The sequence below is a fragment of the Trifolium pratense genome, linkage group LG7 (genome assembly GCF_020283565.1).
Source record: "Trifolium pratense cultivar HEN17-A07 linkage group LG7, ARS_RC_1.1, whole genome shotgun sequence".
Lineage (NCBI taxonomy): Eukaryota > Viridiplantae > Streptophyta > Magnoliopsida > Fabales > Fabaceae > Trifolium > Trifolium pratense.
The window spans coordinates 26,117,217-26,184,595 of record NC_060065.1 but is presented as its reverse complement, the minus strand read 5'-3'; the positions used below and the strand labels follow the sequence as shown (position 1 = coordinate 26,184,595).

The window sequence follows — 67,379 nt, the reverse complement described above, 5'->3', positions numbered from 1 at the left end:
TATTTAAGCATTTAAATTTGGGTAGAGAACTGTGACGCTCTTCTTTTCAGTCTCTGAAAAGGGGGTGTTACAGTTCATAACCGCCGGAGTACATCTGGAAAGCGGTGGCGGCTTCCCAACTGCCGGTTTAATGGGAAGGCGGCGGCGGTTACTAATCACACGCCTCAATATGTGTGCCGCTATATTCTCTTTTCCTTGTAGTGGTTATTCATATGTTAAGAAACGAGCAAAACTATTACAAGCAAGGAAGCATCCAAGTTATAATTATGTTTCTAATACCTACGTCTACCATCAGTAACAATTTCTAAATGAAATTTATCATGAAGATTTGAATTGTTTACCTCATTGTTTATCAATTCACTCCTTGGTCTAGGCATTTCTGCAAAACAAACAATAAAAACAATAAGCATGAGAATATATTTAAATGTTCTATAGATAGACACTAATTGATGATGGTGTTTAAGAAAACTAGCAATGTCAGATAAAACCCTTCATAAGCAAACTAGCAAATGAATATGCATAAGTAACCTAGCAATAACATATTTCATAAGAAATAACATGTCAGATCAAAAACTTCACAAGACTAATTGAAATTTTAAAACTAATTGCATGACCATAACACGCAACTTCCAGTTGTTCATCCAAAGTATTTAGAGAGCAAAAGGCCTCTTGATTATCATCCACTTTCATAGTATCAAGTTTATCTTCCTGGTTATGTGAGCAACTTTTAGATGGTAAATCACATTGTAGAGCAGAAAGTTCAGTCGGAACAGAATTATCAGCAAGGTTAAGCTCCTCCAGGCTGTTGTTATCTGATAAAAGAGAACAATATAACTATAGGAATTACAATATAACTATTTTGAAAAACCAACAACCACATATGATTTTTAAGTATACCTGCAACTGCAAGAGCCTCAATTATGTGAAGAACTCCAGCAAGACCAAGTTGCCACTTCCTACCAAGTTGACACTTCCTTGGTATCGAAACTTTGAGACAACACTCTGGGTTTATGAGAAGCGGAAATAGAGTATTGCTGCCCTGTATAAATTAGAGAAATTAAAACACACAATGATAATAAAACTTGTTGAAATCACAATTAACAGTAAAGCAGGCACAAACATACCTAGATCTATATAAACTGCAAACTAAGGCAAAGGATAATAAAATTGAACAATACCACTAAACTCAAAAACCTAGATTAATGGATACAAATTGAACACAAATTGAACAATACCACTAAACTCAAAAACCCTAAATTGAAGAATATGGAAATTGAACACATAAACTCAAAATCAAACAAGAGAAGAATCCAGAAATTAACAAGAGAAGATTCCATAAATTGAAGACAAAAATTAACATAATTAAAAATTGAAGACACAGGGAGAGAGAGAGAGGGAGAGAGAGAGGAAAAGAGAGCTGTGAAACCTTCGTTGAGGAAGAGATATGGCAGTGACGAGAGGAACTGCTGTGGCAGAAGCTACGACGAAGAAGAACAAGGGCGAAGAAGAAGAGCTAGTGCGAAGAAGAATTATGGCAGCGAAGAGGAACTATGTTTCGTTTCAAGGGAAATCGTGAAAAACAAAGATGAGGATTTAATCTGTGCCACAGCTGGTTTAAATGGCTAGGGGTGGCGGTTTGTAGACCACCCACCCCAGTTTGCCCGCCACTATATGCTATTTTTCTTGTAGTGAATGATCTTAAGGTGAATGAATGAATGACCTGCAAGTGCCTTCCACATCTTTCATTAGCTTGGAAACAAGATTATCGCGAAGATTACGACCAAAGTAGCGTGGATGCAATTGCATGTTTCACTCCAGCACAATGTGGAAAAACATTTTCTTATTTCTCCCTTTTCACCCAACCTAGATTCAAAGAATACAGTCAAATTCATAGAATAGAACGGAAAATCATATCGTAGCAAAGCAAGAACTGCGAACTAGTGAATGGAGAATAAACAACAACAAAATCAATTCATGTTTGAACTATGTGAACTAATCATGCTACGTGCTTCTCCAATGAGTGAACTCAACACTAGTCCAATTCCAAATTTCCAATCTAACACACTTTGACAAAAGAGAAAAAAAAAATCAATACTTGTTCATTCATCTAACCTTCTCACTAATGGCATCTTGGACCATGACAACATTAGTGTTGATTGCAAAAACAACATCAGAAGTCCGAACTTCGGTGTCGAAGAATTCAATGTCTTGTTTCAAAGTATACTCATAAAAAAAACTCATACAGAGCTCAATGCAATACAGAAAATGCATTACATCCAGTTAAATTATAAAGTATATTATGTATTGAAGCTAAGACGACTGTTCTACAATCACAATGGAAAGGACAGATCATAATCATATAACTCAAAATCTCAAATAGAAAGAAAACCTATATGAAACTTGCAGTCAGGTTCATTAGAGTCATTACTCAGTACCATATTAATACTAATTAGCACAACCAAAGGGCCAATGCAAATGTACAAAGAACTGCTTGTGACTCAACGTAGAGCATAATACAATCGATGAATATCTAGACAATGACATGATTGGAAACTAGAATAGCCCCAAAAATTAGCAGGTGACCAAATTCAGTTAATGCTTAAACATGATAAGGCAGATGCAAAGCCTAAAATTTAAACTGTCAGTGTCAAATGCATCATCAAATTCACCAAGAACTCGTAAAAATCATAAGAAGATACTAATTGTAAAAGGGTATACCATTAAGAATTTTAGCAAAAGTAAAACATATAGTCACTGCTGATCAACCTCAAGAGATTTGCTCTCAATTGCCCTAACCAAAGCATATATGCACTAGACAAATCAATCCATTCTCCAATAATATCTTAACCTAAAATAGTCCAAAGAAATTGTATTAAAAATTGAATACGTCTAAATGAGCGACGGTTCTAGAAGGGATTACACATTGTATTAGAAATTGTATTTATCATATTGCTATGAATTATCCAATGAATATAAGAAATTATTAACATCAAAGACCTCCTAGTGAAAATATTAGTCAAAACTTGTGGCCTTAATTTGTTAAGTCCAAAATTTGATAACATTTTAAATGTTTGTGTGTGAACTATGATTATACTATTAACCAATTAACCACAAATTAAGCATTCTAATAGGCAAGATATCACTATAATAGAACTAAAATAGGGTTTCAAAAACCTATTTGAACAACATTGAAATTTCAAAAACCTAATTACCAGATTTCAAAATCATATTAAACTAAGTGAACCTAATTACCAAATTTAATCAAATGAACCTGAATTATGAAGATTGAAGCTGAAGGTTGAACGAATTTGAGGAGAAGGGTGAACGAAGGTGAAATCAGAGAATGAATCTGAAGCTTGAAGGTTGATGAGGAAGAATGAATCTGCAGCTTGAAGGTGAAATCAGAGCTGTGGTGAAAATGTGAATCGTGAATCGTGAATCTAAAGCTTGAAGGAAACGTGAATCGAAACGTGATGCGGTGAAAAAGAACATGAATCGGAAACACCGAATTGTGAACGAACCTGAATCGGAAACACCGAATTGTGAACGAACCTGAATCGGAAACACCGAGAGAGAGAGAAAGAGAGAGGAAGAGAGGTGGCGACGATCGGAACGGCAGCTATGGAGAAAGAGTGTTCTTTTGAGAGTTTAACATGATGAGGGAAAAAGTGAAGAAAAAAAATTAAGGGGAAAGTAATAAAAGGTTCTATTTTTTCCTAAATTTCTGATGAGCAAGCAGCGGCGGTTCTATCCGCCGGCATTACCTATAAGTCATACGCCACTATTACATGTACAGCAGCGGCGGGTAACTAACAGTCGGTATATGTAGAAGCGGCTGCGGTTCCAGGTCAATTGCCGCTAATTGACCATCGCTAAATTCCTTTTTTCTTGTAGTGATATATCTCCGCACAACATATAAATCTATTTCAAAACACACAAATGATTTGATGAAAAGAGATGTGGCAAAATCTAAGTGACACAATTGACATATAAATAGTGACAGAATTAGAAAAACTCAAATAAAACAAATAAAATTAAAGGGTACATACTTTTTAAAAATATTTCAAAGGGACATATGTGAAGAGCATCAACCTCACAGTTGAGTTCTTTTAAGTAAGAGATGATGACCCAAAGCCTAAAATCAAATATTATAAAAATAAGTATTTCAATTAAAAAAATGAACAAATAAAAAAGTAAAGGAAAGGAAAGTAAAGTAAAACAACTATTACATAATTCAATTAAAAATAAAGTATATATTATTTAATTTGTATCATAATAGAATATGAATACACATATACAGTAGCACTTAACTAAACCTATAAATGATGTGCAACACAAAAGTTGAATGTATGATCTGTAACAAACAAAAAATGTCAAATTCTCTTGATTTTATTTGTTATGAAAAAAGTTAATTTTTGCAAAAAATAAAATAACTACGACAAATCATGGTTTTAGAAAATAACATAAGTATTTATACCCGATGCACAAAAGATGAAGAGGCAAGATAATGGAAAGAGAAATTGCACATATAAGATATGAGAAAATCTATTCTCACATTCAACCGAAAAAATAAATGGTAATCTTGTTAAGCACATGATTGAACATCAGAGGATGAAAATATTTGTTTATAACATTCGTAATGGTTAGTTAGGAAAATATGAATAAGATACAAATTATTGGTAGAAGAGTCCAAGGGATGAAAATTGAATGGTGACTTAAGAGATGAAAAATATATTACCGGGAGTTACAAAGTTAATTATTGTGTATTTTTGTATTCTCCTTATTATAATATAGTAAGTAAATGTTATTATATTCGCCAAAAAAAGTAAAGGCTAAGTAAAGGTTTGAGTGAGTGTATATTAAAAAGCCATAAGTATATAAATGTAGAATATGAAAAGTATAGAGATGACAATAATAAAATAATAATAATAATAATATAATATAAGTAGAAATGATGTGGCATTATAGAGTGATTTAATTGGATTTAAATGGATAATGTGGCTAAATGAAGCAATTTGTTTGGTCTAAGTGGATTAGGGTTAGGAGAACTATTTATGAATTATATATATAGATAATATAGATAATAATATTGAGGGTAAAATTGAATGTAGATATTTATAGTGTTCTCCTTTTTTTTTAAAAAAATATTAACCATCCATTTGATCTAACGATATTTTTTAAGTGCCTCACCGGTGAGGAATTTGATAGCTCCCTCGTGTTAGACTTCACCCATCACATCAATAGTGCTATACTTCCAATCTTTTATGGCTAAGGTTTTGCAAACTGGGAAACACATGATCCTCGTCTGACCAACACTTGGGCACCATATTAGTATGCGACATAATCCAACCTAGGTAGGTAATGTTTTAATAAAAACATTCGGAGAATTCAACCTCCAATCTCTATCCAACCGTTCAAAAATTCTCCCACCTCCTTGTAAGACAAACCTCTCAAAGTATATTTAGTTGAGGGTTTTTTCTAAAATGCACAACTGAGGAAAGCCCTCCACGGTGCTCAAATTAGCAATTATATCATAACGAATACGAATTTTACAAAATCCACCGTTGGATTGAAAGTTTATATTATATAGATCATCCATAAAAATTTTGAAAAAAATTGAAATTAATTTGATATGTCATCGAGACCCATCAATATTAATGGTAGTCAATAAAAAACCATAAACCGTTGATCTTGACGAGTCTCAATAACATATCAAATGATTTTCAATTTTTTTCAAAATTTTAATAGATGATCTATACGATATCAATTTTCAATCCGACGATGGATTTTATAAAATTCGTATTCGTTATAATGTTACCATTCACTTGTGCACCGTGGAAGACTTTCTCCACTTGTGCATATTAGACTTGCCCTTAGTTGAGCCAATACATGTATTGCCACCAAGGCCCATATTAGAACCCAAACCCCCGAACACGAGACTTATTTTTGCCACTCTGCTGATTCTGGGGCGTGCCCTACGAAATTATCAATATATCACTGTCTGCTACTTAAGTAGTGAATTATACGTAGGAAGGTGCTTTTTTTCTCAAAAATCTCATTTTTATAACGTCAGTTACTTAAGTAGCGGACGTTATAAAAATAAGATTTTTGAAAAAAAAAAACTACCAAGATTTTTATAACGTCAATTATTTAAGTAACTGATGTTATAAAAATGAGAAATTTTGAGGAAAAAACGTCCTGCCAGAATTTTTATAATGTCAGTTACTTAAGTAGCGGATTATGTCCGCTACTTAAGTAAATGATATTAATGTTATATTTGGATTAGTGGTAAAGAATGAAATGAAATGGAGTGGTAAATAATTAGGTTTCATTGTTTGGGTTTGTAAAATATGAAATGAAATACAATGGAACTCGTTCCATCAGATACCATCCGATCTTCCAATTTTCATTCCATCCAATTTGGGGTATGTAATGAAATGAACTTCATAATTAAAAAAAATTACTTTTAGGGGGTGTATTGGATTGAGATTTTGTAAGACTATTTTAACAAAAAAAAAAAATCTTGAAGATTTTAAAAGATTTTATGGGATTGTATTTACTTTTAAGACTTTTTTGAAAGACTTTTTACAATTCAGATTTTCCAATTTGGATTTTGATGGATTTATTGCACAAATTTTTAAGATTTCAAAAGACTTTAAGGATTTTTAAGATTTATAAAATTTCTAAAAATAATTTTTTTTGTTACAGGTACAAAAAAGAGAGTCCAGATCCTCTCCATTTCGGCAATTAATGGCAATCTCCTTTTCTTTTCATAACCAGTTGACACATGGAAAAATGAAAATGAATGGCTCAGATTTAATAATCAATTATTTTAAAAATTAAAAATAAAAAAAACCCTATTCTCTTCTTCTTCTCACGATGGATGCTACCATATTCTCTTCTTCTCACTTCTCACGATGGTCACCGGAAAACATGGCTCCCTTCTACTTCGCGACGCTCACCAGAGAAGGCTGCTACCCAATATTGCATCTATTTCAACTTTCGTCGTTGTTGTAAAACCGCACGACGGTGTTTTAATTCCTAACCTCGACGGCAGAAGCTCGGTGATATTGATTAATAGCTGACGGTGGCCGAACGGATTTTACAACGATGGAATGAATATGAGACAGAGCTTGTAATTTCTCCCTTGTTCTTGCCTCTCTTGTTCTTCCCCTCTCTCAGTTTTTCTCTATTTTGCACATGTGGGTTGATACAAATTTGTATGTGACATTGATCATTGTAACAGAGGATTCAGATGATTTTGGATGAATTCATGTCTTTGATGTAACAAGTGAAAGCAAGAGAAGTAGACAAAGCAAGTATTACTAAAGTCATACAAGAAACATAGAGAAAGAATTGACACAAGTTGTATTAAATTGTAATATTTACTACTGAAACATAGAGGCTGGATATGTTGCACATAATTCATACAAGAAATGCAGAGAAAGAATTGACACAAGAAGTGTCTTGCTATTTGGTTTGCAAACTTTGTCTAAGCTATAGTAGTTTGGCTTGTTTTTGCCTATAGTAGTTTGAATTGTAATATTTACTACTGAAGTGTCTTGCTATTTTTTCTTTAAGGCTAGTTTGGAATATTATAGCACAATGCTTATACTACTGCTGCTACATGTGTTGTAATATAATGAAGCATAATGCTATTCAAATAATTTGTTAACCAATTTGAGGTTTTCTGATGCATATACACTTTAACTGTGTTGTAAAAGATACATATAAACTTGGCATACAATAATGTTGCAAATAAAATTTCAACATATAAATTCAATAATTTTGGCATGATAAAATGGACTTCAAATCAGTACTTTAAACCAGCAAATGTTTTACATCAGTAAATGGCTCACATCAGTACTTGCTCAATCTAGTAACTTTGACAAAAGCTTGTAATACATTACATTACATGTCCTTCAAAAAAAGAATGACAAAAGTCCTACAAAACATTATAATTCAAAATAAACATTGCAAGTCCCCTAAGATCCTCATCTTCTTTGTTGAATTCTATCTTCAGATTCACTTAAATTCAGATGTAAAAAAGCTGATATGCAGTTCCATGTTGACTTGCAGCCTCATGCTGATATGCAGTTCCATGTTGACTAGCAGCCTCATGCTGATATGCAGTCCCATGTTGACTCGCAGCCCCGAGCTGATACGCAGTTCCATGCTGATATGCAGTCCCATGTTGACTTGCAGCCTCATGCTGATATGCAGTCACATGTTGACTTGCATTCCCAATGAGGTGATCTTGAGATGGAGAGATTGAACTGCAGTCCAATGCCAATGGTTGCTGCAAATTAAATATATGTATATCGTCAATACATATAAGAATTAATGTTTACTACATAGTTATTGTAAATATGAGAAACTAGTAACAAGTAAATTACCATTTTATTTGCAGGCTTTCTCATTTTCTGTGATTGGTTTCCCTTTCTCTTTCTTGCCAGTCTTTCAACCCAAGATTTGGGTCTCTTTTTTGACTTACATAAGCAATCTTTCTTCTTGATGCCTCTTGGTCCACCAACATCAGTAGTGTCCACGTTGTTGTCTATTTCTCCAGTTGAAATTGATATAGAAACATGACGCATTCCAATTGATTCTGCATCCATGGACTTCTTAGCCAACATATTCTCAACTATTTTTCCGGACTCTTCATAAACTTTGGACATAAATGTGTAAGTTTCATGAGTTTCAGATGCTCTATTTATCAACTTAACCATTCGAGGACATAACTCATTGTACCGCTTCATGAAATGAGCTTTTATGTCCAAATCTATGTGTTGTCCTTTCAAATCCATGTTACTTCCCAACCTTGCATCTCTTGTCCATCGTTTTAGTATATAATGCTCAGGAATTAGCTTAATATTCATGATATCCAAAACTTTTAAAGCATGACTGCATAAGATACCATGTGTCTCAAATTTACGACAATCACAAGAAACCTTTTGATCAAGAAGACTCCCCGTTACTTTCCGCTCTTTACCATTATCATAATTTGTTACAATGTATACTCCTTCTTCCAAAACCTTTATGCAAGTGCCTTGATATTCATCATATTCCTCTTGGAATTCTTCAAATATTTTTGATGTATAAATATTTCCAGCTTGTACAAGCATAGGGGCCTTCTTCATTTTCAATCTAGGCAATTTATGTCTTGAATCAAACTCAGCCTCTGACGCATTGTTTCTTTTTTCATTGACAGCCCTTTCAAAATGAGTGAAAAATTGCACTAAATTTAAATCTGACTTCAAATGATTTTTTAAATCAGCATTAAAGCTTTCACTTAATTGAGTAGATCTCATACCGGCAGTGAAAGTTTTCCGAACATAAGCCCATGCCCATTTTTCCTTCACTCGAAAAATTGTATGCAGCCAAGAATCAGTTGGAACCTTATGCTCAGCAAGCAAATCTTCCCATGCACTCAAAAACTCGCTTTCCTCTTCATGTAAATCGATGCATGCTTCAAAAGCCTTGTTGAATTGAGAACTCTTTTGATATAGATGATTTACATGCTTCATAGCATTTTGCCTTATATGCCAAGTGCATAATCCATGAAATGTTTCTGGCATAACTAAAGAAATAGCCTTAGCCATTGCAGGATCTTGATCGGTTAGAATGGTTTTAGGCTTTTTTTCACCCATTGCTTTGAGAAAAGTTTCAAATAACCATTGAAAAGAAGGGGTTGTTTCATCATATAGCAATGCTGCCCCAAAAATAACAGTTTTCCTATGATTATTAAGGCCAACAAATACTCCAAGTGGCCGATAATCCTTATTTGTCTTATATGTGGTGTCGAAAGTGATCACATCACCAAAGTACCCATAATCATTTATCATTTGTGCATCTGCCCAAAATATATTTGTTATTTGCTCTTCAACATCCATTTGAAATTCATAAAAGAATGAAGGATTTTCACTCTGCTGTTTGAAATGCATCAACAATGCACCCACTTCACCAAACTTTAGTGTATGCATTCTCTTGGTTCGAAGGTAATTCTTAAGGTCTTGTCTTGTATATCCAATAATTTCTTTTCCACCAGCTTGCTTGGACACATAATTATGGAAATCTTTTGGTTTTAGTCCAGATTCATCGGCCAATATAATTTGAGATGCTTGAGACTCGAATATGCGTCGATGAGAGCGAATCATATGGACATACTCATTTGGTTGAAGCATGTGATTGTGTTGAGCAACAAAGTCAACAACCTTGTATTTTCCGATCTTCCGATCAAGCGAAATAACCATGCGTGCTTGACATCCGGTTCTTGTTTCTGCTCTAGGATCTTTTGTCAAGTAATCTCGCTTGTCAACACCTCGATTACCCTCTTTGAAGCATGTGAATCTTCTGGAAGTTAGAACTCCATCTATTTTGCTTTTATTCCCATATTCGCGGCGAATACCGAACCCCATTTTCTTGCTGTACTCGTTATAAAAATCATAAGCTGCTACCTCGGATTCAAATTCCATTTCTAAGTGCGGTATATAATTAACATCACTCTCTCTGCCATGGTCCACAATATTTGCTTGGATATTGTTCACCAATTGTTGTACACCTTCAGCTATTGGATTTGAGGACCCATTCATGTTTTCTGACAAATAAGAACCAATGACTTCATAAACTATCTAAGTGATGCAAAACATTATAGAAAAAACCAATTGTAACTACTTAATGGTCAATGAAAACAAAGATTAAAATATGTAACATATTATAACTACTTCATATGTCCTCAATGAAAAGAAAGATTAAAATAAAGAAATCTTCAAATGTTAAATAAATGACAGCAACATTTGGAAACAAAACATAGTACCACCAGATTCGTGACGGAACACATATTATGTTATAAAAAAGGAGAACACATACATGAGGCAAAGTGGCAGAGCAGAAAACGGTAGAAGAGACAGAACGAATAAGCGGCGATGACGACGGAGCAACAAGCGGCGATGACGATGGAGCAACAAGCGGCGATGACGACGGTAGAAGTGACGACGGAGCAACAACCAGCAGAGTGATGACGAGAAAGTAGTGAAACTTGGAAGGAGCAACTAGCGGCGATGACGACGGCAGTGTGAAACTTGAGGACAGCGAATAAGCGAAATTCTGTCAAGAATGAAGAACAAGAGCGCGCGTCTTTTCATTTCCTATTCCATTATTAAATCTGAGCCATTCATTTTCATTTTTCCATATGTCAACTAGTTATGAAAAGAAAAGGAGATTGCCATTAATTGCCGAAATGGAGAGGATCTGGACTCCAAAAAAGAATGAATTTGAAAAACGATAAAAACAAAAAACAAAATTTGATTTATTGACTAGAATTGAAAGGAAGCATGCTGCTGAAAAAAAGTAGTAGAACAAGAAGAAGAGCATTCTCCATCAAAAGAGAATTGCAAAACTTAACACATAAAAGAAAATTATTAGTTGAAAAGTGACAAAAAGAAAAGAAACAAAAACCTTATTCTTCTTCTAAGAGATAATGTTGCTGTGAAAAAAAAAAAAAAAACAAGTTGAAGAAACAGGAAAAAAAAAAGAATCAATCATAATATACGGAAAAAAAAAAACCCTTCTTTTTTATGGGATTCCAAAAACCTTCTTTATAAAATGAGTAAAAAAATTCATTGCCAGCAAATATGCATACCAAAAGGTTTGAGTGGAAGCAATAGTTATGCACGAACAATAGCTTACCGGTATGCATATAGATTCCCACTCAATATGAAAATAGATTGATTGGGAAAAATTTGTAAGGGAAATTTGTTGGTAGTAGTCGTAGTTGTCCTATTCGGTAGAAGAAGAAAAAAGTCTTGGGAGATTCTGAAAAGTCTTGAGGGTTTGAGTGAGATTGAGATTGTTAGATTAGTATTTTGTGTGTATTTTCAATTAAAAAGTCCATCAAAATCCATCTCAATTAAGAATCCGTCAAAGTCTATAGACTTTTGAATACCAGTAGATATTTTAAAAGTGACAAGAAATCTCAATTGAATACCAACAGATTTCATTGCCTTAAAAAAAATCTTAATTGACCACAAGATCTATTTGAATACCACAAAATTTTTTTATCATAAAAAAATATTTTAAAATCCTTTAAAATCTCAATCCAATGCATACCCTTAATCCCAATTTTTTTATTAGTCCGGCTATCTCGTCATCTCCGATATAAGCACATTCTCACGTTTCTTCATCAGCAATTGCATTTGTTCGCTCACATCAATATACTCTTTCCATTTCTTGCTTTGACGAGTTTTTTTTCTATGTTTATTATCTTCTTTTTTTTCACGAAATTGTCCCGAATGATGTGTCCCGTCAATTTCGCTCTCTCTCTCTGCCAACCTAACTAATTTCCCTAAGTTGATTTTTTTTTTCTCTCTCCGCGTGCTTCTTCTCTCTTCTTCTTCTTCTTCTTCTTCTTCTTCTTCTTCTTCTTCTTTCATCTTTACCTTCATATGATGATTTTGTAGAAATGGTTGAAGAAGTGATCAACCTGTCGAAACAGTGTGAACAAGATAATCGAAGCAAAAATGATGAATAAATAGTGTGTGATGCGAACGATTGAATAGAAGAGAAACAACGTTGCGTCTGGGGTTGGAGTTGTCCTGCTCTATAACATCTACGAAATAAGTCATGGTTGTCGCATGTTGTTGTCGATGACGGTGAGTCTGCACGTGACGCAACCAGAGAAATCTTCAACTTCAATGGCACAAAGATTGTGATGGAGGCATTTTGCAGTTGCTCTTAATCGAACATTGACGTTCAGTTGTTTCATATTTTGCCTGTTCAAGAAAAAAAATTGTTTCATATTTTGCAGTTAACTCGATCAAGCAGACAAGTTGTTTGATGAAATGCTTCAAAGAGGGATGAAGCCTGCTCTCATTATAATGATAACAAAGAAAAAATCTTACTCCTTTAGTTGGGTTCATACCAAGCTTTTCTACCCCTTTGAATCCTAGAGCTTGCCTCAAATGTGTGGAGAATTGAGTATGGCGACCGAAGCAGGTCGTAATCAGTTTTTGATTGGTTGCTTCCTGGTGTGGGGATTTTCTAACCACAATTTCCTAATTGTTTGTGAAGTAACAGTGCAATTTCTACTGCCTGTAGTAGCAGTGGAGTTGTACATTTGATGTTGTTATCTCTTGCATATGTATATAGTTTCAATACTTTTAGCTAGTTTTGGTAGTTAGCAGTCTTCCAATCAGTGGTGCGATAGTGTGCTTAGTTCTGGATTTGTGGTCTTTAGTACCATCCATGTTGTCCCTGCATTGTGTTGCTGTCAAATAAGGATATTCAACAGTTGGTTAATTCCTGGTCGGTTAATGAGGCATTTGAAGCTAAATCCTTGTTGCTGTAATTAATGGATTTAGATTGAGATACTTCAAGGAGTTTAATCCTTACTATCAGTGTATTCAAATAGATTTAATTCATTGCATAAAAACAGTTTGATGAACAATGATTGTGCATGAGTGATAGTTTAATTTAGAGGAGTAAACTTACTTGATAAATTTTTCTGCTGAACCTGATGTTAGCCCTCTTTGAGTTAGGTTTTTTCTTGGTTACTCTATATCACAACACATGAAAAAACAGAGGAATAACTTGTAAACAAAACGGTGGCTGGTCTCTGATTTTTCTTTAGGTTAAAAATTAGTGGGTTAAGGTTTAGCGCTATCAGGGGGCAAGATTTCTATTTTTTATCAACTGTTTGATATATTAAAAGTGGCCCACGTTCTTAAAAAAAGAGGCAAATATGCCTGTTGGAACAAAATTAATTTAAAAATGTTTGCCCCTAAATCTATTAAGGTTTTGATGATAACAAAGTATTAATAAACAATTGGAAGGACTAAAAATTTAATTTAAGTGTGCAGGACTTAGAGTTAAATTAAGCTCTGATTAATGATCAGAAGATAAGGACTTCAGAAGTTTGAAAGCGCTCAGAAGATCGTGAGACTCAGAAGTTGTAAACTTCAGACGATGAAGTCTTCAGAACCTCTTAAGGTCTTAGCTTCATCAAACTCTGATGATCTTCTTGAAGTTTGTAAAGATTCTCTTTTGCAAGTCAACTCTTCTACCAATGAAGAAAAGGACCTTTCAAGCCTGATCAGAACAGCTAATCTCTTTCTGTCTGTTCTCTTTTGAGAACGTGGGTCATCAGTTGTGTTAGCTGAATAAGGAAAGTCTTCTCTGCAGTAGTCAAAGTACCTGAAACTCTTACTTAGTTTTGGATACAACCAAACTGCATCAAGACAGGCTGCTTGAAGACTTACTTCAACGGTCATCTTTGCAACGACTCTTTCCTAGTCGTATATATACAAAAGGAATCAGTTGTTGCACTTGTAGTTCAAATATTTAGTATTTGTTCTTCTAGGTTCTGTCTAAGAGCTGTTGTATACTTTCATTACTTTATTATATCTAGTACTTGAGATAACTTAAGCTTGTGTGCTTAAGTGTGAAGTCTTAAGCTTGTGTGCTTGAGCATTGTTGAGAAGTCTCTTGCTTGTGTGCTTGAGCAGTTGTAATCTTGTGTGATTATAGTGAAATCCCTTGGAAGTGCAAGGGGACTGGACTACTCTCGTTTTGTGAGAGGAACCAGTATAAATTGCTTGTGTGATCTCTCTCTCTCTCTTAACTTGTTTTATTGTGTTATTTATCCGCTGTTGTTGTAGTTAAGTTAAGAACTTGAAAAAGTTTTAAACTTGACTAAAACACAATTCAACCCCCCCCCCCCCTTCTTGTGTTTTCACACCTTCAATGCCACGTCTGCTTTCGTGAAAATTTTGGGAAGAGTTCATTCGCTGTATATAGCAGTGGTGTTAGTATTTTGTGTGTATTTTCAATTAAAAAGTCCATCAAAATCCATCTCAATTAAGAATCCGTCAAAGTCTATAGACTTTTGAATATCAGTAGATATTTTAAAAGTGACAAGAAATCTCAATTGAATACCAACAGATTTCATTGCCTTAAAAAAAATCTTAATTGACCACAAGATCTATTTGAATACCACAAAATTTTTTTATCATAAAAAAATATTTTAAAATCCTTTAAAATCTCAATCCAATGCATACCCTTAATCCCAATTTTTTTATTAGTCCGGCTATCTCGTCATCTCCGATATAAGCACATTCTCACGTTTCTTCATCAGAATTGCATTTGTTCGCTCACATCAATATACTCTTTCCATTTCTTGCTTTGACGAGTTTTTTTTCTATGTTTATTATCTTCTTTTTTTTTTTTCATGGAAACTGCACTATCTTTATTTGTTACTAGTGGGCCAGACAGGCGCGTTCCGCGCCTGCCTGTGTCTAACTTATATCCAAAAAAATGTTTTATGATATGGTGAATTTGTTAATAAAAGATTTTTATTGCAAAAAAAATAAGGATATTGTTGGTATTATGAAAAATCGACACCAAAAATATTTGTATTATCTTTTTATATAGTATAGATGTAATATTAAGTTGATAATCATTCATATATAGACAACCCATTTGCCACTTATTCACATTTTTATGATTTGAATTCATTTTTTAAATTGATTAGTTAATGGAAGTTGTGAAACTAAGACAAGGGTAAAATAGGTATATTGAAAAGTCCATCCCAAACTCACATATCCTTTTTATATATTGTTATAGATAATTATCTTACTTTTCATATGTGTTTTTTTTTTTTTGTTTTGCTTTAACGCTGTGTGTTTTTCAGTATAAAAAGAATGTTCCTTGTTTTGGTGGTTTAATTGTTGAAGGAGATAAAAATTTATGATAATAATGTTTTTTTAAAATAAGGGGTAAAAATATAATAAAAAATGATAACTTGTTTCACTCTCCAAACACATGAATGAAAACATTATTTTGTTATCCAAACAATCGAATGGAGTTTCTACTCTATTCCTGTTGTAAACATTAGACCTAATCACAATAATAAACAACATATAAATTTAAATAATCCAATAAAAATTAACCATAATAAAATAAAATAGAGATTATAGAACTTATCTTATGATCGTGGTAATAGATGTCGACACTACCGCGTAGTAAGCAAACCGAGTCACAAACGAGATGATCTGAGAATAGTTAACCATGAAATTAACAATACCTGAGGCGTGCTGATCGCACTGTCCTTAAGGATTGCGCAAATCCCCCAGGATTCAACAGGTCCTTCTCGGATATGAATCATATCCGAGGTGACAGAACTAGCAAGAATTAATAGACACCGGTGATGTAATCTAGGAAGATAACACCTCAATTTTTTTACGAGAAAGAGGAAAACAATTTCTCATATTTTATCATTGTGGTTTTGATCTCATATGAAATTAAGTAAGCAGTAACCATTTGTTGTTGAAAACGTGAGTTTTTTCATAGTCTACACAAGATTAAGAATTATATCTCCACATATTATTCGGTTACATTCTTATATCTCCAAAACCATGTCACATTTGATGAGCCATAAGTCCTATTAATTAGCAAAAATTAAGTATAATATCAACTGAATAAAAAACGTGTATATGACCAAGTAAACAAGTTTTACAAATCATTAATTAATAATAATATCATAAATTAATTCTTTTAAAACTATATATAAAATATTTTTAAATAACTTTAAAATAAATTATATATACAAAATGTACAACAATTATAACACCCCACATCGATTTATCTAGAATATCGATAAGAGTATACATAACTGAATCAGGAAACATTAAATTTTCATCACATATTGTCCGAATACATAAATAGGATTACAAAATCCAAGAGATTAATACTAAATTGAGCTAACAACTGAAAACATAAAGAAACTAAATCATATACAAATATAAGATAACATGACGTCAGCTCAACTAGCATAATCCAAGTATCTGAACTCCATGCTTGCAGACCATGATATCTTGATCAACCTGTTTATCTGAAATCAAATAAGTGGGGGATGAGACAGTCACTTCGTCTCAGTGGATTCCTACTACCCAATTACTATTGGTGTCTACACCGGGGCAACTGACGAACTAATAGTTCTCTGATCCTGATAGTCAATCTCTAAACATGATTTAGATAACATAATTTCATAACATAATACATAAAGGTGTAACACAAATTATTTATCTTGTTCGTTTTATTCATAACAAAGACACTCTGAGGTGAGCCGGTCTCAGAGGCCTGACATGTCCGTCTGCGATAATAATGTACATCGACACGGCTGAAGCTCACAATCATAACATGATTGGATTCTAACGAATCCCATAACGTGGTACATAAGTAACCACCATAATTGATTGACTTTCTTAACGTAACTTAATAATTCTGATTGTTGTCCTGCCCATGAATTCCCTCCCGGGGTATTACTAACTTGTCCTGAATTCCTGATTATCATATCTTGGTGTGCAATTAACATTCTAATTACATATTATACTTGCAATATTCACAGAAAACATCTAGGAAGATTGAGAATTCAAAAAGAGTGAGATTGATCATGTTTCCAAAATTACGCAGAGTGCTGACCTACAACTCTCGCTTAGCAAGATTATCAGACTAGTACTCTGCTTTCAAGTTTTTCATCATTTTTACAGAAAATCTCACCACAAATCCCTACTCTTACTAGCCATAAATATTGCAACATATATTACGTGATTAAAATGGAGAGAAGCCTTGGGATTAGACTCCTTTCATACACTAGTTTATCTTAACCTTATGTTATCATACAAATCATTATAGGGGGAACTAACATAATATCTAATCTAGTATTATCATGCATATTTAATTGGGCAACTAATAGTGCTATGCTATCTAAAGGTTGAGCTTCTAAGGGAACCCACCTGAACATGATGCCTGAATCGTGCTAACGACATCTTCGGAGCTCGCCGAAAAACAGAATTTCCAGCGAAAGTACATTAAACCCGCATCCTAATTTTTCTGCATAATCTCCATCTCAGACCTTCAACTTCAAACTGGCCTCCAGACCTCAATATTCATCCACATTCTACGAAATTGGCATCTAGACGACGAGAATTTCGTCAGCTTTCCATACATGTAAACACCATTCAAAACGGAGTTACGGTTTGACAGATATCACCCAATTACTGAGAGTATGTCCATACGAAAATTATGCAGAATATTTTCCTTACCTTCACAGCTTTCACTTTTCCTTCAAAGTCAAGCTCCAAACATTTAATCAAGTCTCTTACCCCAAACATATCACATACAGTTACCAAAGATGTGATTAGTAGAATTTCTAACACTAAAGGAATGGAACATTTCTAAAGACAAGGATAAGAGCTTTGGTTTTCTTACCATTGACCAAGAGTGGCTTGACAGAGATGTAAACAACAACAATCAGCAGTAGCAGGTCCTATAGTCCTTGTTGGGCGACGGACATACTCACTAGGCGATATTACGGGGATTCAATCCGCTGCTTCGTTCTTCACTTCCCCTAAAACCTTGCTTCTTCCACTTATTACTAACAGTTTGGATTTCAATCTTCAATGTTACTTCTTATTACCACAAATCATCATTATCAAGCTTTGAATCATACATGCAAGTTCTCTTTTTGCACTTAAATCAACCCAAATCAGATTTGTATTCTTGATAGATGGAGAGGACAAAACAGAGAAGAAGAGAGGATTTGAAATTTGTCTTACCATGCTTCTTGACAAGGTGAAAGGAGGATGGGATTAATGCATGCAAAGCTTCAGTTCATGAAACGGGAGAGTTTTGAACTCACCAAGGTGGGAGCTTGATTTTCGGCCACCAAGGAAGAAGATGAATGAGTGGTCTGATTCTTTTAGCCTTCTTATTCTATTTATATACCATTATCTTCAAAAGCCCCTTTTTGCCTATGGTAATGTCTCTTTTGTCCCTCACTTATTACCAAATTGTACTTATGCCCTTTAATTATCTTTTCATACTCATTCACTTATCTCCCTTTAGTCTCCAATAATTACCTATAATTAATATTTCTCTATTAATTAAAGTTGGGGTATTACAACAATTCCGATCCGTTCCATTCCATTTTGTTCCATTCCGTTTCATTTCATTCTATTTCATCAATCCAAACAGAGTCTAAGTAGCGGAAGGAAAAAACACCATGCCAAAATTTTTATAACGTCCGCTACTTAAATAGCGGAAGGGTAAAATGAAAAATGTGTAGGACGCAAAAATAACCGGTATAGTGACAAAAGTAATTATCAACGAACACTGCACCCCCCTCCTTTTTCCTTCAAAGGAACACACAATTTTTTTTTTTGGGGGGTTATGGAACACAAATTTTTTTCACTTTCCATCTCGTCTACTGCACCCACCCACCTTCCCCAATTGTCTCATTCTCTCTCCTTCTCCAATTGTCTCATTCTCTCTCCAATTAGATCCTCTCCTTCCCCAATTGTCTCATTCTCTCTCCTTCTCCAAATTCTGGCCATTAGATCAAATCCAATGGATGAAAACTAAAAGACAAAAGACACCATACACTACGGTAAGAGGGTCTATTCAATTGGAATTTCAATGAATTTTAAAATATTTTTTGAGAATGAAAAAATCATGTGGTATTCAATTAAAACTTTTATAAAATATAAATAAGTCGTGGTATTCAATTAAGACAATTAAGATTTTTTTAAGGCAACGAAATCTGTTAGTATTCAATTGAGATTTTTTAAGACTTATAAAAAGTCCATCGATATTCAAAATTATATAGATTTTGAAGGATTTTTTTGTGGAGCGAATTATGTAAGATTTTTTAGTTTAAAATATAAACTAGGGGTAAACCCGTGCGTTGCACGGGTTCGATTAAATATATAATTAAAATATTTTTATAAATGAAAAATAATAATTGTTATAAATATAATAATATCATATAGTTAAATGATAGATATTAAAATAGTATATTTAACTCCTCTTCGATGTATTATTGGTCAAAAAAGAATAAGAAAATATGAGGCATAAGAGCAATTTAAAGTTCGCTTATAGATATGTCGTAAAATAAATTATAACCTTTAACTTCTAAACTTTTGCATAGGTCATATACATTCAAATTATTTCAAATGTAGTTGAGACATACATTTTTTTTTTTACAAAACATACCAAATCCATGGTTTAAATAGAAGGAAAACTTCCGATCAAATGGACGTGCTCCACAATCATCACACTGCAATGACCACATTTATTGCATAAAGCAATCTTTAAACTTTAGTCCTTAAAAAGATGAAAAATGGATATTGAAAATAGAATAACATTCATATATATAGACATAATTTGCTAAAATATCTATACATAGAAAACATACAAAATAATTTAAATACAAAAAATGAGAGAGCATGACTAAACAAAAAGTATGTGATACATGTGAATAGATATTAGTTATATAAGGATCATGGTTACATTGAGAAGCATTCCAACAGTCATAAGATTTAATTGTAATGAGTGTTTAGTTATCATTGCATTATATTTTTACAAATTAACTATGCAAATGTTAATTTATAGCATAAGAAATTAGATATCTTTATGCAAAAACCACAATAACACATGAAGTTTAATTCTTTTCATTTTAGTGTGCTGTTTCTTTTGCAGATAATCAAAAGTCACACTATTAATTGGTGTTTCCAATTATTTGCAATTAAGCATAAAATAAATCTCATAACTGATTTCAATTATTCTTTCTTCTATGGACCAATAATAAACAAGTTATTGTTCTCGTATTTATCAATTCTCTTTTCTAAAAAGTCCGGTATCAAATATAAAATTATATTCATAGTTATACAATAACTTTAGTAAAATTGCATATTATTAAAAAAAAATCTAAAGAAGGTTTTTTTTTTTTATCAGAGAATTTTTTAGTAAAGTTGGACGCAAAAATGTCAATATGGCGCAATTCAGTTTTTTCTCAATTACATTATATACTATCATTTATCATTATAAGTCCAAATTTAGTAGAAAGCTGAGACAAATAATATAAGAATACATCATTGTTTGTTGATATATCTTCTTGTGAGAATTTCATTTTAGAATTCCAACAATCATGAGAATTTGATGGTCATAGTATCATTTATGTCTCTCTCTAAACCATAACCGAGATATAAATTTGCAGGTCTTATAATATTAGTTGGTCACTTTTAATTAAATTTTTCATTTTTCATTATTGATATATTCTTTTGTAAGAAATTCTCTTAGAGGTGCCACATCATCACAAAGAAGGCCTAAAAGCAATTCAAACTTCCTTTTAATAAAAGAAGATAAAAGATGTTATGTCAATTTTCAAGATATAATTTGGCCGATCAATATAATAGATATCCAACCATAAAAAATATGGATTAACATATATGAATAATATGAAATACAAAATGGATAAATAATAAAAGGGTGAAACTGAATATACAATAGATGATAAGATATTCTTATATGAGTGACTATTTGTTTTACAAATTTCTCGTAAGGATGCATGAAAATCAATAGATATTTTAGTCAATATTCTGCAATAGAAATCAATAAATTAGTGAAGGCATACATGGAAAGTAAGAAAAGAACATAAGACATTATTAAAAGTTGAAGAATACGTACCTAAGAGTTATTTTGGAGAAAGTAAATGATGACTCAAACAAAAAATTTATAAATTAGTAAATACCTTTTTCTTCCTCTGGTTCTATCACATGGATCTGAAGTAAGTAGACTAAAATAATATAACGTTCTATGTTCTCGATAACAAATGAACAACCAATATCAATAAATAAATGAGAAAAATAAGATTGTTTACTTACAATCATTGTTATGATAAAAAATATATTTTAAAGATAACTTTTAAATGAACAATATAATTTGATAAGAGTAATTGAGTATACCGGCCTTTTCATCCATTAACATTCTATTGTAGTGAAAAATTATTTCTTTCAACCTACACATGAAGAACAAAAACTAAACATTAGTACAAATGAATATTGTTGGATATCAATACATAGCACCATGGTAGAAATACGCTCAAAGATTGAGTGAAAATATCAATTATTAAGATTTAGAAATAATAAGTAGAAAAAGAATGTGGGGTGGTGGTTATAAAGAGTGAGAGTGAACCTATTAGTCACTAAACTTTCTCATTTTATAGTAAAGTGTTTTTCTAGCTCATACCACTTTCTAGCTCTAGAATTTGAAAGAAAAACCTATCATAATACATAACACATACCACTTTTTTTTTTCTTAGTATTGAAAGAATATATTTTGTGGTTATATTGGTCCCTTTTAATTCATTTAGGAACCAATTAACTTGCAATGAAGAGAGACAGACGTTTTTTTTTTATTAAATTCAGCTCTTTAAGGGATTGATCAAAGAGGTTTGGAATATCAAAGTGACTCACTTGCTTGAAATATAATGATTCCTTTTTTATATTAGTATTAGTATTGAAAGAATTCCAATAGTCATGAATATTTTGTGGTTCTATAAATCTTATATATTAGTTGGTCCATTTTAATTTAATAATTTTTCATTTTAGTTAGTTGGTCCCTTTTAAGAAGTTATATAGTGATAATTTGATATATTGATAATTAAAATTAAAATGATTTAATTAAAGATAATTAAAATTAAAATGATTTAATCAAAGGAGATGATGAAAATGTTTTTTAATAGAGATTGTAAACTTGATAATTTGATATATTGATAATTAAAATTAAAATGATTTAATTAAAGAAGATGATGAAAATGTTTTTTAATAGAGATTGTAAACTTTTCTTGTAGAGTGCCACATCATCAAAATACTTGATTGTGAGCAACTCAACATTCCTTTTACTTGTAAAAGATACTGTAATCATACAACAATCTCACACAAACCTCAAGACTTTTTCATACTCTATCATAAACTTTTTTTTTTCCTGTCCTGGTAGTGGTACATACGGGTGTGGTTGGTAGGAGAGAAAAAGAAAAAAGGAAAATAAAAACACCGGGATTGTGTTTTTATTTCTCTTTTCTCTTTTTCTCTCCTATCAAACAAGACCATAGTGAATACCAAAATATGGATATAGATCAATGGCTATGAACAATTGATCATATACCTTTTTGACAATAACAATTGATCATATACCTATTAATCCAATTTCACTGCTTGCTATTAATCTAATTAACTTAAGTCAAACAAAAAAATAATCAAATTAACTATAGACAATTGTTCAGATAACGATTCATCCACGCTCACTACTTGATATCCCAATACACCTTTCAACCCTAACATTTTTTATTTATTGATTTTTGTTTTCTTCATCATTATTCAATAACACAAGAGAAGGAACAAGATGATGTACTAACAAATTTGTGAAATAAACACATTATTCAAATCTTATAATTTTTTTATTCACTCGTTTTTATTGCACCAACAATTCATACCGGTTATAAATCAAATTCATAAATTACTTTAAAATCTTAAAAAATATGTATTAGAAATCCATCAAAATCTTGCGTTATAAATTTTGATCATAAAAAGTCATGTAAAAAAGTTTTAAAATCTGGCAAATCAATATTGTCTAGTAAAATCTAAATCCAATACACCTTAAATATGCTTTCCATAACAAAATCTGCAATAAAAAATCCAAAAGGAAGCTGTCAACACTACAACTGCAATATCAATATGCTTTGATTTACTATACAATATCAATACCAGTTCTCTTGTTTCTTGGTTTTTCTGGTTTACATAGTAATTTGAGAACAAAATCATATTTACCAAACTTTTACAAACAATATGACGGTCTCTTTTCACGTTTTCATCACTGACTTGCCGTCGTGTTTTTCCTGCGTTGCCTATCTCTGCGTCACTTGCCGTCGTGTTTTGGTTGTGTTGCGGCTGCCTCATCAAGTTGTTGTTGGTGGTGGAGTCGTTCAGATTTTTGCAATTTGGTCAAAAGGATTTTTTTTTTTTTTTTTTTTTCCGATACAGATTTTATCTTTTAAGTTTTGGACCATGTGATTAATCTAGCGGTCAAGATTTGGAGAAGGAGAGAGAAGGAGACAGTCGGAGATGGAAGAATCCGGATCGCCCACCTCGTCTATATTTTTCATTTTCCATCTTTTTACCCTTTTCCCTCTCGCTACTTCTCACTCAACTGCGGTTGCTCCACTCCCTTCTCCGCTCTGCTTCTTCTCCTCACCGCTTCTCCACCACCCTTTTTCAGAGCTCGCTGCTATTTCAGGTTAAGTGCCTTCGACTGAACGTTTTAATTACTGGAAGCAATTGTTTTTGTGCACTCACAAGGTGTTTGTGCACTCACAAGGTGTTTGTGAAAATGTCTCAACGGGGTTAATTCCTCTATTGCAATTTTCATTTTCAATTTTTGCTCTATAAATAACTATGTAAATTGCTCAAATTTTACTCTGACGCAGTGAGCTTCTCTCTCTCTCTCTGAGAGAAAAGGGGAAACGAAATTCAAGTTTAGTTTGCAAATTGCCCATCTTCTTTTTTAATTGTTAACTTCTTCTTCATTATTTGTTTGCTAATTTGTGTAAATGCTTCTTACAAATTGAAATTTGCTAATGCTTATTAAACAAGGTTGTTGTTGTTGTTGATGATGGTTTGTTTGTACAAATTTGTTGTTGATGCTTGGTACAAATTTATCAAGGCTTTTTACAGAGCCTTTAATAACCTTTGTGAACAGAATAATGGGCTACTGCCTACTGTTAATTTGTTATTGAAATTGAACAGAATAATTGGTTAATGCTTACTAAACAAGGTTGTTGTTGACGCTTCCTACAAATTGAAATTTGTTGACTTCCTACTGCGTTTGCGTTTTGACTTGCCTGCTTAATCTCGCTCATATCTCTCCGATCGCTACCTACCATGCCTCACTTCCTCATCTAATCTGTGCAGTAACATTTCTAACAGGAAGGAAGAAAAATGGTGTTTGGTCAAGTAGTGGTTGGTCCTCCTGGCTCTGGGAAAACAACTTACTGTAATGGCATGTCTCAGTTTCTAACTCTAATTGGAAGGTAAACTTCATTCTTTTCAATATGTTATCTTATTACTTGAATTTAGGGTCTTTTTAATTTCCCTTTATATTTTCATTTTTTAAATGCAGGAAGGTTGCTATTGTCAATTTGGATCCAGCTAATGATTCATTACCGTATCCTTCTCTTTACCTCTTTCAAATATTGTTGTTATTCTTAAAATAACGGCTTATTTCTTAGATGTATATAGTTAAATTAATTGATATGGTTTATCTTAATAATAAATATAGATATGACTGTGCTGTGAACATTGAGGATCTTGTGAAACTTAGTGATGTCATGATAGAACACTCTCTTGGTCCTAATGGGGGTAAGTCTATTCCTTCTTTGTTGTTTGAAGATTTTGTTTATTGTACATTTTTTTCTTGTTTTAATTTACAACCAACAGCATCAATACTTCAGATTGAAAGTGTGTTCGGTGGACACGAAACACATGTTGGTGTCCGCCACCGACACATGCCGTTGCATTCAATCACTTTTATTTTCTTAAATTATTACTTGTGTTTACGTGTCAATCAGTCAATGTTACTGGCATGTCCACGTATGTGTTAGTGTTTCATAGGTGATGGATTTTCTAATTTTCACCGTTGAGACTTGAGAGTGTATATGAAAGATTTAACAAGTTACTTAATATCCAAATCGATTGTTTTCTTGAAAGGGACAACAACACTACCTTTTATTAGGTATTTGTGTCTTACTGTATGCATTTTCTGAAGTTTCACTTGTGTTGTATAAGCAGGTCTTGTATACTGTATGGATTATCTAGAGAAAAATATTGATTGGTTGGAAGAAAAATTGAAACCTCTTCTGAAAGGTTATTATGTTATTATACTTTATTTATTTTGTAGATTTATTGACATCCTAAGTCATCCTTAAATACACTCACAAACTACTATTATTTTTATTCAGCTAAGCTACTCTAATGTTCTGACAATATTATTCATGTTTCAGATCATTATTTACTCTTTGATTTTCCTGGCCAAGTGGAACTATTTTTTCTTCATTCAAATGCCAAGAATGTCATCATGAGGCTCATAAAGAAATTAAGTTTAAGGGTATAGTTCTGTTCTTCACGTCTTACTAGTGTCTAGCTATGTTTTATTTTAAGAACTAATTTGTGTGTCCGTTCTATGCAGTTAACGGCAGTGCATTTGGTTGATGCTCATCTTTGCAGTGACCCTGGGAAGTACATCAGTGCATTGCTTCTATCCTTATCCACAATGCTACATCTAGAACTCCCCCACATAAATGTCTTGTCAAAAATTGATTTAATTGAGAGCTACGGAAAGCTAGGTGCTGTAATTACTTTTAGATGCCAGGGGTTAAATGCATTTTTTTAAAGCTGGTTATAGTTGATAAGTTTGTATGTTGATTTTACCATTTGATTGTTGCAGCCTTCAACCTTGATTTTTATACAGATGTGCAAGACTTGTCATATTTGCAACACAGTCTTGATAAAGATCCTCACTCTGCTAAGTACAGGTGTGATTTGTTGTTTGGAGATTCTTTACTGTTGAAATATTTAATCATTATTAGCTTCGATACTATTTGATTTTATGTTTATTGTGTTTTACTTTTATTTTAATTCCGTAAATCACTCCTTAATTCCTGGAGTGTTTTTATGTACTCTCTCCTATACAAGGAGCACCTTTTCATTGGAATAAACATACTCGAAATTATAGAGTACTTTCAACATTTACCTGCCAACCATTCTTCTGAGTGTAATAGTTTTTCTGAGTGTGATAGTAATGCAGTGTTTTGTACTCGTTAGAACTTTTAAACTGTTTCCTTTATTAAAAGTAGCTTTCTAAGCTGTATTTCGTTATTTGTCTTGTCTATGCTGGCCATTTCATGCCGTATTAAATTTTTGCTAAGCTGTATTTTAATGATTAGAATCCATATACCATGAGACTAGAAAGGACAACGACACAAATTTTGAATTTTGGGGGTTCTGTGAACAGCTTCATACTTTGATGCTATGCTAATCCAAAATATGAAAGATATTAAATGACAATACTCCTTGATTTGGTTAAAGTTGTATTCTCAATCTCTATTGCGGTGCTCCTTTTATATTAGCAACGTATAATGATTTTGAAAAATATGCTGGAATCGAGTCATTTGTTAATTTTCCTTGTTTGCAATGACTATATTGTACTATCCATGTTGTCCTCCTGATGCGAAATTTTGTCTTTGTTGATGGGATGAATTGCCTGTTTGTTTCGTGTCTAATAATAACCTCAAAATTGAAGTAAAAAGTTGGAAATGGTGTTTAAGGATGGTTCTGATGGGTCATATGAAATTTATTATTTTGTCATATTATCTATTTCATCCTTAGAGCATCCACAATGGAGATACTCATTTTTGAGTACTTAACTGGACCCCACGTGTACACATCACTCATTTATAATTTTTTAATAATAGTATTTACTCAATCCCTCCAACCCAACATCTCTTAAAAAGTTTTAAATAGGCCATACCAATAACACATCTCATCAATAACTATACATCATTATAAATGGGACCCACAAAAACAAAATAGGTACTAATGCTTATTGTAGAACTAATACCTATTAGGTACTCAAATGGATATTGCTCCAATGGTAGTACCTAATAAGTACCATGAGTACCTAATAGATACTACACCATTGGAGATGGTTTTAAGGTACACTTTTTTGTTTTTTATTTTATTTTTATTGAGTGCTCTATTTTAGAAGAATTATGTATTATATTTGCAGAAAGCTCACAAAGGAATTGTGTGAAGTCGTTGAACACTACAGTCTTGTGAACTTTACAACCTTAGATATTCAGGTACGCCGGATATCTGTAGGTTTTTCATTTGTTCGTATCGATTGTTCAGAAGAATTCTAAGTTGATTTTTTTTTTTTGCAGGACAAAGAGAGTGTAGGGAATTTAGTGAAGCTGATAGACAAAACCAATGGGTATATATTTGCTGGCATAGATGCAAGTGCAGTTGAGTTTAGCAAGATTGCTATGGGAGCTCCTGATTGGGATTATTATAGATATCCTTTTTTTGTTTGTTTCGCATGTGCTATTCTGACTGATTTATCTTTTACCTTACAATTAGTATCTATAGTAAATAACATCATTTGTTCAACATTTGCATGACAGAATTGCTTTGAATGCTGATTCTGTTTATGAACTTTTTTTTAATCCTCATAACGAAAGTGTTGATGGTATGATATTATAAACACAATAGTTGCATTCCTCTGGGAAACATATCTTCTATACTATTATGGACTCCAAATTCATTCCATTAGTTGGCAGAAATGACTGACTGTAACTTGAAGGAATGTAAAAGCTCTTTGAAAAACGTTCTTGTTGGTGGAACGATAATAGGTCAGAGACCCTTAATTAGAGTAGAGTTAGGGGAAATGCAGTGTTCCACAATAGTGATGAAATTGTGAAAGTGATGAAATTGTGAGAGACCTGCATCTCTCAACTATCCAGGAGGGGTTTTCATTTTGAATATGATAGACCTGGGATACAATATAGAAGGGGAGAAGAGGGAATAGTAGTAGAATATATATGAGCCTAAGAAACATTTTGTACACGATAGACCTGGAATGCAATATAGAAGGGGAGAAGAGGGGGCGTGCGTGAGAATGGTAGATGGAATATATGAGCCTAAGAAACAAAGCTACTTGTGTATGAAGGAAAGAAAGAAACAGGTAGCCGGAAAAGGTCATGAAAAATCTTGAGTGAATACATTTTAGCCAGGCTGAGGGGTGCTTCTGGTTTTCTTATTTTGATATGCAAATATATATAGAGAAAGGAACTAGTGGGCTTTTGAGTACCAACAAGAAGTTAATTTTTGGCCAAGACACCTCATTGGAATATTTAGGCCACATTATATGAGCAGAAGGGGGTCATAGAAGAAGACCCTAAAAATATAGAATCTGTGCATGTGGTTATGGCCTACACTTATAGATACAAATGATTGAGAGGGTTCTTAGGCTTGATGGGTTACTATAGGTGCTCCGTTCATAACTATGGAAAGATTAGAGACCCATGAATAAGTTGTTAAAATATGGCTTTGTGTGGAATAAGGAAATGCAGGCAACATTTGTGGAGTTAAAGCAGGGCATTTTTGCACTACAAATCTTTTTCTTGTTCATATCAAAATATATATTTTTCTTAGCCAATGTTTGAATGTCACAAAACTCATTATTAGTCCTATTTGAAAGAAGTTTTGGCTCTAGGCAATTGTTTACTATTTAATGTCTAAGAATCTTTTCGACTTAATAATGAGCTCTGTGACTATGATCGGGTAGGCAGACATGTTTTGCCCATATTTAGGGTCTGTTTGGCAAGCCAAAAAAAGCTTTTAGCTTATTTTACTGACTTATAGCTTCTTCTTCAGAAGCTATTTCAAGTAGCTTCTGAGCTTATAGCTTATAGCTTTTCATTTTTTCTTCCAGTTTTAACCTTATTATTTTAACTAAAATCCATATTTACCCTTTATAATTTATTATCATTAGAATTTAAAATAAAATAAGTAAATGCATGTTTTAACGTTGCTTCTTTTAAAATTACATGTATATAGTATGTTTTAACATTGCTTTATTATCTATTTTCAAATATGAAGGCTAAAACATTTTTTTTTTTATCAATACATAGGTACGTACCTTACTATAATTTTTTTTTTGAAACAACGTACCTTACTATAATTAACCATTATACTATATTGTGAATATATTTTGTTGTTATTTTTTCATAAAATATATCAACTAAAAGGAAAATAATTTTTTTTTTAAATTCAGCATATAAAAATTAGTTTAATAATAATATTTGAAAGATATATTTATTGAATTAATAAACTTAAAATATTGTAAAAAAAAAATATAAAGTAAACTTAAAATATTAAATTCTAAGTATCTTAAATAACATTAATTTGATAAAAAAATTTATTGAATTAAAGATGTCCTTTTATGACATTTTACATTTATCAGTCAGTTGAACTGCTAATTTTACCAAACACTTCAATCAACTAGAAGCTATTAGCCATAAGCCATAAGTTAGCTTATCAACCATAAGCTATTTTTGCCAAACAGAGCCTTAATTAACTGTGTATTAAAAGGCCAGCCGTTAAGGATTTGTCTGTGTATCCATTATGCACATGGTTAATCTGATTTAGAAATCTTTGACATTGCTCTCAATCTCATTGGAAGAATATTTGGTTACATCTCATTAATTATCAACTGTTTTTATTTTAGATTTTAGATACACTTTGGTGGTCAATCTAAGTGCTCAATGATGCTGCACAGAGGCATCTCAAGCTGATGAATGATTTGGAAATGAAAGGGAATACAATAATAAAATTTAAATTACATTTTGGACCTGATAATGCTACATATGTTTAGTTAGTGTTCTGATCATCACACATTTTTCAATTGTGTTGCTTATTTTTCTCTTACCCCTTGGTCACGGTACTTATATATTTTTTTTAATAATTATGAGATTCCCTTAACTAAGCAATCTACAGTTGCAGCTGTGCAAGAGAAGTACATGAAGGATGATGAAAATAGTAATGATGATTGATGAGGAAATGCTGATTATTCTCTTCCAGCAATGCAAGAGAATGATCACCAGGTAATTTTACTTCATTCGATGTTAAGTTGCTGATGTGAACATTACGAATTTTACAGTGTTTCTATTTCTCATCCTTATGGTGCTAAAGATTTTGAGAATATGGTGGAAGCAATAGAGCTTTCACTTAGTTTCAGGATATTAGCGTACTAGACTCGGCTAACTTTGTATAGAACCCTACCTCCTTTTTATATTGAACAATATTTTTGTTGTTATTTGAGGTCAATTCATTTTAATTTCTGCATGTGGTGTAGTTGTAAATTACTGTATTTGAGAACATGACAATATATCATGTTTTTTTTCTTAAAAAAAAAAAAAATCATGGTTTTGGCAATTATTTTACTAACATGGTGTGACATAAGCGATACATACTTAGATTTTGTAATTATTTGGCCAGATGTTTATCTCTAGCTGGAGCACATGAAAAACATATGATTAAATGGATCTGGTTATTTCCAGAGATTAGTTTGCGTAATTGTGCATGAGGATATCCTGATTTAACAAAAGAAAATACCTTAATAATTTTTCTTACAGTTATTTAAGATAAAAAATGCAGTGGTTAAAAATATGGGTTAAATCTAGACCAAAAAAATAATAAAAATATGGGTTAAATATGTTTTTGGTCCTTATAAATAAGAATAAGTGTTATGAGGAAATTTTTTTTTCTACCCCAACAATCTTCATTCTACCCCAACATTTTTCTAAAAATACCCAATATACCCTTATTAAAAATTAATTTTTTTTTTGTCGTATTATACTGTTCCGGTAGAATTTTCATCCTCCCAAAAAACTGTTCCGGTAAGTATTTATCGTTACCGGTAAGTTAACTTTACCGATACACTTTTTAAAAAGTGTTCCGGTATGTTAATATTACCGGTACACTTTTTAAAATGTTTTCCGGTATGTTTATGTTACCGGTATACTTTTTAAAAAGTGTACCGGTATGTTAATTCTACCAAACAGTGCCTTAGTTTATCCTTCTAGTAGCTTCTGTTGTGCTGGCAATACAGGATCCAAATCTGAGGAACAAATGGAATGAAAAGGATGACTCAAAATTTACCATCAAACAACTCTTCTTCTTACTACTACGTATCATCTTCAACAAGTTGGTTGGAGACTTGCTCAGTTTGCTCAAACGATTCATGTTCAGTTTGAATATCGTGGTTTTGTTGCTAATAGTCTTGCTGATCTTGATGCTTCTATGCTTGAACTCCGTTCACTGGAAACTGAATCTGTTGCTGTTAACTCTGTTTTTGAGCTTCATAAACTCAACGCGCGTCCCGGTGCGCTTGAAAAGGTTTTTTCTGTTATCCGTCAGATTCGGGCGGAGATTGCTACCGTTGTTGAACAAGAAGGGAAGGGAATCATAACGGACCGGCTTTTCTAGACCGGTTTACTGAGTCACTTCATTATTACTCAACTCTGTTTGGTATGGTATGAGCTATCATTGTCAAGTTAAGAATGATGGTAGTTTCTGTTTGATCATGGAGCCAGATTTGACAGAATTGGTATGAAAGTGAAGTTACCAAAATGGAGAATCAATTGCCAGCTACTTTGCATTTTAGCACAGATAAAGCAGTTTTACATTGTGTGGATTCCGTTCATGAACTGAGTTTTTCACACAGCTACTTTGCATTTTTCATGAACTGAGTTTTAACATACCGGTATACTTTTTAAAAAGTGTACCGGTAACATAAACATACCGGAAAACATTTTAAAAAGTGTACCGGTAAAGTTAACTTACCGGTAACGATAAATACTTACCGGAACAGTTTTTTGGGAGGATGAAAATTCTACCGGAATAGTATAATACGATAAAAAAAATTTTAATTTTTAATAAGGGTATATTGGGTATTTTTAGAAAAATGTTGGGGTAGAATGAAGATTGTTGGGGTAGAAAAAAAAAATTCCGTGTTATGAATATTATTAGGGGATGTCCATATAGGTTATTGGTCCATGTAATTGACCCATTATGTTTACCTATATATATACACTATGTATCATTGTATTGAAACCCTAATCCTAATGGTGAATAACATACACTATTCTTTTCTCTCTTTTCTCTCTTCTTCATCTATATCATTACTTCATTACTCCTATTTATATTAGTTTATAACACGTTATCAACACGAAACTCTAGCATATTGCAAAGGCATGATACATATTGTTGATTCTGATGTTGGCGATTTCCACGAACGTAATTGTTGTTTCAACACGTAAGTGTTCCTCTAATTTCATATAGTATCAAAATGCTGATTTTATCTTATGTGGTTGAGAGCTTATATTATATGATTAAGAACCTTATTTTTAATTACTTTGAACTTTATTTGGTTTCATCTGATTTTATAAAATATGAATTCGTAGAATTAAATTGGGGTTTTGATGGATAAAATATGATGAGAATAATACAATCTTTATTCCTTTCAAAAAATAAAAAAATAAAAAAAATTGGAGAATTATTTATAGCCCTGTAGGCTGATTATCAAGTGATGAATTAATTTTCCTATTAGGGGGAGAGAATAAGCAGCTGAAAAATATGAACCAGAAGTTCAAATAAATCACTTGAAATAAATTATTATCTCACATTGATCCTCATACTTTGAACCAAATATTCAAAAGATAAATCATTTGCAAAATTTATGAAATCAACTATCAGCTACTAATGCTCCGATCAAAATGGATGTCCGTGTTGGTCAATCTTAAATTGCAAATGAGTTTTAACCACCCTGAAGTGTGGTAGGTCGGTTCCAATGATAAATTCACTTAAATAAGAAAATGAGCTAAAAGAAAAATGACCCAAGTGAGGATATGAAACTCTCAAAAGCGTATTTGATATAATTGAGTTTTAAGTTCCAGAAGAACTTATCAGGTACCTGAAATTTATGATAATAAAGAGATCTCAACGAATTATATCATGAATGGAATATGTGGGAACCGAAAGAATGTCAAAGTTGACAATATTTTTATATACTAGAACATCGATCCGTGCGGTGCACGGGTCTGATTAGCTGTAAGATATATAATGATTAAATAAGATATGATAATTCTAATAATGTAAGATATATGAAAAAAGCTGAGTAAGATTAAACGATAGTTCAACAATAATTTTGGAAAAATATTCATACAAAGAAAATTATGTTATATTGCGGAAGACTTCCTTATAGACCACATTCGAAGTCTTAGTCGTATCTTCATCGTCGTCATCGATAATCAATATTTTTAATCCTTTTCTAGAAGTAACTCTTGAAATTGCAACATACAACTAACCATGTGAAAACACTGGCGACAGAAGATATATCTCAACATGCTTTAAAGATTGTCTCTGACTATTAATAGTCATCGCAAAAGAAATCATTATAAGAAATTGTTTCCGTTGAAATTTAAAAGGAATTCTCACGTCAGATGGTGTCAGAGAAAATCTAGGTATGAAAATCTGATCACCAATATTACTTCCTTAAATAATTTTTCCTTCAAGAGCACGTTTTCTCAATCTCGTAATAATAAGTCTTGTTCCATTGCATAATCCTAATTTTTGATTCAAATTCCTTAAAAGCATAACTGGAACTTCAACTTTAAGTCTCAACTTATGATTTGTAAGTCCCGACGTAGAAATTATGTTCAAAAATTCGGGAGTATGAACATCATTCACTGTTTGACCGTCTACATTTTGTGTGAGTGGAGTATCATAACTCAAATATGTTTTTTCTTCATCAGGAATTAAATCCAACATATAATCATTTATTGTGTCGACTATTGAATTGTTAAGAGGTAGTATAGCTCTATTTTGGAAATACGTTGTAAAAGTTGGGGATAGGTGCTTTCAACTATAGAAGCAAGAGAATCACCTGAATTTGGAATCAATAAATCTGATGGAATGTCAAGTTCTAAATCATCGTCATTGTCATCTCCAATTTCTCCATCGCCAACACCCAAAATTCATTCAGAAAACAATCTTCTTTGTTCAACGTCTGCACTCGAAGCACCATCGAGAAGCCTCGTGTTTTTACTCAATGTTAAAACTTCACAAAAATTCCAAAGAACCAAATAATTAATAGTAGCATGAACAACTTCTGGCCTTGTACCTTTGGGTATTACTGGTAGAATTTGTCCAAAATCTCTGACAAAAACAACAACTTTTCCACCGAAGGGATGTGTTTATTTTTTTATCAACAGACTTGAGAATATCTTTTAAAGTTCGATCAACAACTTCGAAACTGTGTTTGTGCATCATTGGTGCTTCATCCCATATAATGAGCTTTGCTTTTTGTATTAATAGCGCCAAAGGGATTTTAGGAACTATGATACATGTTGAAAACTCGTCAACATTTAGAGGAATACAAAACCTTGAATGTGTTCTACCGCTAGGTATAAGCAATGCAGCGATCCCACTTGAGGCAACTGTTAAAACTATCTCACATTTTGAGCGTAATGCGGCTGACATGACCCTCCAGATAAATGCCTTCCCTATACCGCCATAACCATAAAGAAAAAACACACCAGGTTTGTTTTCGTTAACTCTTGTCATGATTGTGTCATATACTTTACGTTGCTCTGAAGTCATAGTTGACATCAATCTAACATGTTCCTCAGCTAATGATTGTCTGTTATAATTCAATTCGTCGTGTATTAAACTATTTTGTATATCAAGAACCAATGATGTGTCTGCTCTAGGCATTGGAGGATAATCTTTTAAACTCTTCCCACAACTACGTAACATCATCTCAATATATGCTAGTGCATATTGTATCAATTGATCATCGGTTAATATTAAATCTGCAATGTTAAAATCAAAATAATGAATAACTATGGTTGTGTATGGTTGTATTGCAAAAAAAATTGATTTAGCAGAATTGAGTTTGGTAGATTTGATTTTGGTTAAAAGTTAGTTAAACAGAATTGATTTATGTTTGGATACATTAACGTAAAAATAAAGGGTATTTATAAAAAAGATCAATTCTTTTACCATTTTGCTTTGACAAAATTCTTTTTCCAATTTTAAAAAACGACAATTTAATAAACTGCATAATAAATCATTTAAAAAGTGGTATAAGCAAGGTTACATGAATAAAAAAATAAACTAATAAGTATGATTTTATAGAAATAGGTGAAAATATTTTATACCTGGAGCACCAAGCAAGCGTCTCTGTTTGTGCAAAATGCCATCAATCAAAAGATGTGAAATACTTGTCCAAACTATTTCTAGTCTGGTCAGCTGATCTGACACCAATAATGTTGCAAACATTATCCTTAAAAAAGTCCTTGAACCCCAGTGGCTTGTCTCTTTTATTGCCTCTATATACTCCTTATCATCATCCAGCAAACTCATTGCAAAACAGGCTTCCTTGAAACTATCATATTTGAAATTATCCAATGTTTTTAATTCATCAAAAGAAGTAGGACCTTTGACGTAGTTTAACAACGTCCTCAAATAAAACCTTTCACCCGCACCAGGTGGTGCAAAGTGAACTATTCCAATTGAAAAACCTCTTTGTCTTGGAGCCCACTTATGCAAATTTTATTTCCACACAAACTTAGTTGGGAATTGACTATCTGTTAAATGTTTTGCATCTGAAAATTTCTTGTTTGCATTCATCCATGCCAAAAATTTTGATATGCGACTCTTTGGTTTGTTTAGAACGTCTTCAATACGCTCATTATCTTTAAATAAAACAGTGTGCTCATCTTCAATATGATAATTAAGCCGCTTAACCGTAAGCTCTCTATAGTGTATATCAAAAGAAAATATCCTTAGAGCAGCTTCACATGCCGACAAATATCTACAATCATAATACATCTTTATTTCATCAAAACATTGTGACTTGTCGCTTCCATTACCAGATGTATAGAAATTTGCTGTAACACAATCATTGTAACTTGTCACTAAATTCAAAATTGTGTCGTGTGTGAAAATCCTAATATCAATACTCGGTATCATAGTTTTAAAAGAAATAACATATAAAATAAAATTAAATATAAATAATTGAGAATTCTGGTGTAAAAAACAATCTATTAAAAAATTTGGAACTATACTAACTCCGGTTACGCAAAACTCAACGCAGTAGGTCCGATATCTAATTTGCAATTCATTAACCAACTTCTCCCGATCAGATAAAGAATTGGGATTCAAAGGACCTGTTTTATATATATATATATATGAGGAGAGATCAAATTACACCGGTGTAACATTTGAGTAATGTTACACCGCTCAATAACGCTTTAACGAATACAAATTTTACAAAATCCACCGTTTGATTGAAAGTTTATATCATATAGATCATCTATGTTAGAATTTATAAAAATCTAAAATCGTTTGATATGTTATTGAGATCGATCAAGATGAACGGTATTGAATAAAAACGCATAAACCATTAATCTTGATTGGTCTCAATAACATACCAAATGATTTTAGATTTTTATAAATTCTAACATACATGATCTATATGATATAAACTTTCAATCAAACGGTGGATTTTATAAAATTTGTATTCGTTAAAGCGTTATTGAGCGGTGTAACATTACTCAAATGTTACACCGGTGTAATTTGATCCCTCACCATATATATATATATATATAGTTAGCATAAAGTTTTAAAACAATATCAATTTCAAGAATAAAGATAATAAATCACAAAACAGAATGAAAGTTTATACACACCTCTGAGTAAAATTAAGTCGAATTGTGGTGAAGTTGTTAACATGAGACATTGAAATGTGAAATATGTTTTTTTTAATAGATTTCAATATTGTTGAAGGTGTTATAGTATGTGTCTCAATAGCATATCAAATGATTTTGGATTTGTCTGAAATTTTACACAAATGATCTATATGATGTAAACTTTCAATCCAACGGTGGATTTTATAAAATTTATATCGGTTAAAACGTTATTGAGAGGTGTAACATTTGGTGTCAAACTAGTTGGTGTCAACGGATCCTGACTATATATATATATATATATATATATATATATATATATATATATATATATATATATATATATATATATATATATATATATATTATGAGAATGATAAAGTTATATGAGAATATGAGAATGATTTATGACCATTAGATTTAAATGAAGGAGTAGGATTAAAATATCATTTAAGTGAGTCATGTGACATTGTCATGTGCCATTTTCATTATCATTGAACTCTTTCTCTCTCTTCCACTCTCTGCCGCCAATTCTTCTTCTCCTTGTCTATTTGTCTTCTATCAGTGACTTCTACCAAAATTTCTCGTCACCATATTCACAGTTCCAGCGACTGCCGACCTTTGTTTACTTCCTCAAACTGTTAGATTGTTCCTCGGTAGCTTTTGTTTTCATATTTTAATTTTTACTAAATCATAACCTTATTTTGTTTTTACGGTATCATGCCCTTGCTTTTGTTACAGTATCATGACCTTATATAGAGACATGATTATTGTTTCCATTTTCCCCATTTTCTCTACTCCTACAAGTTTTGTATTGTTTAGGGTTTTTTTTTCGGCATATTAAGTTTCAATATATTTGTTGTCAATTTAGGCCAATGTCAATTTAGGTATAATATGCGATAAGATTTTGTCTCTGTGCATATGGGGCGACAAGTTTTTGTGTGTTTTTATATGTAATTTCTTGTTGTTCCGAGGTTCATTTGCGGTTCTGTTTTGTTCCTGAGATAAGCAGTGTAGGAGCCTTTATTTTTGCTGGGTTTGTTACCATGTTTATAGTGGTTTGTTACCTTGTTTACCCAAACACATCTTGTGTTTTGGTGACTGTTTTTAATAAAATTATTGTTGATTCAAAAAAAAAAAATTAGGTATAATATATTTGCTGTGTTTATTTTAGGAACAATTTTTATGAGATGGATTCAGCCTCGCCGTCAAAAGACTTCGATGATCTAGAAAATGATACGCCGGAGGAATGGATTCCTCCGTGCGGTAATGAACTCAAACCTGTGATTGACAAGGTATTTGATACTTTAACAGGAGTTGATTTTTATAAAAATTATGCACATGCTGTTGGTTTTAGTGTGCGTAGTTCGTCTGAAATAAAAGAAAAAGATGGTGTCAATGTCAGATGGAAGTATTTGGTTTGCTCAAAAGAGGGTTTTAAAGAGGAAAAAAAGATTGACACTCCTGAATTGCTTGTTACCGAAAATAATTTGTCTAAAAGTAGAAAAAGAAAATTGACACGGCAGGGATGTAAAGCAAGAATTGTTTTCAAGAGAACTGATGAGGGTAAATATGAAGTCTCAAAATTTGATGAAGGTCATTCACATGGACTAATCACACCTACAAAGAAACAATTCTTAAGGTCAGCAAGGAGTGTAAACGATGTTCATAAGAACCTATGGCTTTCCTGTGAAAGATCTAATGTGGGGACTTCTAAAAGGAATATAGAGGTATGATTGAATCTCTATTGTACTTAACTGCAAGTAGACCAGACATAGTTTTTGCAGTAGGTTTATGTGCACGTTTTCAAACTTCTCCTAGAGAATCGCACCTAACTGCTGTTAAAAGAATTTTCAGATATCTTGTCGGTACTACTAATCTTGGTCTTTGGTATAGCAAAGATTCTATTTTTAATTTAATAGCTTATTGTGACGCTGACTACGCTGGAGACAAAATTGAAAGAAAAAGTACAAGTGGTGCATGCCAATTTCTTGGAAAAGCACTCATAAGTTGGTCATGCAGAAAACAAAACACGATAACATTATCTACCACTGAAGCTGAATATGTGTTAGCTGCAAGCTGTTGTTCTCAAGTTTTATGGATAAAAAATCAGCTTGAAGACTTCTCCATAAGGTACGAAAATGTACCTATTTATTGTGATAATACTAGTGCAATTAATTTGTCAAAAAATCCCATTCAACATTCAAGATCCAAGCATATTGAGATAAAACATCATTTTATTAGGGATCATGTTAATAAAAAGGAAATTGAATTAATTTTCGTTGACACTAATAATCAACTAGCTGATATCTTCACTAAACCTTTAGTAGAAGATCGTTTTAATGTGTTAAAAAAAAAAATTAAAAATCATTCAAAATCCTACTTAAAAATGACTATCTAAGAATCCTAAAAGATGAATTATTATCTTAAGACAAGTCATTTATGTTAAGTTTTTAAACTTTTCACATCTAGGTAACTTTACCTTTTGTGATCATTACATCTAAGTGAAATGTATCTTCCCAAGACACACATCAATTCACTCTCTTCCCTCTCTTTCTCGGTTACATAACCTAGCTGAAGCGGGTGAAAAAAATGCGCGAGCGGTAGGCGCTCGCTAGATAGTAAAGTCGCCACCGAACTTTATTTATTCCATGAGGGAAAAGGAAAAATATCGATAAAACCTCGAAAAGAACGGAAAGGTGGTCATCGCAACCAAATTTCAGGTTCGGGAGCCGGTTATGCGAGGGGAAGGTATTAGCACCCCTCACATCCGTTGTACTCAACGAGAACCTTCCCTCTAGACTTAGGTTTAAAAAATGCTTGCTTGTATGTGCTTGTAATTAAACTATTTGACTATAACTATACATATACAAAAAAGTTTTTTTTTATTATTGTGCTTGACGAGATCTTGAATCTCGCTCCTACGTATTCCCCGGTGCGATGGAAAATTCAAAGCTACACGCAGTTCTGGGGTAGAAAATACTTGTGGGTTGATTTGATTTTACAAAAAAAGGACTCACATACACATGATTTTATAAAAGGACTCAAAATTTGATGGGTTATATTCATTTTATCATTATTTACTTTTTTTTGAAATAATATTCCTTACGAACGCTAATTATTCGAGTTGCTAGGTATCTACCAAGAACCCAAATAACTAGAGAATCGGAAAGCCATTTGGCGGACCAATCCTTTTCATTCAAGTTTTTATTACGAAAACAAAGTTTACTTCAACAAAAGAAAACAAGCTAGAGACATACTCCATTTTTATGCAACAAGACATTAAAAGATTTTTTAAGACAAATATTTTTTTTTAGAGGGAAATGTTTATTATGACACAAAAAAACAAGCAAGACAATTAAACTAAAAATAAATAAAAAAAGAGCAAAACGACAGATGAGGTGGAAACCTACACCAGCGGTGCGAAAATGAAATCTGGGGACTGGGCTTAACAAGTCAAGGCCCAACAGTAAAGTCAAGAAGGAGATAATCCAGTGTGGTAGGCTTCCCGGATCTGGGCCTTTTGATTCGATCAAATGGCTTGGATTTAAAAATCCACTAACAGATCTCGGCCTCACATCCGATCTAACGATTGTGTTTTAAAATAAAGAAGAACCAACCACGGGATGACACGTGGTCATCCCTAACCTCTTCTTCTTCTTCCTCGCGCGAAACAGAGGTGCAGGAGCGGCCATGGAAGCTTCACGTGAAGCTCGGCCAAGAACAACACAACATCAAAACATCCTCAAAAATTTCAAATGAATATACGATTTTGCTCGAAATTTCACATAGATCATGAATATAAACTTAGATTTTTCAAAAGATGTTTAGATCTCAAAAAAAGTTCGAAACTTTAAAACCCCAAAAAAACTTCAAAATTCATATTTGAACATATTAGACAAAAACAAGGGTTGGAAAAGCTTCAGTAGGTGTTCATGAGTAAGAATCGGTTAGGAACCTACTTGTTTTGAAGCTTGTTTAGGTGGGTTAACACCTACTCTTTTCTTTGCTATTTTTGAACCTTGGTTAAGCTTTTATTGATGGTTTTCCTTCGTTTTTCTTGTGGGTTCAAGCTTAGGGAGGTGTTTGGAGTGATTTGGGTGAAGAAATTTGAAGTTTGGAGGTGGTTTAAGTGGATTTCGAATTTTTGGAAAAGTGATGAAAAGATGAGTTTTTTGGCTATTTTTTTCTCCTCTGTTCTTGCCTCTAAAATCGCCTCCTTTTGCTCTGAAATGTTACCTCTACTTATACTAGAAAATTAGGGTTTTATTGGCCAAGGGAAGGAAAAACATCATCTTTTGCTCTTGGTGGATGATTGGTTTTGTTTGGGAAAAGGTTAAAAATTGTAAGCTTGAAGTAAGGGGAGTGGAGAGTACACATGATGCAAGTGTTGTTGTGCGTGAAAACATTTTGTGTTGTCTTTTTTTTTTGATTTTTTTTTTATAATAATAACAACAATAATAATAGAAATTAATTTTTTTTTTAAAAAAAGGTAGGACAAAATTAGGGTACAACACTAGCCAAGTCTTTCCCTATTCTCATTCAATCCTTCACTTCAACCTTCACTCCTTCTCACCAAACTCATCATCTTCATCATCGTCTTCCAAACCCTTCATATTCCTTCAAACAACCATGCGAACCAAGCAAACGGCCAGACGAGCTCCACCATTCAACTTCACTCCACCACGAATCCGCAACCCCTTCACCACCACCATCTTCATCATTACCTTTAAACCTATAACCTCTTCGAACACTCTTCCCTCCTCATTATGGTCAACCACCACCAAATCCAACTCAAACACCACCACATCTCCAACCAAAATAAAAAAAATGAAACCCTCCTTTTCTGCACCTCCACGTCGTTCTCAAAGACTAAAGGAAAACTTTGCAACTCAGAAAACTCAAAGCAATGTTGAACAAATCAACATTGACTGTGATTCAACTGACGAGGAAGAAACTGTCGTTCCTCCAACCTCTAAATCTTACTCAAACTCATCAAAAAGGTCATCTGATTCCTCTAGTGAGGAAACTAAGTCAGATTCCTCCATTCCCACTCAACCACAAACTAAAAAGGGAAAAGAGAAGGTTTGTGAAACTTCTTCTAAGCCGAAACAGAGAGTGGAAAAGAAAAAAAATCTGTGAATGCAATGTTTCAAGATGAAACTCCAATGTATTCATCAGAAGCTGAAGAAAAAATCTTTCAAGAAAAATGGAGAACCAAGCCAACAGCACCAGGTCGTTTCTTCAATTTTGAAGCCCTTCAGTCACATCCTCTTGAGATAAAAGCCTACACTGACTTTCAAGGTTGGTCCTCTTTTCTATCTCTTAGAGAAACCTATTACCCTAGGCTGATTCAAGCTTTTTACTTCAAGGCTAAGTGTGATCGTAAAAATTGCACATTTAGAACAAATGTTAAGGGAGTAGAGTTTGAAATAAACCCTGATGTTATTGCTGACATTTTTAAAATTCCAAATGATGGATTTATGTCTTATGGAAAAAACTGGTATAGCTTAGCTAAAACCACTTTTGAAGAAGTTAGAACCCCTATTTTCACTTTAGAATCTCCAAAAGACTCTCGCAAAACCTCTGACCTAAACTTTCTGCCTAAAATTTTTCATATCATAACTCAAGGAAGTGTTTTGCCAAGACAAGGCAAGTACGCAGAACTAGATGATAATGAAATCATGGTCATTCATCATCTTTTTGAAAGAAAAAAGCTAAACCTTCCATTCCTTATGATCAATTTTATGATGGATGTAGCTAGTAAGAATAACAAGAAGTTCTGTGTCTCTTATGGCATGACTTTAACCAAAATCTTTGATCATTTCAAAGTACCTTTTGAGGGGGAAATTGCTGAAACTGAACACAAGAAGTTTTCCTTAAAAAACCTCAAACACTTCAAGATTGAACCTATCTCCCAAGCTCCTGTGAAGGTTTACACTAGAGCCAAGAGAAAAAGAAATGAGCAGTATGATGACACTGCACAGTCTCAACAAATCCCTGAACCATTTGTTGAAAATGATTTTGTTCCAAATCCATTTTTTGCGCGACACCCTGCTGAAACAGAAATCCCTCAAAATGAGGCTTTTATTTCTTCATCCTCATCTCAAATGCTAGGTCCTAGAGCTGAGATAAACTTGAACATTCCTCTGGCCTATCCACAAAATGAATCACCAATTGAAGCTGCACCTCAACCTGAACCTCAACTTGCTCCCATTTTAGCAGAAACTCAACTTGTGAACCAACCTGACCCTAACTCCGTGTTAGAACATTTTACCACCTCATCCACTAGTGCTCCACTATTTTCATCTCCACCAAGCTTCAATCTTTCACCTATGTTCAATGAAAGCTTTAACAATCATTTCTTTAACTTTTCACCACCTCAGAATCCTTTTTCTCAACCTTTCTTCACCCAAAACATCTCCATTCACTCACCCACTTTGAATCTTCCAAACATTGCAAACTTCAATGCCGGACCCTCAAATATTGCACCTAGGCCTACACCACAACTACCAAGATCCAAAGTTGAAAGAAACACATCCAAAACTAGGAGTGATGTGAAGAAATTGTTCAAAGCTGTGCAAATACTTGACTCTCATCTGACATATATCACCCTTGAAAACTCCATCATGAGAGATTGGATTTCTAACATTTTCTGTGAAAGGTTCAACCTTCCAAAAACTCCACTCAATCCATATCCAATCCCTGTTCATGTCATGCCTCAACCTTCAACATCATCATCATCAGATGGCTCATCACCATCAAGGCCTGCTCCTTAGATCACTTTTTGATGTGACAAAGGGGGAGAAAAAGAACAAGAAGGAACAAGCTGCAGATGCTGGCACAACAAAAAGAGCGCACCTCTTTTCATCATTATCTTTGTTCTGTTTTATCTTATTTTTCATTTTGAATTGTGATGTTAAAAACTATGTTTTATGATGCATTTTCATATGTATTTTGAACTAGTGCGCCAGTATGTTATGCTATGATAGCATGCATCTGCAAGTTTATTTTGAATCCATATATGAAAAACTCTTGCTGCTATGAAATGAATGGTTATATGTTATGTTATTAGCAGGTTTGTGAGTCATTATTTTGATCACAGGAAAAAACAAAGCTATGCTTTGAGAAATTATGCAGTTGAGAGATATCTCAAAATTTTTTCATGACCTCTTTTTTTTCTGTCAAAAGACAGTTTCAGGATTCATGTTGAAATATGTGATAAATTTCATATTGTTTGATTCTCTGAAACATGTTAAGTTTTAATCCATGATATGTTTTGAATCCATCTTCATTTTCTGCAATGAAGGCAGATAAAAAATACTCAACCAAAAGGATAAGTAATGCTCTAATCAAAACATACAAATTGTTTTGGAAATATCCTTAAAAATCTGATATGAAACATATATTCAATTTTTGAGCAAAACTATCATAACCATAAACATTCACTTTGGTAAAAGAATGACTTGTTAAAACATGTCATATTACTTTTAAGCAAAGTTTAAACTCAATTTGCTATTGAAAATAGAATGCTTAAATTGAGGGGGAGTTATTGACAAATCAAATGCAAAAGATTATCAAAATCTTTTTATCAAAAAACTCAAAATCAAAATTAAGATAAATGTTTGTCATCATCAAAAAGGGGGAGATTGTTGAGGACAAAATCCTTATTTGATGTTTTAAAGATAACAAACATGTTAATTAATTTTAATTATGATTATCTTGTTATCTACTAATGTGTTTTGTGAGAAATGTTTCAACGATAATGATATCATCTATCAACGGTAACGTTATGGATGAGGAACTAATGGACAAGCAAAACATTACAAGCAATGAGTAGAAACAAAGGAAGCAACTTAAAGTCCTGAGCTAAATGATATAAAAGCTTCACATGATGATATTCCTTTTTGTCTCACCAAGAATGATAGCTTTTTAAGGAAACACTTATGTAAGGAATATGCCAAACATGACATAAATTGAATCATGGGCCATAAAACCTTTTTGGACTAAAGTAATTAAAAGCCCCTTTGGACAAACAAAGGAAGCTTCCATGAATGATTGAAGATTTGAAATTCAAATGAAAGCCACATCACACAATGAATGCCTTGGACGAAAATTGGTCACCAAGGTGAAGTCACACCATAAGGCAAGATGTAGCAAGTCTCATTCTCATCAAGGGAACATAGTGGGGACAAGAATCCAACAACATCTATCACTTTGTGAAACAAAGGACACGAGTCACCAAAACAAGTACAATAATTACATGATATTTTTTCCCACTTGCATACAAGTTGTCCAACCCTAAATTAGGAAAGATTCCTTCTTATGGACATATATGATACACCTAAAAATATGCTATTTATTTAGTTAATTTACTATTATATTTTATATGTTTTTATTTCGATTCCGAAGTTTTATTATATGAATAGTTACTTATTTCTCGTATTTTAAATAAACAGATAAAAAGTGCACGAATTGAAGAAAGGAGCAAAAATGGACTAAAAAGGAGCAAAAACGGACGAAAAAAGGCCACACATGTGCAGCCAATTGGGCCACACATGTGCAGCCCATCATCACGCCACGCAAGCATGCATGCTGCCCGCCAACTAGCCACTAATGGCGCTCACCAGCTGGCCATTGGTGCTGATCACCAACTTGCTCCAAGTGGCGGTCGCCACTTCCTTTTTCATCCTGGCCATCCACTGTATCAAACGGTCACGCGAGAATTTTACAAAGTCCCACATCGGCCAGTTTTGTTCTTTTCCTCCTTGTATTTTAGTATAAATAGGCTAGTTCTCTTCACTCAAAAACATAACACTTGACTTGGAGAATTGAGAACTAGGCTTAATACCACAAGGTTTTCTTCTCTAAAGTTGAGAGTTTAGTATTATTTTATTCTCCTTTGAGAATTTAATAAGTTTTTTTTATTTCATACCGTTACGCTGTCGGAATCCGTACTCGAGATTTCTTTTTATTTCAGGTTCTTATTTTATTTTATGGTCTTATTTATTTCTTGTCTTTATTTTATTGCTTTTATTTTATGCTTTTAATTTTTGTTTTTATTTTTATTATGTCTATTTATTTATTTGCTTATTTTATTTTTATGTCTTTATTTTTAGTTATGTCTAGCTAAATTTAGCGTTGCTAGGATGTGTAGTTAGTAGCTAATAGGGGTTCGGTAGTTAATTCGTGCTTAATAGTTTTCAACCACCAGTTTTAAATAATTACGTTTTCAAACAATTCGTCACGAGAGTGAGGATTGTTTTAAAGGCAATAAACCAACATTGACGAGAGTTGAGGTTTAGGGCCAGATAGTTAAAACTGACCGTTAGTTCTAAAGTCCGCGAGAGCTATTTAGGATTGATGAGTTTTATATTGGTTTTCAAAGGTACTTATATAGGTAAGTGAGCGCGTGAGAGCTGAGCATTTATTTTATCTAAGTATAACGCTAGTCAAGATTTGCGAGAGCTGAGATTAGAGTTTTTAAATCAAATATAATTCTTGAAAACCGGCGACTGTTTTATTTTCTTAAGCAGTTTTTAATTAAACGTTGACTATAATTCGTCACGAGAGTGAGAATTAATTAAAGTAAAAATCAATAGAGCGAGAGCGTGAGATTTCTACTAGATAGTAAAAACTGAACATTAAATCTAATTCGCAACGAGAGTTGGGATTAGAGTTAATTAAATTATATTGCTTTTCAAAGAGTATTTTATTAGCGGGTGTGAGGACGAAAGTTAAGCACCACCTTTATAATTTATAATACTAGTCAAGATTTGCGAGAGCTGAGATTGGTATTTTTAAATCAATATAGTTTCGAAAATTTAACAGTTTGTCTAGCGCGAATTAAATATTGAACCCTCTGAAGCAACTAATAGCACGTCCTAGCAATATTTTATTTACATATAAAAAAATCTAAAAAATATTTATTTTTCTTATCTTAATTATTCAATTAATCAAAATCCTTTAAATCACTAGCCTTAGATTTACAAAGCAACATTAGATAACGGTAGGTCGATTATTGGTCCTTTGGGTTCGATATCTTTTAAAACTACACGACACGACTGTATACTTGCAGTCACGTTGCCCTCCGATCAAGTTTTTGGCGCCGTTGCCGGGGACCAATTTAGTCGATATCGTAACTCCAATGTTGCACCGTAGAGACTAAGGCACTTTTATTTTAAATTTTTAAAATGGATTACTCATATTTCCTCTACGACCACCACCCCCAATATTATGAGGAACCACAAAATCACTATAAATCCAATCTCGAAATATTAATGGAGGATTTCATTGAGACTCAAACACTCTCTAGGCTAAAGTTTATGATGGACGAGTTTGTGGAAGCACAAACTCGCATAAATAAAGAAGTAAATGAAGCTCTCATACAGATAAACACTAAAGTCGAGTCCCTCGAGGCTGGTAACAAGGCAATAGAGACTCAAATCTCCTTGCTTGCACAAACATCTCTAGGAACGTTCACTAAGAGTCATGTAGACGTCATAACAACTAATGAAAGTCAAATTGAAAATCGTAAAGAGAGTGATAATGAAATCAATGAGAAATCTAATGAGAAAAGAGTAGAGATTACGAAGGTTCCACCGACGCCACCTAAAGAGGAGGTTGTCAAAGAGGTAGAGAAGAAACCAACTTACATCCTCCCTCCCCCTTACAATCCACCGACCCCTTTCACCCAAGGGCTTGTGGAAGCCAAGGGAGAATCCCAATCTAAAAGGGATGTAGAAGAGTTGAAAAACATAAACACTAATGCCCCTTTGTATGAAATCCCGTATAAAAAGAGAAATTTAGAGGACAATAGGGAAATTATTAGTGTTAAAAAGGGGAGAGTAGACTTTGAGGTGGCGAATGAAGAAACTAAACTCAGACCCGAAAAACTAATAATAAAAATTGATCCAGAACCACCACCACACGTTCAGACCTCTGAACCTCCCTATATGAAAAAGAAAATAAAGAGTGAAGGGTATGGGAGATGGGTTGACAAATGGCGATGGAAACCAAAATTAATTAGGAGTTTAATCGGAGATTCAAGAAAACACCCTTAGTGCTTACATTTCTGAACAGTCGAGCCAACGACGTTAAACAAAAGCGCTACGTGGGAGGCAACCCATGACTTTTATCACTTTCTTTTATTTTTGCTTTCTTTTTCTTTTAATTATTTCCCTGTTTTCATGTGTGATTTTATTTCAGCATATTTACGTATTTTCATTCAAACATTTCCTTTTCCATTTCAATACATTATTAGGTATTTTATTAGTATTTATTTTAATCATTATTACGAAATTATTTTCAATGATTTTCAATTATTTTCGTAACCGTCTATTAGTCGATTAGTATATGCACTTACAAATGTCTATTCAATTGGTCAAACATAAATTAAATGTGCATTCAATCAAAAGAGTAGTCTTCGGTCAAAAAGCCTTTTTCAAAGCAAACAAAATTCAATTTCCCACACTCTTACAAAGAAGCATGGCGTGACCATGCTATAGATTCCATAGGGAAAATGTTTTTGGAAGTTCATGGCATGCAAATTTTGATCCCCTTACACAATTTCCTTTTCACCTTACAAAATAATCAATGAAAATTAATTGGTAGGACCTTGTGTTTCATAAGGAGATTCTTTTTCAAAGTTATAAATACATGTCTTTCAACACAAACTAAACTCACCATTTCTACAACATTCTTTCTAAAGCATAAATTCTCTATCTATTTCCAAATCACAAAATGGTTTATGAGTTAGTTTTTAGAAGAAGTTCAAATCAATCTCAAATTTACGAGGATTTGAAAAGAAGGGAAATACAAGCTACAAGGTATGCCGACAATTCTCTCTTAAGAAAATTAGGATTGTTAGATAGCTTAAATTATTTGCTTGATAATTTAAATCTTCGACATTTCCTATCTCAACAAAATCCTGTTTATACTCAACTAACGCTAGAATTCCTAAGCTCTTTAATTGTTAACACTGTTCGTGAAACTAGGAGTTTGCATGGCGCTGTTTATCTTAGAATGTTTAATAATGAGTATGAATTTTCTTTGAACGATATGGCTGACCTTTTGCATTTCCCCCATGGACCAAATGTAACATGTGAAGTCCATGATAATGAACAGTGGCAAAACAGTTTTAGCCACTTTTGGATGATTATCACCGATAAACAAATTAATAGTCATGAAGGAAATAAGGCCTCATCCATCCATAATCCGGCCTTACGCTATTTCCGCCACTTATTGGCACATACCATCTTTGGCCGAGCCTCTTTAAGCAAAGTTAACTCCAAAGAAATGTTTTACATGTTTGCTGCAATTAGAAAAATGAAAATTAACACCGTCCCGTTTTTATTTTCACATATGCTTTCACAAGTTAATACAAGTCGGGGCGGAGCGATAATTTTTGGAGGCCTAATCACGACCATAGCCAAAGCCATAGGACTAGGACCTCGATTAGAAAATTTAGAACATATTCCACCTCGGTTAATCAATGAAGATATGGTAAGGAGTATGAACCTAGTAAGGTTAAGAGAAGATGGTAGATATGATTTAATGATTCAAAATCGTGTTTTTTATAATATCACCCTTCCTAACCAATGGCTAACGGATGTACGTGACCCGAGAAATCTTTGCTATACTAATAATTCTACGACTAATAGAGCTCCCACGCACATTTCTCCAAATGCTGCTGCTGGTGGGGGCGCAAGCATTGTTCCACCTGCACACACTACACATTTTTCTAACACTTTTGCAGGTAGTTCCTCCTCATCAAGGCAAAGCACCATCGATGATGTACTCCATGAGATACGCGCCCAAAATGAATTAAATCAAGAGCGCGATGGATTATTTTATGCCATGCATCAACAACAAGAGGAGATGATGGAACAAATGACATTCATGCAAGCCCAACAAAACCAAATCCTTAAAAACCAACCCGAGATGCAGGGCTATTATCATAGATGGGAGAGCTCAGAAGAGCACCGTCAACAACAGCTCGACAATGTCATACAAGAGCTAGGCGGTTTGAGGCTTCAGTTCAACAATTTCCAAAATTATCAACAGCCTCCCCCATGATCTACCACAGGTTTTACGCTCCAATGCTACTCTTGAGTCGCAACAGTGAGGAAACTGTTGGATATAAGTTTAGGGGAGTATTCTACTATCTTTATTTACTTTTAATTTTTAGTTATTTGAATTTTTATTTCCTTTCGCATAATAAAAAAAAATAAAATTGAATTTATAGTATATTCTTTGGTTTTCTAAATTTTTCCTTTTCTTGAGCCAAATTTAAAATTTTTCCAAAGACTTTGGATAATAGCTCACTTAGAAAGTATATAGGTTAAGAAAAGACGAGAGGCTAAGTTAAGGAAATTAGGGAATTTTACAACAAAATCGGTATTTTTCCAACACCCAGAAGTCTCCCTAGTATAGATATCAATTTGAATAACCATTGTGCCCAAATCTCCTGATTTAAATTTGTAGAATCCTTTAGTAGTTTATCTATCCAGTCGGACACCATCTATAAAGTCACACATTAAGTAAGTTTGTCGATGAATATAAGCGAATCATCTAAGCAAATTCTTAAGGTCATACTGTGGTAATACGGTTAAACCTTAAAGAAAAAAAATAATATAAGGTCATACTGTGGTAATACGGTTAAACCTTGGAAAAAATATTTATATGATTGCTAATACAAAAATTTGTATCATCAAGCTAATTGCGAGTTGAAAAAGATGAATAAAGACGCTAACCGGCTTTCTTACCATGTGTGTGACATAGATAAAGGGTCTTAATGTGACTGTCTAGAATGAAAAAGGATGAAACAAAGGAGAAGATTTAGATTTTAGTACAACGGCATGATCCAAATTCGATATGTATAAGAGGGAGAACTTTGTGTGTCGTTGAAATACCCTTCTTGATTGTGTAAAGAACCTAACTAATTAATCTTAGCCGATTTGAATTTCTGACCACGTATGAGTACTTGTGATGTTATTTTTCTCTAAGTCTGTGTGTGTGAGTTGCTTCGCATTTCAAATGTTTTCTATATGCAAGCTAAATTGCTTGAGGACAAGCAATGGTTCAAGTTTAGGGGAGTTTGATACACCTAAAAATATGCTATTTATTTAGTTAATTTACTATTATATTTTATATGTTTTTATTTCGATTCCGAGGTTTTATTATATAAATAGTTACTTATTTCTCGTATTTTAAATAAACAGATAAAAAGTGCACGAATTGAAGAAAGAAGCAAAAATGGACTAAAAAGGAGCAAAAACGGACGAAAAAAGGCCACACATGTGCAGCCAATTGGGCCACACATGTGCAGCCCATCATCACGCCACGCAAGCATGCATGCTGCCCGCCAACTAGCCACTAATGGTGCTCACCAGCTGGCCATTGGTGCTGATCACCAACTTGCTCCAAGTGGTGGTCGCCACTTCCTTTTTCATCCTGGCCATCCACTGTATCAAACGGTCACGCGAGAATTTTACAAAGTCCCACATCGGCCAGTTTTGTTCTTTTCCTCCTTGTATTTTAGTATAAATAGGTTAGTTCTCTTCACTCAAAAACATAACACTTGACTTGGAGAATTGAGAACTAGGCTTAGTACCACAAGGTTTTCTTCTATAAAGTTGAGAGTTTAGTATTATTTTATTCTCCTTTGAGAATTTAATAAGTTTTTTTTATTTCATACCGTTACGCTGTCGGAATCCGTACTCGAGATTTCTTTTTATTTCAGGTTCTTATTTTATTTTATGGTCTTATTTATTTCTTGTCTTTATTTTATTGCTTTTATTTTATGCTTTTAATTTTTGTTTTTATTTTTATTATGTCTATTTATTTATTTGCTTATTTTATTTTTATGTCTTTATTTTTAGTTATGTCTAGCTAAATTTAGCGTTGCTAGGATGTGTAGTTAGTAGCTAATAGGGGTTCGGTAGTTAATTCGTGCTTAATAGTTTTCAACCACCAGTTTTAAATAATTACGTTTTCAAACAATTCGTCACGAGAGTGAGGATTGTTTTAAAGGCAATAAACCAACATTGACGAGAGTTGAGGTTTAGGGCCAGATAGTTAAAACTGACCGTTAGTTCTAAAGTCCGCGAGAGCTATTTAGGATTGATGAGTTTTATATTGGTTTTCAAAGGTACTTATATAGGTAAGTGAGCGCGTGAGAGCTGAGCATTTATTTTATCTAAGTATAACGCTAGTCAAGATTTGCGAGAGCTAAGATTAGAGTTTTTAAATCAAATATAATTCTTGAAAACCGGCGACTGTTTTATTTTCTTAAGCAGTTTTTAATTAAACGTTGACTATAATTCGTCACGAGAGTGAGAATTAATTAAAGTAAAAATCAATAGAGCGAGAGCGTGAGATTTCTACTAGATAGTAAAAACTGAACATTAAATCTAATTCGCAACGAGAGTTGGGATTAGAGTTAATTAAATTATATTGCTTTTCAAAGAGTATTTTATTAGCGGGTGTGAGGACGAGAGTTAAGCACCACCTTTATAATTTATAATACTAGTCAAGATTTGCGAGAGCTGAGATTGGTATTTCTCTGAAGCAACTAATAGCACGTCCTAGCAATATTTTATTTACATATAAAAAAATCTAAAAAATATTTATTTTTCTTATCTTAATTATTCAATTAATCAAAATCCTTTAAATCATTAGCCTTAGATTTACAAAGCAACATTAGATAACGGTAGGTCGATTATTGGTCCTTTGGGTTCGATATCTTTTAAAACTACACGACACAACTGTATACTTGCAGTCACGTTGCCCTCCGATCAATATATGGGCCACGTAAATGCAATGGATGCCATAGATTAAAAGTGAAGTGCAAATTGCAATAACGGTAATGTTACTGAAGCAACAATAACGCACTATTCACAGCAAATTGACAGCATAACATTGTGACATGTCAAGTTGGATTTGAAATTCAAATCCCTCTCTCATGAAGGAAAGATTAAGAGTGTGCAAAAAGAATCAATCATATACTTAGTTGAAGCAAAAATCAACAAGTCATAAACTCTTCAAAAGCAAAGCAAATCATCAAAGATATTATTCATAAATTTGTGAAAAACAAATAGATAAAGCTTGCTATTATCAATCTCTTACTTGAGTTGATTTAACCCATATTCCCCACAAATATTGTAACCCTCTCAAGTCTTTCTTTCATGTTAGATTGAGTGTTTGTGAGAAAGTCTTTTTGAGTGAAGAAAAGCATTTTGAGTGAAAGTCTTTTCGAGTGAAGAAAAGCATTTGTGTAAAAGTCTTTTCGAGTGAAGAAAAGCAGATTGTATTGATCCAGTTGTGATCAAGTTTTTGATGCGAAGCAGAAGGTTCTGATCTGAGCATTTTTAGTGGACAATCTCACAAGGACTGTGAGGACTAGACTAGCCCAAGTTGGGTGAACCAGGATAACTTCTGTGTATTTTTCTCTTGGACTCTAAAATCCTTAAAACATACTAAACTAACTAACTGAGTAATACCAGAGTGCTCTGGGCCTTAAACATTTATTTATTCAGCAACTAACTCAGTATTTATATTGTTCAGTTATATTTTATTGTTGCTAACTATATTTCTTTTTATATTGTTAATTGTTAACTAACCAATTAAAAGAAATATTGTCTTGAGTTATTTTAAACTAACTTAAAAGATTTTTAAAAAGGGTCATAATTCAAACACCCCCCTTTCTTGTGACATTTATTGCTACTTCAAAGTTCACGAACTGATTCTACGGAAGAAGAAGACATTTGAAAAATGATGATGATATTAGAGGATCAAGGTTTATAGGTTTAGAAATTGTTGAGTTGAGAAAGAGAAAGAGAGAAATTGTTGAGAGGCGATTTTGAGTTGAGAAAGAGAGATCGAGAGAAATTTGATGAAGGAAGGAAGAGAGAGAAGCTGATTTGTGAGAAAAGAGAGTCACATGACTGACTTACCATAGTTTCTTAATTCTACTCCTTCATTTAAATCTAATGGTCATAAATCATTCTCATATTCTAATATAACTTTACCATTCTCATAATATACATCTTCTATATATATATATATATAAAACTTTTCAAATCACATGTGATAATAACTTTCCAAATCTCACATGATAATTATTCTCTAAATTTATGATCCGGTAGAAAAAATCATTGATCAGGAACGACATAAAAATATTTCGTGATGAATAATATAGTCAACAATAATTTTGATATGATATACTTTTAAAATTGATGGTGCTTATCAATTATTGCACATAATTTTATTCACAATTGGTATACTTGTCATAGTGTTGGAAATATTGTCTTGCACGCAAGGGTTACAGGTTCGAATCCTAGTCAAGACAAAATTGTATTATTTTTTAATAAAAATTGCAAGATAAAATGGAGGGAAAACAGGGAAAACAAATTAGAGTTTAGAGTTTGCTTGTGTATACAAGCTTATAATATAAAAGATAATATAACACTATTTGTGAAAAGAGTTAATGAGGATCATGAATGAAATTCTATTGAAAATTATAGACAACACAATGATTGTCTAAATGAAAAGACGCGTTTGCTACGTAAAATCACTTTTCAAAGTGAATGATTTTTGGACCAGCAGTCCATACACCTAAAGATGTAAACATGGTGAGATACGAATCAATTTTCGTGTGAATAGAAAATGTTGAAATACAAATATAAAAGTTTATAATTGATTGTGAAGAGAAATATTCACCTGAAGTGAAATCAAAATGCTTCTCTTGATTAAGTTTATTAACACATGAATGATTCAAATTATTTTATATGGCTCACTTCTTAGTGTGAATTATATAAAACTCCTTGAAGGATTTCATTTTCACGAGACATACATTCAAACTATCGAAGAGATGACTTAGGAGGGTGTATTGGATTGAGATTTCAAAGGATTTTAAAAGACTTTTTTGTGGAAAATGAATCTTGTGGTATTCAATCAAGACTTTTATAAAATATAAACAAATCTTGTGTTATTCAATTAAGACAATTAATTTTTTTTAGGGCAACGAAATCAGTGGGTATTCAATTGAGATTTCTTATGACTTTTAAAATGTCTCTAGGTATTCAAAAGTCTACTGATTTTGATAGATTTTTTTGTGAAATGGATTTTGAGAGACTTTTTTGTTGAGAATATAAATACTTTTGTCATCCAACAATCTCACTCAAACCCTCAAGACTTTTCTTTTCTTCCATAGACTTTTTTCTGCCGGCAAAATTGGAGTTCACCTTCTTTCTTTTACAACCTCCTATACTTTTCAATCGTCTTGTTGAATGGCTATTATATATCATTCCAGTTTAAAATTGTTCATCGTATACATCCATACGCAAGAATAAACAACCAAACTATATGATTCATTTCAATCTATGCCTGTGGAAAATTTCTGTAACATAATTTGCAACTTTTTGCAACCAAAAGAATAAACGATTCTTAGGATAATTTGATACAAATTTCTCATAAAAAAGAAAAGTCTTCGTTGTTTTTTTTCATTGTATATTGATTCGTTGATTCTGGTATATTGCAATTTCTGATAATTCGATACAACCTTCTTTTTGCAATTTCATCATCGTTGTTTTTTTTTTTATGATTCATAGTGTTTTTTCTTTCCTTTTTTGTTTTGTTTGATTCATTGATTTTTTTAAGGAATAATTCATTTTCATTGATTATTAATTATTGATGAAATTTGTATCAAATTTATTGAGTCATTAAAATCTTAAAAGTCTATATAGTACCTCGAAATTTCAAAAGTCTGTGTTATAAAATCTCACAAATTCTTGTGTTAAGAATCTTGATTGTAAAAGTCTTTCAAAAAAGTCTCACAAAATCAATACAATTTCACAAAGTCTTTTAAAATCCTCAAGATTTTTTTGTCAAAATTGTCTTTTGAAATCTCAATCCAATACACCCTCCTTAATAAAATGAATAAGTCACTTTGAAAATGAACTTGTTATATATATGATGACATAAACTCCTGAAGAATTTAATTTCGAAATATGTTGATTAAAGAAAAGTTTGAAATGAAATGTCTGATGATAAAAGTTTGTTTGGAATTGCAAACTTAGTATTTGTAACACCCGAACCCATTATTTTAAGTAATTCTACCTTTATTAAATCTTTTACAAAATACGCAACGGAAAATTGCAATTTAAGTTATAGAATATTAGTTCTAGGTATTACACTCCTCTTTACAAAATAATACTAACATGATTATTTAATAAAAACTCGTTTTATACAATATAAATTTCCTTATAAAAGATACATTTTTCCAATCTAGATACATGAGTCATGAATGACTCTATATACTTTATACAACCCCTTTTCCCGTGTCACAATCAGAGCGGAGCTTCACCAAAGACTCTAACAACGAAACACACATAACCTGTAAAATCTGGACCCCCAACGGTCCAGCACATAACACATAAAAGAGAGTTAGACAACATACTCAAAATATACAAGTGTAAGTAAATGGTACGTACTTAAACACTTCTTCATAAAAACATGCATAATCATACATTATACATATACATCACCATCATTCATGCATATTCATATATCATGCATATTCTTCATTTATCTCATCTAATTAGGAGTTACAACCTAATTGTTCTCACACTTCATTTATAAGCATACATCAATAATCTCATTCAATTATAAGTTACGAAAGGTTATAACCAAATATCAATCATAATTCACAATATATTGAAGCCAATTACAATTAAAATCATCAGACAATCAACACATACCACAAGTCTAACACACATAGACAATTATCACAATTTCCAAACATATGTGTCACATATCAAATATCAAATAATGTACACATATCCTAATGCAATCTAATGCCACAATCTTCATGCTATGTCCCCTAGACATATCTAATGCATGTGGTACCATCTTCTTTATTAGAGTATCTCACCTCTAATATCCTTCTTTATCGGATAAATATAATCCGATATCCTTCTTTATTGGAATATCCAATATCACGTATATTCAGGAATGCATGTATGTATTTCATGAATTCACTCACAATCAATAGCATTAAGCTCTTCATTTACTAATGTGGAACACTATCCAACATTACTTCTTTATTAAGATAACACTATACCTTAATATCCTTCTTTATTAAGTTGATTAACACCTTAATATACTTCTTTGACATTTAAACAAACATCATCAACACAATTATATTTCCACACATATAATCAACAATTATCATTACAATACAATTAATCATGGTTATAAACACCTAATTGTATGTTAGAATACCTTAAATCCATGTTACAAGTGCCTAATTACACTTACAATCATCAACAAAAATTGCTGTCACAGAGGCCTTCGCTGAGCCTCAGCGAGACATAGCGAACCTCACCAGGAAGTCACTGACTCATGGCGAGCATTGGCGAGCTTCAGCGATCTATTCGCTGAGCGAAGGCTCAGCGAGCCTAAGCGAACAACGCCAGGAAGACACCTGCTCATGGCGAGCTGTTCGCCACACGTTCGCTGGGCGAAGGCTTGGCGAGTGTCTCCTGTCAGGACAGTTCAAAACTTGCGTTTTCTACACCAAATCACCCAAAATCCCATTTTTCATGTTATAAATCCCAAAAGAGTTTGTATTCAAGCATAACAAACATGGATATAAACACAAAAGGACAGTTCATTTCTCAGATCTACATCATAAACATCGAAAAAGTAAAGATTGAACACTTTTTCATTAAAACTCTCAAGAACACAAAGTTATTGAGTTTAATCTTTCATAAACTGGTTTTTAACCATTATTTTCGTTCATTAATCATGTTAAAAGCATGTTAAACATATTAAGAACCTTAGGAACGATTTCCATCAAGAAACTCCGTCCTAAGCTAAAACGAAAATGGGGTGGAGGAAGTTCGGGTGAGGAGAAATCGACATTCTCCCCTTCCTCGTATCACCCACGAATATGAAATCTACTCTCTTACCTGGATTCGAAGAAAAACTCGTAGATTGATCTTGAATCTCTCCCTTTCTCTTGCCCTAGCTCCTCAAGCTCTCTTCCTTCTCTCTATCTTCAAGAACCAAAAGAGAAATAATGAATTTCTCTCCCCCTCATGGCCATATGGGCGCTCCACACTCCCACACAAGGCCCATTGGGCCTCAAGCCCAATTGGCTTGGCTCAATTACACGTTAACTCACTCTACTCGCTCAATAACTAAAGTACTCGATAAATAACTTAAAGTTACTATCTTACTTAAAAGCCACGTCACCAAATAATTAATCACTTAAATAGTGAATAATAAATTTGGGTCGTTATAGTATTTCAATGAAGTTTTGTGCATCAAGAAAATTATATATTAAATGTACAAAAACAATTTGATTTGTTGTGTATGATGTCAGTTGATGTGAACAAAGATCATTTCACGTCTCAAGAAAATGATCACTTACTTGAATTGGATTAAGATTTCACAAGACAATTTTAGCAAATTTATTTTTGAAGATTTTAAAAGATTTTGTGAGATTGTATTGATTTTATAAGATTTTAACAGGGTGAATTCTTCGGTACACATATTATGTGGACGTGTATCGGTACACTGTTGACGTGGTTAACAAGTGGCAAATATTTAATGCAGATTTTATTTCTTTATTAAAATTTCTATTTTAAACACTACTTTTTAATATTTATAAATGTATCATCCACATAAATATAATTATCAATCATGTTCCACAATAAAAAAAAAAAACATGCATCAAATATTTTAATCTAGATTGTCACATTTTTTTAACAAGATTCAAATAATTTAATATTATTTAATATCCAATAAAATAATATAATTTTAGTATTTGAACAACACATGGTATTTTCAAAATAAAAAACGTATGATTTAAATAATTTTTTTTATACTATCATCATCATCATCATCATCATCATCATCATCATCATCATCATCATCATTATTATTATTATTATTATTATTTCCTTTCATTTTTTATAATATTATTAGTTTACAAAGTTTAATATTTATTTACAGTTTAACCATTAACACAACATATAATTATTTTTTTGTACAAAAAAACTTTATTTTTTTAATATGCTTAAATATTTTATTGTAATAGTTAATCTAACCGGTTGATGTTGAACTGTTAATTGTCGACATTTAAATTCATAAATATTTTTCATTCCAATTTGGTCATTTTATTTCCGTAGTTCTTACGGTAAAATTGGTAGAGACTACTGACCAAAAAAAAAGAATTGGTAGAGACTTAATTATCAGTTCTTGATAAATAGGTTTTAGAGTAACAATTAATCAAACTAGTTGATATTCAGGCGTTTATATTGTCAGAAATTTGAATCATACGTGTGTCATTCTAATTAGGTGGTATTGAATTGTTTCAGAGAAATTTAATTTCCCTAGCCACATTCGTTATGTTTGTATCAAAATTCTTTTTGTCATCATTCCATTTCGGGTATTTACAGAAATCCCGCGGATGGTACCGGAGTCTACTCGACTAACCATTAGATTATCAAAATTACAATTTCTAAGTATTTGTTGCCCATCATCCCAATTAAGTGATTTTGAACAATCTAATTGAAATATGATTTAATATCGGCGTTTAGGGTTGAGTTAAGATTTTTGAAATTAGTAGGTTCGTAGGGTTAAATATGATTTAAGGATAAAACTTAGGGCTGATGGATTGACTTATTTTTAAACTTGGAAAAATAAATATACTCTTATGTATTATTTATAAGCTTGTCAAAGTATTTATGAAAAATTTGTATGGGATGATCTATATGATATAAACTTTCAACCCAACAGTAAATTTTGTATAACATGCACAAGTGCACCACTTAAGACACTTGTACATGTTAGCCTTCACCATTTTCACTAGGTAAAACTTGTAAATTAATATTTTTTTTAAGCAACTTATAATTCAAAGTTTAATTGTTTGTACAAAATATTCTAGGTTTAATTAGTAAAATAGTCCCTTAAAGACATTTTTGGTTTCACATAGGTCCCTTAAAGAAAAAAAGGTCCGAATAGGTCCCTTAAAGAAAAAAAGTCCGAATAGGTCCCTTAAAGACATCTCCGTTAATCAGTTTGGTCCTTTCCGTCCATTTTTTCGAGGACCAAACTGATTAAAGGAGATGTCTTTAAGGGACCAAACTGATTAACAGAGATGTCTTTAAGGGACCTAATCAGACATTTTTTTCTTTAAGGGACCTATTTGGTCCTTTTTTTCTTTAAGGGACCAATGTGAAACCAAAAATGTCTTTAAGGGACCATTTTACTAATTAAGCCAAATATTTTTCATAAGCTAAAAAATAAAAGCAAAATAAAAATTGGTCCATGAAGAAATTTTAAGTAACTATTATTTCAGTTAGTTGAGATTTAACAATTATTTATTTGTATAAGTTATATTTTGGCCTAATTGCACTTTTGGTCATTTATCTTTATTTTAGGTTTTAAGTTGGTCCCTTATCTTTTAAAAGTTTCAAATTGGTCCCTTATCTTTTCTTCAGGTTTCAAGTTGGTCCATTCCGTCACTGTTATCGTTAAATTTGGACACGTGTCATGTTTTCAAGGGTGGTTTCTGTTTGCCACGTGTCCAAATTTAACGATAATAGTGAAAAATTTGACGGGAGGGACCAACTTGAAACCTGCAAAAAAGATAAGGGACCAACTTGAAACTTTTAAAAGATAAGGGACCAACTTGAAACCTAAAATAAAGATAAGGGACCAAAAGTACAATTAAGCCTTATTTTTTTATAAGTTTAAAAATAATTTAATCCAAATTGATTTTTTTTGTTGTTGTTAGTTTACAATTCCCATGACCTTAACCGACGAACCAAAGCTTCACCAATAGACCAAAAGATTCTAATTTTGTAAAGACTAAAAATTTATTAAAAAAAATAGTAGAATAAAATTTGGCCTAGGATGGATTAGAAGGCTAATGCTACGGTGGACCACCTTCACAAGTGGTCCACCGTGGACAAGTGATTTACCGAATACGAATTTTATAAAATTCAGTGTTAGATTGAAAGTTTTAGAAAAATTAAAAATCATTTGATATGTTATTGAGACCCATCAAGATTAACGGTAATCTTGATGGGTCTCAATAACATATCAAATGATTTTCAATTTTTCTAAATTTTTCTATGGATGATCTATATGATATAAAATTTCAATCCAACGGTAGATTTTGTAAAATTCGTATTCGTTATAATGTTATTCATGTCTGGTCTATCATGGACCGCTTGATGAAGTGGTCCATATTAGAATTTACTTGGATTAGAATTAGAACCCATGATCATACGTTAACAACGCGTACAACTTACCAACAAGAAAAATAATCATCTTGTTAAAGTAATAAAAAATAAAAATAAAGATGTAAAACAACATCCTAACTTTATTTCTTAATGTCATTTGTCGTCACGTACAATAAACAAAAATTAACATCTTTCATCTTTGATTTTCTTCAGAAATACTATCTTTCTAAACAAAATCAAGAATATCTTTCAACTTCGATTTTCTTCAAAAATATTACCTTTATAAACAAAAAACAACAACATCTTTCAACTTCGATTTTTTTTCTTCAAAATACTACCTTTCTAAACAAAAGTTAACAACATCTTTCAAGTTTGATTTCTTTCAAAAAATACTACCATTATAATTAGGTGAATTCTTCGGTACACATATTATGTGGACGTGTACCAATGCACCGCCGATATCTTTAATAAGTGTCAAGCATTTAATGTATATTTTGTTTCTTTATTAAGTTTTCTATTTTAAATACTCATTTTTTAATATTTGTAAATGTGTCATTCACATAAATAAATCTACAATATATAAAAAGAAGATACATATGAAATCACTAATTTGCCCCTATTTCATTTTTTGACACATAATCATTTTCAAGGGTATTTTGTGTCTTTATTAAAAAAATTAGTAGAAAAATGCTAAAAATTTTCTAAGCAGGATTCGAGCCTTTAACCTTTTAGTTACATTTCTTATTATATTTACCACTAAGCCATATGAATTAATTTATCTACAATATATAAAAAGAAGATACATATGAAATCACTAATTTGCCCCTATTTCATTTTTTGACACATAATCATTTTCAAGGGTATTTTGTGTCTTTATTAAAAAAATTAGTAGAAAAATGCTAAAAATTTTCTAAGCAGGATTCGAGCCTTTAACCTTTTAGTTACATTTCTTATTATATTTACCACTAAGCCATATGAATTAATTTATCTACAATATATAAAAAGAAGATACATATGAAATCACTAATTTGCCCCTATTTCATTTTTTGACACATAATCATTTTCAAGGGTATTTTGTGTCTTTATTAAAAAAATTAGTAGAAAAATGCTAAAAATTTTCTAAGCAGGATTCAAGCCTTTAACCTTTTAGTTACATTTCTTATTATATTTACCACTAAGCCATATGAATTAATTTATCTACAATATATAAAAAGAAGATACATATGAAATCACTAATTTGCCCCTATTTCATTTTTTGACACATAATCATTTTCAAGGGTATTTTGTGTCTTTATTAAAAAAATTAGTAGAAAAATGCTAAAAATTTTCTAAGCAGGATTCGAGCCTTTAACCTTTTAGTTACATTTCTTATTATATTTACCACTAAGCCATATGAATTAATTTATTATATTTTTGGAACCAATCTACAATATATAAAAAGAAGATACATATGAAATCACTAATTTGCCCCTATTTCATTTTTTGACACATAATCATTTTCAAGGGTATTTTGTGTCTTTATTAAAAAAATTAGTAGAAAAATGCTAAAAATTTTCTAAGCAGGATTCAAGCCCTTAATCTTTTAGTTACATTTCTTATTATATTTACTACTAAGCCATATGAATTAATTTGTTATATTTTTGGAACCAATATGAGTTAAATGTCCAATTGTAACCACAAAACTCCACTTTATTTGTTACTTCTCCCACGATTTTTTTCTTTTTATCTATAAATCCAATTTTTTGTATGTAACCCAAATTCAAATTAAATTACCTCACTTTATATCTACAATATATGAAAAGAAGATACATGAAATCACCAATTTGCCCCTTTTTCATTTTTTGAGACATAATCATTTTCAAGGGTGATTTCATATGTTTTTTCTTTTCATATATTGTAAATTTTTGGAACCAATGAGTTAAATGTCCAATTGCAATCACAAAACTCCACTTTATTTGTTACTTCTCCCACGATTTTTTTCTTTTTATCTAAAACTCCAATTTTTTGTATGTAACCCAAATTCAAATTACCTCACTTTATATAAATTCAATTTTTTTATTAAACAAAAATCAATTAACTGGGCATCGATATATCCTATACAATCTACTATATAGGCGGTGTTAATTTTGTTTTAATTACTCAATTTAAAACGTTTCTTTACCTTACAAAAAAATAAAATAAATAACATATAGAAATCCACATAAAATTAATAATTATGACCGATGAATGAATATCATGACACATCTACAATATATGAAAAGAAGATACTTTTTTTTTGAACAAGGATTCAATTTTTTATATTTTAATGCATAAGTTATTAAAATATTTATCCTTACGTGTCGTTCAATATTTTTCAATATTATTAGTTTATAAATTATAATATTTATTTACAGTTTAACAATCCATGTAATTTTAAAAATATATTTAATTTTTTTTAAAATAAAATTATAATTTTTTATATGTGTATATATTTTATTGTAATACTGATAATTTTTAATGATTTCTAATATTTTATAGGGTTAAATAAATTTTTTGTCTTTACAAAAATAATAAATTTAATTTTTCCTCTTCATAAAAACAGCTGGCATGTTTTTATCCCTACTAAATTATTCTTGGTACAATTAGGTAATATTGAACGACTTGAATGAGAAATTTTGAATTCCTCAATGAAAGCAGTATAATTATTAAGTTTACATATGAATTATGTTTCAAATTGAAGGGTTTGTACTAATTTTTTTTATTTCTTTAGTCACAATCGACATTATTAGTTGAGACTTAATAAGCATTTCATATGAACTGGATTTTTTAAGTCGTAGTTAATCTAACTAGTTGAAGTTTAACTGTTTGATTTGCCAAATTTGAATTCTTCAGTGTTTTTCATTCCAATTTGGTTAAGTTGAACGTTCAGATTGAAAATATTTGATCTTCTTAGTCCATTTTAGTGTAGTTGGTTGTGACTTAACAATCCTTTCATGATATATTTCTAGAGTAATAGTTAGTCCAATAATATGATCGATTGAACCGTCAGATTGTTGAAATTCAACTTCTTAAATGTTTATTATTTCAATTGGGTTAAGAACAGATTTGCTGAGATTAATTGATTCCCTTGGGCACAGTTGAGACTTAACATTCATTTCTTATGAACTAGATTTCTTAAGTCATAGTTAATCAACTAGTTGAAGTTTAACTGTTTGATTGTCGAAATTTGAATTCTCAAGTGTTTTTTATTCCAAATTGGTCAGGTTGAACAATCAAATTGAAAATATATGATCTCCTTAGTCACTTTCAGTCTAGTTGAATAGTCAAATTGGAAATATCTTATCTCCTTAGGCACTTTCAAGTTGAACAATCCTTTCATAATAATTAGGTTTCTTAAGTATAACAGTTAGTCCAACAATATGAGATTGAACTGTTAGATTGTTGAAATTTTCAACTTCTTAAGTGTTCGATTCATGGCTCATGTGTATGGAGAAATTTTGGTTGGGAGGGGAGAACCCAACTTGTGTGCCCCACAGCTTCTCCAACAAAGATTAGTCATCGCTAAACTTCGTACTAATATCATGGTAACAAAAAACAAGTGTTATTTCCATAAAAAAAAAGTGTTTATTATTACAATTAGGTCAAGTTGAATAGATTGACTGAGATGAATTTAATATCGGCGCTAATAGTTGAGTTAGGATTTTTGAGAAATTAGTCGGTTAGTAAGAAGATTAAAATATATTTAATTAATAGGGATAAAATTCAGGGCTTGTTGGATTCACTTATTTTTATATTTACACAAATAAATAAACTTTTATGTAATATTCATAAGTTTGTCAAAGTATTTATAAAAAAAGTATAGCTTATGAAGATATAAATTTCGCGTTACTTATAAATTAATATAAAATTTTATTTGTTTGTATAAAATATTTTTCTATAAGCTAAAAAAATAAAAGCAAAATAATATTATTTATTTACATAATTTATTTCTTATAAGTTTAAAAATAATTAAGGGTTTGTTTGGATTAACTTATTTTTAAACTTATGCAAACAGCTTATGCAATATAAATTAGGTTTTATGCTATTTTATAAGTTCACACTAGTGAAAATTGTATTTTTATAAGCTATTTTATCATAAACAACCTTGACAAACTTATAATAATACATAAAAATTTGCATAACCTCAAAAATAAATCAATCCAAACGGGCCCTAAATCCAAACACGCCCTTATAATTTTATAAAGATTTAAAATTTATTTTTAAAAAAAACAGTAAAATAAAAACTGTTCCATGAGGGACTTGAACCAATGACCATAGAGTAACATAACATACATGTTACCAACAGGACAAGTAATTATTTTGTTAAATAAATCTGTTTGTTTTTTTTAAAAAAAATAAAAATAAAAAGAGCGTAAACCTAATATGAAGATAGTTTCCCTAACCTTATTCCGTTGTGGCGCACAGTAAACAAAATCAACAATATCTTTTAACTTTAATTTTTTTCAGAAATACTACTATTCTAAACAAAAATAAATAACATCTTTCAACTTCAAATTTTTTTTTTTCTTTCAGAAATATTACATTTTTAAATAAAAATTAACATCATCTTTCAACTTTGATTTTCTTCAAAAATACTACCCTCCTATATATAATCATGGTATCACCGCTATAAATTCATACAAAAAAAATACAATGTATTTTCTTTCATTCAACTATGGTTAAAAGGCGTCCACAATATATGCCACATGAATCCGCAACATATGTTTTTATCTCTTACCTCGTCTATTACAAACTAATTGGCACTTAACAATATTCCCTTCCATATCACATTCCTTAAAACTTTTCTTACCGCGAACCCATGATATTCAGCATATATATATATTTCATAAAAATCAACAACTTCTCCGATTCAAATTCCATTTCGCTTATATCATCTTCTGTGAATTGATCTATAGGTGTATAACCATCCAAATCCTCTTCTCCTTCCTCATTATGCATATCATTATCACGCATTTGTTGTCTTCACCATAGAAAATTGTTTATCACTAATTAAATCAACAATGTGACTTAATAAGCGAGTATGCAAATAAACATGATCCACTATCATAACTTTCTGCAAGTTTCAAAATTTACGGTTTCATTGATTCAACCATTTTAAATTTGATAAGCTATAATAAACCACTTAAGATAAAACATAATTTTGATGATATAGCTACACATAAATAAATGATATTTTGGACTGTGAAGAGAAAGAAAAAAAAAAAGCTATACACTTCACTAAGAAATAACAATCATGAAAAGTTATAAAAAATCATTTACGATAGTTTTAGCTATATATCCTATTTATACACATAACTATTGACAGTAAAAGTGGTTGCAAACTGATTGCTTCACCTAGACTTTTCTAACCAAACTTCAATTTACTTTTTTTTTGAAATTGCTAAAATGAGCAGTGCTATTTATCCCGATGGATTTTTCACGAATTGACCACGAATTCCATTTTGGCCAATTAAAATCGTTGTTTAGCGGAAAAGAGGGGGGTCATGGTTTTAGTTTATGATATATATTAAGTAAAACTTGCACTCGTGAAATTGTCGGGAGGTTTCTCTCCTGATACACATAAAGATACAACTGGAAAAGCGAAAAATATGTACAAGCTGTGGCAACACAGCAAACCCACTCTACTAAGATTGAAACAAGAAAGCCAAATAACAGCAGGGAATTACAACAGCAAAAAACACAAAAAAAGACTCAACAAAAGTCCCTTATCAACAAGATGCGCAACCGAAGCAGCTATATAAGAATGCAATGGCGCGGTTCGGCTTTCCATTCATAAAAAAGGCAGTGAGAAACCTTTGAATACGCAATCCACCACTTCCACGAGGCAATCTTCACTCCTTCAACCAGTTCTGCAACCACACCATTACCATTGTCGAACACAATCGAAT

The 67,379-nt window shown here is 32.1% G+C and overlaps 2 protein-coding genes, 2 long non-coding RNA genes and 2 pseudogenes across 6 annotated transcripts; 3 read left to right on the top strand and 3 right to left on the bottom strand.

Moving 5' to 3' along the window:
- The first annotated feature begins 6,821 nt into the window (after window positions 1–6,821).
- On the top strand, window positions 6,822–7,694 carry LOC123895336. The gene is made up of 2 exons (XR_006804251.1): window positions 6,822–7,135; window positions 7,247–7,694. It is a non-coding gene; the product is annotated as an uncharacterized LOC123895336 (long non-coding RNA).
- A 108-nt stretch (window positions 7,695–7,802) lies between these two features.
- Window positions 7,803–11,144, bottom strand: LOC123895335 (protein FAR1-RELATED SEQUENCE 5-like). Its single transcript, XM_045945595.1, has 3 exons — window positions 10,870–11,144; window positions 8,397–10,597; window positions 7,803–8,299 (listed from the first exon to the last, which is right to left on the bottom strand). Exons 2-3 carry the CDS (start codon window positions 10,590–10,592, stop codon window positions 8,036–8,038), a joined length of 2,460 nt encoding a protein of 819 aa, XP_045801551.1. The 5' UTR covers window positions 10,593–10,597; window positions 10,870–11,144; the 3' UTR covers window positions 7,803–8,035.
- A 5,519-nt stretch (window positions 11,145–16,663) lies between these two features.
- Window positions 16,664–18,952, bottom strand: LOC123895334. 2 transcript variants are annotated; one of them, XR_006804249.1, is made up of 3 exons: window positions 18,265–18,904; window positions 17,790–18,153; window positions 16,664–16,885 (listed from the first exon to the last, which is right to left on the bottom strand). It is a non-coding gene; the product is annotated as an uncharacterized LOC123895334 (long non-coding RNA). The 2 variants fall into 2 exon arrangements; XR_006804248.1 differs by having other exon boundaries at window positions 17,790–18,952.
- Window positions 18,953–23,522: 4,570 nt separating this feature from the next.
- On the top strand, window positions 23,523–30,788 carry LOC123895333 (GPN-loop GTPase QQT1-like). Of its 2 annotated transcripts, none has more exons than XM_045945593.1 (11): window positions 23,523–24,126; window positions 24,816–24,919; window positions 25,009–25,053; window positions 25,168–25,247; window positions 25,677–25,751; window positions 25,889–25,992; window positions 26,074–26,230; window positions 26,332–26,419; window positions 27,673–27,745; window positions 27,827–27,957; window positions 30,439–30,788. In XM_045945593.1, exons 2-11 carry the CDS (start codon window positions 24,828–24,830, stop codon window positions 30,494–30,496), a joined length of 903 nt encoding a protein of 300 aa, XP_045801549.1. In that variant the 5' UTR covers window positions 23,523–24,126; window positions 24,816–24,827; the 3' UTR covers window positions 30,497–30,788. The 2 variants fall into 2 exon arrangements, with proteins under 2 accessions (XP_045801549.1, XP_045801548.1); XM_045945592.1 differs by having other exon boundaries at window positions 24,801–24,919.
- Window positions 30,789–31,598: 810 nt separating this feature from the next.
- LOC123896142 lies at window positions 31,599–32,590 on the top strand (annotated as a pseudogene).
- A 1,099-nt stretch (window positions 32,591–33,689) lies between these two features.
- Window positions 33,690–36,479, bottom strand: LOC123896141 (annotated as a pseudogene).
- Window positions 36,480–67,379: the final 30,900 nt, after the last annotated feature.

Excerpts from the sequence above, each read along its gene's own strand:
- LOC123895335 (XM_045945595.1), bottom strand. The coding sequence starts at position 10,592 with ATGAATGGGTCCTCAAATCCAATAGCTGAAGGTGTACAACAATTGGTG. Across the intron at positions 8,300-8,396 it reads GAAAGCCTGCAAATAAAATG|CAACCATTGGCATTGGACTG; the intron begins GTAATTTACTTG and ends TTTAATTTGCAG.
- LOC123895333 (XM_045945593.1), top strand. The coding sequence starts at position 24,828 with ATGGTGTTTGGTCAAGTAGTGGTTGGTCCTCCTGGCTCTGGGAAAACA. Across the intron at positions 25,993-26,073 it reads TAAAGAAATTAAGTTTAAGG|TTAACGGCAGTGCATTTGGT; the intron begins GTATAGTTCTGT and ends CGTTCTATGCAG. Across the intron at positions 27,746-27,826 it reads TTACAACCTTAGATATTCAG|GACAAAGAGAGTGTAGGGAA; the intron begins GTACGCCGGATA and ends TTTTTTTTGCAG.